The sequence below is a fragment of the Siphateles boraxobius genome, unplaced genomic scaffold, assembly GCF_051911475.1.
Source record: "Siphateles boraxobius isolate OS27281-9 unplaced genomic scaffold, OSU_SipBor_1 26, whole genome shotgun sequence".
NCBI classification, from domain to species: Eukaryota; Metazoa; Chordata; class Actinopteri; order Cypriniformes; family Leuciscidae; genus Siphateles; species Siphateles boraxobius.
Genome location: NW_027508876.1, coordinates 106167 through 178078, shown reverse-complemented (window position 1 = coordinate 178078; position 71912 = coordinate 106167). Strand labels below are relative to the sequence as shown.

At 39.5% G+C, this 71912-nt stretch overlaps 2 protein-coding genes across 5 annotated transcripts in view; one reads left to right on the top strand and one right to left on the bottom strand.

The window, feature by feature from the left end:
* The first annotated feature begins 11689 nt into the window (after nt 1-11689).
* rreb1a (ras responsive element binding protein 1a) lies at nt 11690-65502 on the top strand. 3 transcript variants are annotated; one of them, XM_077244090.1, is made up of 14 exons: nt 11690-11824; nt 11943-12015; nt 35298-35389; nt 43959-44075; nt 44283-44536; nt 48886-48975; nt 49200-49363; nt 55939-56089; nt 56189-56331; nt 58163-58352; nt 58465-61015; nt 61147-61311; nt 61439-62179; nt 62501-65502. In XM_077244090.1, the coding sequence occupies exons 4-14, from the start codon at nt 43961-43963 to the stop codon at nt 62992-62994; spliced, it is 5058 nt and encodes a 1685-aa protein (XP_077100205.1). In that variant the 5' UTR covers nt 11690-11824; nt 11943-12015; nt 35298-35389; nt 43959-43960; the 3' UTR covers nt 62995-65502. The 3 variants fall into 3 exon arrangements, with proteins under 3 accessions (XP_077100205.1, XP_077100204.1, XP_077100203.1); XM_077244089.1 differs by having other exon boundaries at nt 11711-12015; XM_077244088.1 differs by lacking the exon at nt 35298-35389 and having other exon boundaries at nt 11745-11824.
* Nucleotides 65503-67253: 1751 nt separating this feature from the next.
* The window catches only part of znf271 (zinc finger protein 271), a 15811-nt gene continuing 11152 nt past the window's right edge, over nt 67254-71912 (bottom strand). For both annotated transcript variants that reach the window (XM_077244091.1, XM_077244092.1), the window contains exons 11-13: nt 71181-71783; nt 70971-71081; nt 67254-69768 (exon numbers count right to left, since the gene is read on the bottom strand). In XM_077244091.1, coding sequence (XP_077100206.1) covers nt 69653-69768; nt 70971-71081; nt 71181-71783 — 830 coding nt within the window. In that variant the 3' untranslated portion in view covers nt 67254-69652. The remainder of the gene's footprint in view (nt 69769-70970; nt 71082-71180; nt 71784-71912) is intronic.

The following is a 71912-nucleotide window of genomic DNA, read 5'->3' as shown; positions in this document are numbered from 1 at the left end:
GGCAGGCTGACAGGACAAGGTGGTGGTGTGGACCTGGAGGCCCGAGGTGTAGCCGGGGACTCGGCCTCTAGTCGAGCTGGTGGCAGGGGAGCCCGAGGCGCGAAGAATGAGCGGCGGTGCCAGAGCCGAGGAGCTACACGACACCAGTGGTGCCGACGGATCCAGGGGGCTGGTCTTGACCAGCAATGGAGACGGGACAAGGACAAAAGGTAGGGATACGGGCAGAAGACTTCCGGACGGTACCAGTGAAGAAGATGATGATGTGAGAGTGGGGACTTGGGTGGACATAGGATCCACGTACTACAGGTCTATCAGCCATTCCAGATAATCCAGGCTAGGTAACCCAGATAGGGCATGCTCTCCGGGGCGGAGGAGAAGCTGCAGAGTGGGTGAGTCCATCAAGTTCATCTTTGTTTGGTTGGTTATTCTGTCACGCTTTGGCTGATGAAGCAGACAGACGAAGCTTGATTCCAAAAATATAACAAAAGCTTTAATGTACACAGGCAGGTAAACAGGCCACAACAGCGTGTAATACATAGACACAAACAATAACCGACAAGGGACTGAACTGAACGAGGGGGAATACATAGGCTAAATGAGGGAAATAACTAGACACAGGTGGATGAAGGTTAACTAATAAGGGACTAACAAGAACAGGCACAGACAAGACAAGACAGAACATAATTGTGACAGTATGGGTCAAAATTATCGATTTTTCTTTCATGCAAAAATCATTAGGATTTTAAGTATAGATCATGTTCAGTGAAGATATTTTATTTTTTATAACTTGAGATTTTTTTGCACCCTCAGATTCCAGATTTTCAAATAGTATCTCGGTCAAATATTGTCCTATCCTAACAAACCATACATCAATGAAAAGCTTGTGTATAAATCTTTATAATGTATAAATCTCAATTTAATAAAATTGACACTTGTGACTGGTTTTGTGGTCCAGGTTCACATATTTAAATGTCTTTACCTTGAAAAAAATCTTCATGCCTTAAAATAGCTTGAATGTGACTCTAAAACTCTTTCTTCATTTAGTATCTGCGGTTGTATGAATATGCAACGGAACCCCGCCTCCACTCACTCAAACAGCTCAGAGACCCACTCATTGACGATCACACGTTGATCTGATAGGTTACAAGGAAGTTTGGGACGTCAGAAACACCAGCGATTTCAAAATGCGTTTTTGAGACTGTCTTTGGTTCACTGCAGTTTAAGGAGAAAATACAGAAGAAGAAAAAACTCAGCAATCATGTTGACTTATGAATTTGCACATGGTTTGTTTTAAAGCATATTAAAAACACCACATAGACATATAAACCAAATTAAAGGCTTGATTTTCACCATAGGGGGACTTTAAAAAAGTGTTTTGGAACAACAACATGCATTGCTGGAATGTGTGTGACTTTACTTAATTGTGGATTTAATGGATGGATGGGCCTACAGTAATGGCCTAAAGTGATGTCCGGAGAGGATACTTGCACAATATTTACTTTTAATGGCACGTCAGGTTCTATTAAACAATAACAAAGTATGTTTTAGTGTGTTAAGGTATTAAAATGAAAAAATTATATGGTAAGAAGGGCAAAAAAGGGTTTTATTTTATTATGTAAAAAAAGGCATAGAAAACAAAAAGCTCAAGGGAAAAAAGTATACATTGACTACAATGTATATCAGTTATACATATTTTATTGGTTCTCCTGTGTTCTTGATTACAGCAGCCATTCTCCTGCTGGGCATTGTGCATGCTTTTCAACTTTGCAACTTCTTTCCAATCCTCCTTAAGTTCTTCCCAAAGTTGAGCTTCATTGGAAGACCTGCATGACTTGCAGACATATATCATCCCCAATACCATTACGTTTCCAATGCCATGCTTAATGGTGCCACGCATGCATTTAGAATTAAAACATACAATTAAAACATTTGTATAAAACATATACAAATAATTCCCCAAGAATTACAAATATATAAAAGTTATAATATATTCAGTTGGATTTCAGGAAGTGTCTATAAGGTCATGTAAATTAAACCTTGTTAGTGAATACGGGGAAATGAAACTTGTGACACGCTGACATTATCATTTGACACTAATGAGAAGTTGAGTTGCCTCTTTCTGCGTATTTCACCTAAAATTCATGAGAAGTTAGTCAGATTCTGGGTCTAAAGCGACTGAAAGGCTATGAAGTTACGTCTGTGTGATAATATGTTGTTGGTTCTGATTCTGAGTATTGTTCAGATGAATTGGGTTTAATCACAGGATCAGCAATGGTCTCTTCACACAGTGTGCAACTCAGACTGATTCACAGTGACCTAGAAGCTGCGATGAGATCAGTGTCTCACACACTACTGTCAATGAGATATTTATCAGAAATTGATACTTTTATGCAGCATGGATCCAATAAATTGATCGAAAGTTACACTAAAGTAATGTTACACATTATTTCTATTTCAAATAAATGGTGCTTTTGAACTATTTTGGTCAAAATAACCAAAAAGGTATCAGAGTTTTCACAAAAATATGAACTGTTTTTGACATTAATAATAATCATAAATGTTCTTGAGCAGCAAATCATCATATTAGAATGATTTCTGAAGGATCATGTGACGCTATCAGAATCAGAATCAGAATCAGAAAGAGCTTTATTGCCAAGTGTGCTTGCACACACAAGGAATTTGTTTTGGTACTGAGGCTTCCAGTGGACATATAGAAATACAACAAGAAACATGAAACATAATACTACAAATTATAAGAATAAAGAATAAAAATATAAATATATGAGAATAAAACTATCACAGTTGGGTTTAGTCAGAATAGACATTTCCAGGTTTACAGATTATGAACATATTTACAGTGTTTTGAATATTATAAATAAATAAATCTACATATAAGTATCACCTGAGTTGTAGGATATTGCACTAAACAGTGGGAGTATTGCACTTAAAGGCATATGCCTTAGGAGGAGTGTTAACTGTTCAGGAGGGAAATATCCTGTGGGAAGAAACTGTTCCTGTGCCGAGATGTTCTTGTGGCCAGTGATCTGAGTCGCCTTCTTGACGGTAACAGTTCAAACAGGAGGTGTCCAGGGTGAGTGGAGTCTGTGATGATTTTACCTGCTCTCTTCCTCACTCTGGAAGAGTACAGGTCCTGGAGGGATGGTAGGGGGGCACCAATGATCCTCTCCGAAGTCCGGACTGTCCGTTGTAGTCTCCTGATGTCTGATTTGGTAGCTGAACCAAACCAGACAGTGATGGATGTGCATAAGACAGACTCAATGACGGCTGAGTAGAACTGAATCAGCAGATCCTGTGGCAGGTTGAACTTCCTCAGCTGGCGAAGGAAGTACAGTCTCTGCTGGGCTTTTTTTACAATGGAGTCAATGTGATTGTCCCACTTCAGGTCCTGAGAGATGATAGTGCCCAGATACCTGAATGACTCCACTGCTTCCACAGTGCTGTTCATGATGGTGAGTGTGGGGAGTGCTGAGCTGTTCCTCCTGAAGTCCACGATCATCTCCACTGTTTTGAGCGTGTTCAGCTCAAGGTTGTTATAACTGCACTAGACAGCCAGCTGTTCAACCTCCAGTCTGTAAGCAGACTCGTCACCGTTCCGGATGAGACCGATGACAGTGGTGTCGTCTGCAAATTTCAGGAGCTTGACAGTGGGGTCTTTATAAGTGCAGTCATTAGTGTACAGGGAGAAGAGCAGTGGGGAGAGAACGCACCCTTGGGAAGCGCCAGTGCTGGTGGTGAGAGTCCTGGATGTGTGTTTCCCCAGTCTCACTCGCTGCTGCCGGTCCGTCAGGAAGCTGGTGATCCACTGACAGATCGAGGATGGTATGGAGAGCTGGGTCAGTTTGGCTGTGAGAAGATCAGGCATGATGGTATTGAAGGCCGAACTGAAGTCCACAAAGAGGATCCTTGCATAAGTCCCTGGTCTGTCGAGATGTTGCAGGATATAATGCAGTCCCATGTTGACTGCATCATCCACAGACCTGTTTGCTCTGTAAGCAAACTGAAAGGGATCCAGCAGGGGTCCAGTGATGTCCTTCAGGTGGGCCAGCACCAGTCTTTCAAACGATTTCATGACCACAGACGTGAGAGCGACAGGTCTGTAGTCATTAAGTCCAGTGATTTTGGGTTTTTTGGGGACAGGAATGATAGTGGAGCGTTTGAAGCAGCAGGGAACTTCACACTGCTCCAATGATCTATTGAAGATCTGTGTGAAGACCGGGGCCAGTTGGTCAGCGCAGGCTTTTAAACAACTACAGTATGTGAGTAATGATAATGAAAATTCAGCTTTGATCACAGGAATAAATCACAGTTTACTATATATTCACATAGAAAACAGCTATTTTAAATTGTAATAATATTTCAAATTTGTACTATATTTAATGTATTTTTGATCAATTAAATGCAGCCTTGGTGATAGTAAATCTCACCAACCCCAAACTTTTGAATTGGTGTTTACATGTATATGCACATTTCTGAATGTTTGATATTTTTGTGTTGTTTGATTGAGAGATGTCAATCATATACATCAACTAATTATGTATTATATTCAATTTAAACCCCTCAGTTTACCATAAAATGTATTTCAAAATTGCCTTTTTTCTGATTTCATTGTCTCAGACCCTTTAAGAGGATGTAGATTTCACTTTCCTGCCTTGCCTTAAAGATTGACCGATCATATAAACCGATCCTTATTCTGGGTAAGATTTTCATCTTGATTAATATTATCATTTCAGATGAATGAAATCAATCCTTGAAGCAGTAACTGTGTGTTCTCTCACAGGTCCATCGATGAGCTTTATTCATCAGTTGAGCTGCTGCTAAAAGACATCCATGTATTCAGTCGGGACGAACCCCTCTGTCTTCCTCATTTCCCACGATTCACTTTCTGTGGAAGCAGGAGAGGAGGAGCACAGGAAGCTTTTGGTTGTGTTTATCGATTTATGATATGTTGAATATGAAGTTATTGGGGAAAATATACTGTATTTAATTTTAATTTCTCCAAACTCATCACCATAGAATCATCATTTAACTCAAAAGTAGACCTTTCTCTAAAGGTTTGGCTTTTATGTTCCATTTAAACACCTATGCTTTTATTTACTGTGAGCATGGAATGAAATGTCTTTATTGCATTATGTTTCTTCCACAGGGTGATTTTCAACTTTACCTACGTGCAATAAACCAAGATGGCTGCGTTAATGCAACTATTTTCATCCAGCAGTGATCCTTCAAAACTAGAGGAGCTGTTCTTCAGTCTCTGTAGAGTGTATTCTCACATTATGTTGAGCTCAGATGTAATACTGCATTTCAGCAAAGGTGTTTGATCAAAGTTAGTTGTGTTGTTGCTCTTGGGACATTATTGCGGTTTCTTCAAATGGGAATTGAGTGAATGTCATGCATGCATTCAAGATTTTTGCTGCTTTTACGTGATTTCATAATTATGTTGTTTCACCCTTGTCCCGACCTTTAATCTTTAAAAAAACAAAACTATGAAAATCCATTAGTCACTATGGAATTAAAATCAACAATTCTTATTTTTTAGTAAATATTGCAGTATTAATTGTAAATGCTTTATCCATGCACATCATTATAATTCATGTTCCTCATAATCTTGAATCAGAATAACTTCCCCTCCCTCTTGCATCATCTCTTCTCTTCTCTGATGATGAGGGCGGGGCAACCTGTCACTCACATGAGATCAGCCAATAGCAAACCACAACCATTCAATCAAGTCTTGAACAAGTCATTGGTTCTTGTTACAGAAGTGTTTCACTCAGATGCTAGTCAGAGTAGGCAAGAAAAAATCGTATTTTATGTTTCATGCCAAAAAAAAAAAAAAGATTTAGCCTATGTTGAAACCTATCTGAACAGAGAGTGAAAAACCCAAAGTATTTGAATATTTATTTTTTGTAAATATTTGTCATTAATTGTGACTGTGCCAGTTTTATGGAAGTAAAATAATGACAAATGCTTTTAAAATAAAAAGAGCTTGTTGACTTGCACTATAGGCTACTTGAAAAAATATGCATTGCATTAACCCTGCTTGCATTTTAATGCATTGTATTTTTAGGGCTTGTGTTTTTATGGGCTGACATTTAACATGGTTGTATGCTTAAACTGTGAATATTTTAATTCATTTCAAACACATTTTCATTATTAAAAAATCAATAATCCATATTCACCTTTCGGATTTCCCTTCCAAAATATTCATTCATTTAAAAATACAACCTATAGGTAATATTCGACAGACAATTTTCTTTCATTTTATTTCGCTTTAAAAATACGCTTCCACAAATTCAGTGGTTTAAATTTGACATCCGGGAACGGCAGGAATATCAGTAGATTGCCGATCGATAATCTCCATACCTGTAAATCGGCCTCACCAGCAGGAGGTGCAACGGGTAAAAGAGTCATTCATTCACAAAAACGGATTAAAAACAAACGAAAACAAGCTTTTATCATTTTAAAAACATTTGTCATTATTTTACTTCCATATAGTTTTGCCCAGAATAAAGCTTATTACTAGCCTGTGTGAAGTGAATATAATTAGCCTATTATGTTTTATTTTCAATAGAGCTTTAATTTCTTCAAATTAAAGTCATTTTTAGAATTCTAACTTTTTAGGATTCTTAAAATGCTATAACTATATAGTTTTGTTCATTATTATTATTATTTTATTTTTTGCTATGAAGTTATCCATAGCTAGACAGAAAAAAATCTTCCATTTTATTGCAAGTATGAATTTCCATCATAGAATTTTTAAAAATGAAACTGCACAGTTTGAGATGGGGTGGAAATGACACTGCATTGGAAATATTACCTGACCTTCTCCTGCTATGCATGTATACGCCATATATCATCAAAATCTATACGTTTTGAATGCTTATATCTTCTAAATGGGAATTTTGTCATTGTGTTGGAGCACACTACCTTATTTATAACAGTAGGGCTGACATATATTAAAAATAACTAAAAACATATACAAAAAATTGGAATAGACCTACATGGGTGCTCTAAGGATTTTTTTGTGTTTTTTTGGCTTGTCAGTGAATCACACACTAAATATAATTCACAAAGGTTAAAATGCAATTCTGACTGTCGCCAAGAGATGGAGACATTAACTTTTCTGATCGCTCCGTTGAGCAACATCTCATTTCTGTTGCTTCAGTCACATCTTCTCACATCACTGATGAAAATTAAACTATTCATCTGGATTCCCCTTTAAAACCTAACAAACAAATGCACTGTTATGTGTTGTATTGTTTAGGCTATGTATTGTAACATTTTGTCCGTGAACGCATGGAAACAAAGTTGATGCAATCAACCAATGCAACGAACTAAAGTGAAAAGTGGAGCGCCATTTCAAAATATTAGAAACCAAATTTAAACAATACAAACCGCAAAATTTCTGCTTTTTCATAATGATAACACACAAATTCATCACATGCTGACCATTCTTGAGGAGTGATGTGACCTGATAATTTAAAGACATACAGACCTAATGTAGGCTATGCATGAAATATTAAACGGGCAGAGCTGGTTGTGAAGTGTCCCTATGTAGGTGTTTTCTCCTGTCCTCAGAGATTATATCGGCCTCCTTCCTCATTTCACACACATTTACTTGCTTATTTTCTCATCATACAGATCAGAACTTCCATCATGAAAGAAATACTGATCATTCTGAGAGACGCATCACATGCATTTAGAAAGTAAACTCTTCACTTTTTGAAATGAGGAAATGCAAGCCCAGCTTGGGAATTACATTTACTTAAGTTAGTGCTTGAAAACACAAGCTAATTTTCATCACATAGCTGTTTTGAGTCGTAAAACAGATGAGGCCATTATTGCATGTGGTCAAATAGCATTTAGCTGACAAACTTTAAAGTTTTGAGCCATTTAAAGAGACTAGGCCTGGAAACAAATTTATAAGAATAAACCCTTATGAAAAATAAGTTTAGTCGAGTGTGTTATTCTTTTAAACTAAAAATAAAAAAGTACAATCTCAGTCTACTTCTCAGAAATACATTTAAAATTGCACTTATACTCGACCTATACTGAGAAAAGTCTAAGTATATTTGGCCTATAATCTTTTGATTGAGATATACTTAATTAAGTATAGGCCTACATGGCTCATAGCATATTAAATACTTTTTCACAAGAAACAAGTGATACAACATTGCTAGCGCAAATGTAAAATAACGTGATCATCAAACATTAAACACCTGAATAGGAAAATAGTATACTTTAAGTGAAAAGATAATACATAAAGTATTATCAAAACTATAAGTGTGACGCTATGTTCACTTAAAGAAAACTTACAAGTATACTTGCAGTATAAAACTAATAAATTAGTACTGAGAGTATACTACAAAGTGCTACTTTCATAAACTAAAGTATTTGACTATAGTAAACTATCAGTATGCTTTACAAATGCTTTTTGTACTCAAGTTGTGTACTTAAAGTATATGTAAAAGTATACTTTATGCATTAAAAAGTGGGCCAATTCAGTCCCAAGTTGTATTGAAACAGTACATTTACACTTCTAGTACACTGATATTATACATAAAGTATACTTAAAAATGTTCTTTAACTTTATTTAAGGTATGTTGATTTCATTTTTTAGCAATGCATCACAATAGTTTCCTTGATTAACAGGTTGAAAAATCAACAAGTTTAACTTTGTAAAGCATTGAACAGTGGTTAGACATGGGCTTTACATGTTCATTTATCTACAGTTGTCAACATTTGAAGTGGATCAAAAAAAATAAACTCAACTCAACTTCAACGAAAAAAAGTTCATCAAAGTTCATCAAAGACAAGAACAGGTATTGTTCAAAATTCATGCATAACTTTGATGAAAGGTTTTGATCCACTTCAAATGTTGACGAGTCTACTGTATATTACAATGAGGACGAATCACAGATGTTTCGGTGGCTGATAAATACAGAAATGTCAATACATTTAGTCAGTACACTCAAATAAAGGTTACTGGCATTCGTGGTTCCTTGAAGAACATTTAACATCCATGAAACCTGAAAAAAGGTTAATTATTCACTGAAATATTACTTTGGGAATCCAAGACATTTTTGAATCAATAATGGTGTTTATTAATAAACAGATTACTGGTCTAATTGTTTGCGCCCACAGAAACCAAATCCAGCGACTGTTAGCCGACAATCATCCTTCACCAGGAAACCTGTTTTTTCACTTCTTCTCCAACCACCCGTGTCTTTGAAGACGCTGAAACTTGCCAATGCACTGGCATGTGCTTATTGAAGAACTGTCTTAAATTTGACATAAAAATTGCCTTTTTATAGATATGCTGATTTTGCCACGTTCAGTCAATTGTTGCTCCAAATCAGAGTGCAAAAGTGCAAAAAGCACGAGAGTTCAATGTTGTTTACGGCTGTTTTTCGTCCATAAAGAGTATCGTAAAGCATTCGCCGTCACTCGTCCAGCACTGGCCTTTCGTTATAACCTGATTATGAGGTTTTCATCTTTAAATCGCGCCCGTTATGTGCTGGGATGGCCTCAGACTGCACTGCTGAGGTATTCTTTCAGGCTCGTTCACTGAGGATAAAGGAAACCTTTTGTTGCTGTGAAAGGTTGTTCCCTAGCAACAGGGTTGCATTTGGAAGCCTAGGTAACGGTCAATAAATAACATCATTCTCAAGTTTCGGCTAGTTTGGAGATGGAGGTCTCGCTGCATCTTGTCTTACTTTGTGTGCTGTGTAGATTTGTAGGCCTTTCAGTGCAACCTGTCGTCCAGTGTAGGTGTAGTTTACATGATAATGAAAGAAATGGACCATAGCTTTAATCGCTTATTAACATATTTGACCAGTGAAACTGAAGTATTGTTCTTTTTGGAGGCGTTCCTCAAAGATGCATTGCTTGAACACTGAAACAACCAATGATAAACTTCTCAAACGAGTTATTCATTGACCCATGAACTGAGCACCAAAACTCTGGACACATTCAGAAAATGTTCTGCTGCAGGGCAAATGCAATACATATTTTTGTTTTGTCTTGTTTAATATGTGCAGTTAAACCACACAAAATGTCGTAGCGTCAATTATAATATCCAGTATCAGAGGGGAAAGAGATGCTTGGTTGTGGGTGTAATCGGGCAGGTTTGGCCAGTCGAATCAGTTTTAGAGGGGTTTTGGACACTTTTTTTAGCTGACCAGATGGGAGACAAGCTAAAAGACCAGTTAAAACCAGTTGAACACCATCTCGGCCAAGCTGGAAGACCATCTTAAACCAGCCTAGACTGGTTTTAGCTGAGAGGTTTTCATGATGGAGTTAATATATCCTTAATATCCTGATATCCGGGTCAGGAGGAATTTGCAGCTTTAACCACAAATCCTTATGATTGATAAAACCATCATGTAAGGGCATTTCTTGAGCCATTTTAAGTTTTATTTCTCATTACAGACGGTTACATGCTGACTAAATTATGGCTAACTTACTAACTTATTCTTTAAATTGATTCCTTCTTTGTCATTTAATCTGTCTATTTTTTGTTTACGTTGTTTTCCATTACCGGTATTTTATTTGTGGTGCCAATAAAACACTATAAAATATCAATATAGACTAGTGCATATATATATATATATATATATATATATATATATATATATTGATCTTTTTGTTTCATTCATATTTGTGTGAGTTCCTAGCCACATGGGATAATGTAAATACAGATAATTTGCAAAGATTTACCACTATACTACTTTATTTTTTAAATATTTGTTTGACATTTCTTTGGAAGTTAGTCTGTTATGACACCATATATCTCATCAACTCATCAAAATAACTGCCCATAAGCAATTAAAAAAAAAGTTTTATAAGTTATAGGCTACAAGATCCAACTCATATTTTAAGTCAGTTTAATGTATACGTTGAAATGACTTAAACACCCAAGTTGATTGTACTTTGAATCAACTTTAACTCAGAAACTGCTAAATTTAACAAATAATTACAAAGAAATTGCAAGTCACACAATTAATACAATTAGCAATTTTTTTATAGTGTTCTGACATAAATGTTGATACAGATACAATGCACTTATAATTTGTATTGTTTATATTTAATTTATTTGCAATCTTTTAATTTTTGATGGTTATTCAATGTATTATTTTTGTAACTACATGGGATCATGTTAATAGAGATAATTTGCAAAGATTTACAACTACTTTGCCTAAATATAGCCTATTAGAGACACTAATGTACAGGATTTTAAAGGACAACTCAAAACACATCTGTTTTCAATAGCTTTTTTAATCAGTGACAGCTTTATTATACGTGTTGCCTATGTGATGAGCTCTTTTCTCTTTTTGTGTTCTGTGTGACATTGTAAAGCACATTGATCAACTTGTGTTGTTTTAATTGTGCTATAAAAAGTTGCTATAGCTATTTTACTATTATTATAATTTAATGTAATATATATTATTTTATCTTTATATGTCTAACATAATGTTGCACCTTTCTATGTCAATTTAATTTTTTGGAAAGAAACTTTCATGTGTCTTCCAATACCCACATTCAGTTTAAGTGTGCTTTTATAATAGTTTTGAAAGTATGTGTGAAAAGAGCAGGGTGACTTTAGTTTAGTGTGTGTGTGTGTGTGTGTGTCGGCAGCTTCAGTAACGTGCGTCCCCTTGGAGACTAGTGCAGGAGCAACACGTGACACTCCGCCTTACTGATCAGCTTTAGAGGAGAGAGAGAGAGAGAGAGAGAGAGAGGCGCAGTAATAAGCGTTTTCCTCTCTCCTCCCTAAAGCATCTCGGCGTGGGGGGGATTTGGGAGAGTGAGTGGGGAACTCAAACGCAAAGTTGACGAACTTTGCACATCTTTTACGAACGCCATTTTGATTCCTCTCCGGAACAACTTTTGCAGCTTCTTTTTTTTCTTCTCTCTCTCCTCAGTTCATCACCACCACCATCATCATCATCATCATCATGTCTCGGCGAAAGCAACCCAACCCCAACAAAGTCAAACGTAAGTTACTCGACTCTCCTTAAAACTCTGCTGTATTGCTGTTGTGTGTTTATTTGATGTGTTTTAGCTTGGAGTCATAGACAGAGTTAAAGTTAATGTGGAGTTAGAGGACACTTTTTTCCCCCCAACTTCAGCTTCCTCGTTGCGCGAGACCTGATGCTCACGCGCACAGCCCAAACCTGCCCCAAACAACTCCGTTTCTCTAAGACATCGGCGTGTTTCGCTGCACACAACTTTATGTTGGTATTTAACAACTTTTTAATGATGTATGGAAGTTGTTGCATGCGGTGATGGGATTGAAAGCCTGTTGCTGTTAGCTAGCGTTAAGCTAACGCGCTGCTGTCGCGCGGAGCATCACATCTCGCGTGCACTTTGATCGCTTCGGCTCGAGCTGCTTCTGCCATGATAGTTGTCGACCAGCGAACATGTCTTTTTTTAATGCATATCACTTGTTTTTGTATGTTTGTTTGTTTGTTTATTCTACTTCGACAACAACCTGTTGCGTCACAAAGTTTGTTCATCTGTTCAAGGATGGCCTGCATTTGATCACGAAACCGTTCAGGTAGTTGCAGTTTGAGTCACGTAAAAAAAAAAAAAAGTCGGTTGGTTTTATCGTCGAAAGCGTGTCGTTTGACACATTATTAGGATTGGTTAAGATGTGCATAATCAAAGTAAGCACGTTAGGTGTTTAAATGTTGTTTTAAAGTGTTTCTGCAAGTTTAATTGAAAGTTTGTGGTGAACTGAAGGAATGGATGAGCCCGCTCGGTCTCTCGGGAGACGGGCAGCAGAGCTCGCGCTGGTTAGATAATGGTTGCTAGGCATTTGTGTTCCGTCTCTTTTCCGCCCCTCCTCGGTGAGGCAGGAACTTCAGGAGAGCCCGAGGTAAACGTGGCAAATTCACTCGCCACTTTTTGTGCATCCTTCTCCTAATCCTTTTTTTTGCATGCTTTTCTGCAGAGTTATGCATTAAAAAAGTAACCTAGTTATTAGTATTTAAAGGGGATAGTTCACCCAGAAATAAAAATTCTGTCATCATTTGCTCACCCTCACGTTGTTCCAGACCTGTATACATTTCATTGTTCTGCAAAATTTAAAGGGAGATATTTTGAAGAATGTTTGTGAATGGGCCACCATTGACTTCCATAGTATGGAAAATAAAGGATGACAGAATTTTCATTTTTGGGTGTACGGCCTCTGGTAACCATAGTTATGATAACATAGACTAAATCAGCAACATTTGTGAGTTATATTTTGCTCGATTAATATGAAGGGATGGGTAAAATTGGCTAGTTATTTGTTGTACATCAATGAACGTGGAGTTCTGTGCACATGAATGATCTAGCGAAGTCATTTACAAGTGGGAAACTCTTGTAATGCTGATTTGTGAGGTTGAAAGGGGCTGGTCTATTCAATACATTGCAGAAATTAAAATATAGATAATATTATTTGTAATTTATATATAGAGTATCAGTGAGCTGTTGCAAATAAAGTCTGTCACTCAACTTTCTTGGTTTGCTTCACATTTAGTTGCATTTAGATACCATAGATAAATAAGAAATATAAATTAATATTTTCCATTATTTTGAACTTAGATGTAGGCCTAATTAAATAATGAACAGCAAACCGTACACTGTAAAAAAAAAGTTGCTGCCTTCAACTTGGATGTTTAAGTCATTTCAACTTAAATTAAATTAAACTGACTTAAAAATATGTGAACTAAATTAAAATTAAAATTGCTTAACTTATTTTCATGAGTTAAAGCAATGTAAAAATATTTCATAACTTTGTAACAAACACACGACTTTTGAGTGTCACCAAGTAACACAAACACAGAAAAAACGATCTGGAACAAGCGTATACAAGTGACACGGAGCAACAGAGATTTCTATAATCGTATGGCTCCAGCTCCACTCCAGGTTTTCCATCCTGCACTCCCTGCAAACAAGAGAAGCTGCTCCGACTTTCAAAACACCCGATCCCTGCTCCGCTTCCACTTCACGCCACTTATTATCCCTGGTCTGGAGTGTATTGGTGCTACAAATAATCAAAAGTCCGATTACTGCTCAACCAATCACATTAGGCGACCAAAACTAGTTTTGTGGTCGTCAAATAAAGATGTTTCCCTTTGCCTCTTTGGCCTTCTTTTAAAGGAAGGGAGGAGAGGACAGATCCGGATGAGAGGTTCACATTCCATTACGAAATTCAACACTGTAGACGAGCAGAGTGTCGAGAGCTGAAGCAATGCACTATCACTACACACACATCATGCCTTCTCTCCATCTCTAAATATAAGATCTTATGCGAGCCTTCTCTCTATCTCTAAATATAAGATCTTATGCCACCCTTTAAAATAAAAGCCCCATCTGATGTATTTACCTGGACCAGAAAGCACATTTTCTGAGCTTTTTCCTCAAATTAAAGATGTCAAAGTTTGGCAGAGAACAGCCATGTTATGAGCAGGGCCATACGGAGGCCTTGCAGCCAGTATTAAAGGATCAGCTTGATGATGTTGTGGCTAAAGAAGGAGGATGTTTCCATGTAGTTTCCTCTTTGGCTAAGGCTTATAGGAAAGTTTGCACTCATATTTGTTCTTTTTTTATTTTGAGATGCATTCTAGAGTTTCTGAAGTATGCAGTTGCGAGTCTTTTTTTTGTTTTCTGGGCTATGCCAATGGAGTTTGTGAAGTGTTTTCTTACTGTTTTCACATGCAAGATCTAGTGAATGAGATCCCAGAGGAAACGGAGAACTATATGGGAAGTTTTCAGATTCCATTTTAGTTCCCAGTGAATAGAATCCCATGCATAACGTCCCAGTGTGAATTTCTTTTCATTCTTTACTTAATTGTTTCATTGTTAATGCGTTCTCAAACACCAATAAATCTGGTGTCCAGTCCCTCTTGGGATTTCTCTTTGGATAATTAAAAGTATATCACCCTCCCTCGGGTCTCAGTGAGTGTCCTGGGAATTGACATTATCTAAATTCATTATAGTAATTCTCAAGATTCCTACACAGCAGGCCTCAGTTGTGGCTGCCCAACGATAAACACTTTACAGCAATGCTTTGCATCAATGACCTCCTTAGATTTACATTTAATTGTATTTGATTGTCCATCTTATGTAGTCAGACCATTGTACCTGGAATGCTTTGTAAATAATTGATCTCAGATTCAATTAGCGTTTTAAACCACATCCCTTTTATAGCTAGTAATGTTAGGCAGCTGTACCTGGTTAATTCTTATACATCCATTCATTCAAGGTGTTTTGATGTGCATATTAGTGGTTTTATTGGTTACTAATACTATTGAAGTCTAAATGAGACCTTACACATGTGCATTAAGGGACCTGTGTAGTGGCGGTCCTGTTATCCTGATGGAGAGGGACCTGCTTTTGGCCTTAGGGCAGACTGGTTGCCCCTTTGGCTCCCAGGCTATATTTATCCTGCCTTTTTTAGATAAGATTATATTCCATCTCTCTGTGTGGCGTGTAGTGGAGGGACACAGCAGGAGAACCACTTGGGTGGAGTGAGAGATGGAGAAAACAAGCCCTAAGGTGTATTTGTAGTTTTCCCCCACCAAATTGTGTGTTTATCCATAAATATTAGGATGCTGTTGTATAAGTTTGCACACTTAACATCACACAAAAGAACTAGATATTCAATTAGAAAAACACAATCTAGAATGGCGGGAGTTGCAGAGTTGTGTATCTGATTGTTTCAAGGGTTTGTTGATGGTATTAGATTACAGATTAACTTGTGTTTTATTAAAACGAGTGGCTTATTTTAGAGCGACATGGGCATGCTTCTGTCTGGACGCCCCTAGAATAGTGTTGGGTGCTGACATTTTAGCCCCGGCTATATTTGTGGTTGTCCAGGACTGAATTTCCCAAAGCATCGTAAGCCTAAGTTGATCGTAGAACAATTGCCACCAATGGCCACCAACGATCAACTACAGTTCACAATGCTTTTGTGAAATGCAGCCCTGATTAAAGTCCCTGCCTATAGTTTAACGCAGTCATAAAAATGCATATATTTCATGAATGCTGCTCTGCCTCCTTCTCACCATGGCTCATTATCGTTAGATGTGTCAAATATGGGATTGAAAGCTTAACCTCAAAAATTCAACCAATCCTCTCTGTGATTGCAGGAGATTGCTGTCATGGCCCACACAGGCAGCACTTATCTTTGGCTGTGAAAACATGAAAAACATGTTTGGTTCAGTAACAGTGAAGCTGCTGAGAAACTAGCAGCTGCAATAAATATAGTTCAAAACAATTATTCAGATTGATTAAATTTGAGCAACAATTCCATTTAAATTGTAGAAAAAACAATTCAAAATGACTACTTTTGCTAAGACAAGCATGTCTATTATTCTTTTCTTCCTTATTGTGACGTGCAGGGAACCTGATTTTGTCCGTGGGGTATTGGTTGGATGGTTGTGGTTTGCTATTGGCTGATCTCACGTGAGTGACGGGTTGCCCCGCCCTCGTCATCAGAGAAGAGATGCTGCAAGATGGAGGGGAAATTATTTTGATGAAAGATTACGAGGCACAAGAATAAAAAAACAGATGTGCAAATACTGCAAAATTCCGTAAAACAACAAGAATTGCCAATTTTTATTCCATGATGACTTTAAAATCCTAACCATAAGTGTCGAATGTGGGTAGTTTTGTATGATACCTCAAAACATGTGGCTTGTAGAGGAGAGATGTTCCCTTACACCTTTTCAGACGATTGTTCTCTGACGGAAAAATCCCAGACTGGAATTGTCTAGAAACCTGTGCCAATCGAAAGAATCCAATCGAAACTCCAGCAACTGCATAACAGCGTAATAAAAAACACTTAGAACACTTTAGCAACCGCGTAGCAATGCCATAGCAACCACCCACAACATTCTACCATTGTGGGCCATATGCACCGCCAGAACACCATAGCAACTGCATAGCAACGATCTAAAATCCACTCACAACATCTTTAGCAACCACAAAGGAACATGTTGAAAAACACCACATAGTAATCAAAACCCATTAGGAAAAAAAAGACAACACCTGCATAACAATTTTTTTTTTAAACTAGAATTATTGTATTATTTGGCTGTTGGTTTTGCTAAAAAGTTTCATTCAAGTGACTGATTGCCATACTTTATAGTCTGTAGCTATAGGATTGTGGAGAATCTTTCATCTGAGCACTGACCCAATCATTTGCCGTGTTTAGCAGTCATCAGACTAATGGGCCATAAGGCTGAATGCATCTTTTTGGCTTTTGACGATGCATCACAAACACCCTGTTATTGCAGCCAGTCTTATCACCTTTCCCGGCTTCTCCCCCAAGCCGTTCCAACCAGCAAATAAAGTTAGTATTTGCTAAGAGTTCAAAGTCTAACCCAACGGCTATCACCGATGTGAAAGAATGCCACAATGGAGGACAGGAGGGAGAAAGGGAGGCAGGGAAAATGGAGGTCCAGCAAAGCTGAACGGAGGAGATGAGAGCAAAGACGGGAAGTGAAACTTGCCTCTTCTCTGAGGTGGAGGGGAAAGAGATGAAGGAAGTGTTCGAACAATAGCGAGTTCGGCAGCATGACTGTTTTCCCTCTCTGAGATTCAGACAGACCTAGTGATTTTAACACCACCGTCCCTGTGTTTTCTGGCATTTTATCCTCCACGTAACTTTTTTAGTCTTGTTTCCTATAATGTTTAAACTGAAGACATCAGGGACAATTCTTGTTTTTAATTAAACATTGAAGTATTTATTATAAATTATTTATACTTCTACAGAATTTATTAATCTTTAGGCTATTAAATTTATTTATTAATAATAGTTCATATTAATTTCAACATTTACTATCAAAATCAAAGGTTGTATTTGTTTGCATTAATGAATACACTGTGAACGAACATGAACAAACAATGAACAGCTGTATTTTTTATTAACAAAGATTAATAAATACTTTAACAAATGCATTGCTCATTGTTAGGTCATGTTAGTTGATACATTAATGTTAACTAATAAACCTTATTGTAAAGTTTTACCATTATTTTTTTATTCATAATTGAACTTCCCCTCCCTTTTGCAGCAACATCTCTACTAATCTCTGGTGATGGTTACTGGTGAGAGGGCGGGGGCAACCTGTCACTCACATTAGATCCACCAATTGCAAACCACAACCATCCAATCAATTCTCAATGGAAAAAATCAAGTCCCGCCCTACAATTTTTGGGTTTCACTGTTTTACTTGGTTATATGTCACAGTAGGGAAAGAAATAATTATCGCAACTTCTGTTTCATGCTGAATTTAACTGCTGTCGTAGAGTGGGCGACTGATGTACTGCCTCTTTTTCCTTCTCAGCTCTCGTTTGCTCTCTCAAGCCTGAAGCTCGCTCTCTCCCTCCCTCTTGCTGACTAAACAGTTTTGTCAGCTGGCAGTTGCTCGCAGGATTTGCGATAGCTTCTGGAGGCTGGGACGGGGGGGAGGGTGGTACTCACAGGCAGCACTTGTTGCTTAGTGGAGCTGGCCGAGAGAGAATGAAAAGAAGGGAGGGAAGAAAGGGTGGAACAGACAAGACAAGGGTGGTTGCAGAAAGGGAAAAAAAGAGGCTAGCAGCATCGCACAACCAGTTTCTGTCCCGACTACGTGTAGAACGCAAATTAGGGGTGTAACAATATATAGTGTCACAATATATCGCAATACAAAAATGCAACAATATGTATCGTTAATAGTTCACCCAAAAATAAAAATGACTGTGTGAGAACATTTTTTTAGTATTCAGAGTTTTAGTGTCAGTACTACATTAAACTAAAATGTTGAATATAATGCAATGGGGGAATATTTATGGGTCCTGATAATGCCAAATGTATTGTTACCAGTAAAAAGTGGCCTACATTATTTTAAATAAATCTAGTCAGTGACAGAGTGCAAGCATATTCGTCTAAAATAATTCAGTATTTTCAGCTTTAGAATCATGTATATTTTAATTCTGGTGTCACCATTGTCCTGTGTATTGGGTTACCAGCACCAGGTCCAAGCCTATTCATTTACACCCACAATTTAACACCAAATTTAGCATTTTAATCAACAGTACATCTTTTGTTAACATTTTATCATCACTCTTGGAGTATCGCAATAATATCGTATCGTGATACTATATGTATCGAATCTTGACATGAGGGTATCGTTACACCCCTAACGCAAATGATACACTGCATTAATGTCTCGTCTTGAGTTGGGACTCCTTGTGACCCAAAAAGGGTATTTTGTTGCAGCTTAACAATGAGTGGCACAACGCATATTCTGCATCTGACACGTTTGAGGACATGCAGACAGGCCTTTGTGTAAACAGCGCAAATCTGGTCTGGCGCTAATCGAAAGGCAAGAGGTAGCTGTTTGCTCCCGTCTGCCACCTTGCCACTCCACAGACAACAAATATAGCCTTCAAGGATGAGCTGCCCTAATGACATCTTACCTGGCAGCCACAGTGCATGCTGGGAAAAGATGTAATCCTGAGATGCAGCTCGGCAAACATGACGTTGACCACAGATCTGTTGGTGACGTTTATGGTCTTTGTTGTCATTTTTGTGTTGCTCATACTGTTCAAGATAAAACTATTGGGTGTGATTATCTTTAAGACATTTTGTTTACCAAATTAAACAATCCTGGCACCGTGACGGCGAGTTTTGTGTGTGCCCCACTTACATTTCCATGGCACTGCACTTTAGTAAATATGCTAAAAGAAACAAAAAGCAAATGCGTGTTGAAAGTTGTGCCTTGTTTTCAGTCCACCCCCTGGTTCTTATTTGAAGTCGTTCCACGTTGAATACAATAATCAACCGTTCCAGTAGCTCTTTATGCAGTGATGGATAAGAAACAGATAATTCAAGTGCATAACAACCTTCCCACTCACCCCCTTTTTCAAAACCGAACCATACACATCCACACCCACACGCACACACACACACACACGCACACACACACACACACACACACACACACACACACACACACACACACACACACACACACACACACACACACACACACACACACACAATGTCCTGCCATCTCCTCTCATGAGCTGAAAAGGTACTGTTGTTTGTTCTGCAAACACAGGACACACCTCGTATCCACAGAGACCGGAGCTCATGCCCCTAGTCCTACTGCACCTCAGGCTCGTAAAGAAGTCAACCACACACCTTCTTGCAACCTCTTGTGCAAACACACAGGCCTCCACCTGAGAGCATCCCTTTGCTCAGATGCTAATGTGTAGGGGGGAAGGGAGGACAAGATTACTGGACTGGCCTTGGGACGAAGGCGGAGACACTGGGAGTAAGTGAAGACTCGGAGGGGAGGAAGGAACTCAAGGCTTTAAAACTCCACCAGCATTCCTGTCTCCCTCTTTCTTTTGTAAAAATCATCTTCCAAGTTTAGACAAAACAATTGGTCAAGTTTGACTTTTTGTGTCTTTGAAACCTATTTTACGCACGTCCAGAATCAGCAGACTCTTCCGGTCAGGGCAGTGTTATTTAAGGCCAAGCTCACACTACAGGACTGTGGACTACCTTAAATGCTGTGGTGCTCACACTACACAACAAGGTTTCTTGTCATGTGTCATCAGTATGTCACAGTAGTGCACATATTACACAATACAATGCTGATGAGGTGCACAAAGTTCAAGACATTTGGTTGGGGCAGTTCCAACCAACAGCAGGAAAAAAAAGTTTTCGCTTAAATTTACGTGAGAAATTCACGCAAGTGATTATGAGATTTTTCAGTTTATACCATCTACACTTGATTGGCTGGATTATTTCAACCTTGTCATTGCATTGCATTGATTATGTGGCAATCATATCAAAAAGGTTTGAAAATATTGCAGCGTCTGTGATTGATCGAGACAGGCTTAGATCGTGTTGCTGATCTTCTCATACTTGACGAGCATCGGCGAGCACCACTTTAGGGGGTTTGTTACAGACTGTGGAAATCTGTGCGACGGCAAAATCCAACCAAAGGTCGTGTAGTATGAGCTTGGAGTTTTCTTTTTAAAGTTTCTCATCCAAACTGAAATGTTGGAAAATGCTTCAATTTATCTTACTTTGCATGTGTAAAACATAATAAAAGCTCACTGACATGATACAATAATTTTATTAGCAAAATATCCATCCAGGTCGCACTCAATCGCTATTCCATTTAGACTATGTTCTAAAAAGCAATTGTCCTCATGTTTTGTTGCTGGACATCAATTGCGAGTTACAGTTATCTTTGAAGTAATGTAATATGAAGATTGTACAAATTAACATTTATTTTAAATGTGTAACACTGTGAAAGTAGCACATAGTTGGCACATGCGTCAAATGTCTGGACATGATGTTATTACTGTGGACTAAAGAACCAAACGTACAGAAATCATGCATTTTCAAATATATCCGGATTAGTGTAGACGTAGCCTAAGATGCGTGACTGTTATACCATGCAAGCATCAATGCCGAAGAACTCTTCCTGAAAACCACTCCCGGTCCACTTACAAAAAATGCAACCTCTCAGAATCCACCTCAAAACCTTAACAGAGTCATCAGGAGAATAACACTCCTTGATGACAGGTCAGCCATTTCCAAATAACACCAGGCCACGCTGATTCTGTTTAGGGACATCAGCATTAGAAAAGATAGCAAATGCTGATATGCCGGCTACTGTTTCCAAAATAAATGCATCTTTGTGATGGAGCCGGCTGATGTGATGGGGGTTGGGTTAGAGAGGCTCTAAAGTGGGCGCTCAAGCCCAATTTTGAGCTGCAAATTCAAATGGCCTGGTGAAAAGGTAGAGGTGTGTCTGCCTCACTGGTCTGGGGTTAATGGTACACCGTCTGGCTCCCATGGGAAACAAGGAGTCAATGGGGCAGGCTCTGCTGACGTGCCCCTGAGGAGACGGCACAAAAGACAGCGAGCTGGGTTCTTTCTTCTCCTGAAACCTGGCCTTTCCCATCAGGGGCTTTATACACAATGCGCAGACAGAAACGCTGCCCTCCTTCAACACCTACTTCACAGCAAGCCAACACTCTCGGATATTTCTGAGGGACCCACCCAGATGACATGTGGAAAACCATGAAGTCAAATAAATAATGTAAAAGTTTGACTCTACTTGTAAAAGTCTACTTGGATGAATCTTGTTGCAATTATATACATTTTCACCCACTAAGTGAACAAACCTGACACTAAACCTGAATCAGACCTAGTCTTCCATGCCTCACTTTGTTTTAAACAAACACTACCTGTACAACAGCTGTGTGGTTCAAAACAACTGCTTGTTCAAATGCAGTATCATCCAGCCTGTCTGTGCCTGTCAATGAGTTTATAAGAGGGGATAAGCGGTAACATCTCCATCAGTAAATGCTTTGGATACCTCCACTTCCTTAATCTAGTTTCCTTCCATCCACAGCATCCCACAAAACATGTCTGTCCAAGGAGTGTTATCATTAACCAGGGAGTTAGAACTCCACTCATGAACTTTGTTACCAAGTGCTTGGGAAAAGTAGAGCAGAGGCAATAATAAACTTAATCAAAGAGCAGAGAAGATAACCAGGCTGTTGATTGCCTCATGAGAAGACCAGATCAAGGGTCTGTCTGAAAGTACAGCCTTTACAAAATGCATGTTGCATGTCAGAGATCCGAAAAAATGGCTGCTTAGCTCATCCTTGTGGGTTACTGTATTACTAACTTGAATTTTTTGGTCGTGCAGGTTGAAATTGATTAGTTTATGATTTTTATAAAACTTTTGATACTTGTGCAGACATTTACAGATGAAGGGTCATAATTGTCAGCACATAAAGTTAAAAAACTTATAACATCCTCATTTGGGTGAAGCACCCTTGCGTTTGATGTGCAAAGTGTCTGTTTTGTCTCCACCAACGTTGCATAACGTGTCATAAAGTGGATGGTGTCTCTGTAATGTCTTCTCTTAGATTGCAGTCATTTCATAATCTTTGAACCGGGTCAGTGGGCAGTTGATAAGTTATAAAGAAATTCAGCAAGAAATTCAGGGCCTGTAGGAAACTTAACTAATGGCAAAAGATTTGTTGCACTTCTGCATTGTTTTTCGGCTTTTAGACCACTATAGATTTGTTCCCAGATTTCAGGTGTTAATTCATTTAAATCCTTGCCTTATGATGTCAGGATTGGTCACTTTCGAACTGCATGTCTGTTTTTGTGATTCAGCTGCCTGTGTCATGGATTTCAAGGAAATGGCCTATCCCACAAGGCTGTGTGTGAGTCTGTTAAACCTCGGCTGAACAGGAAATGGTGGATACTGGATGTTACTTTTATGATAACTATTGTGCTACATTAAGGGAGTTGTTCATCAGAACTAGTAAAATAACTAGAATAAAATAACTAGTTTGACGTAAAGCCTTCATATTGCCAGGGAAAAGCAGAGCAGAACCAGGGAAAAGTTCTGCTCTGTTCTGCTAATCTGACTCTTTTTGTTAGATGGTAAACATAAAATGCTTAATCAGGCCGTGCTCTAAGAACCTCTCGCCAAGGGAAAAAATAAGTGTTTAAAGTTCTCCAAAATCAGGGGAGGAAACCAGAACTTTTTCCATTGTTGAACTATGTGACGGTTTCAGCTAAGCCTGCTTGCCTTTGTTTGAAACTTGTAATTGTTCCTTCCTGCGAGTTTTAACCCCTTTTATCCTTTCAGGACCTTACAATGTTATGGGCTGTCACCCACCCACCAATCTGTACCCACTCTGGTGCCGCCTTACATCTGATGGGACCCTCTTTATCAATGTGTGGGCAAACATTAAGGGCCCATAGAGATGGAAATGAGGCCTTTGCGGCCCTGCAGCGTAACGCTAGTGCCCTAACGCCTCTACAGACTGTAATGGAATAACAAAAGAGATTGGTCTGTAATGACCAGCCGTCCTTTGACTGCTACACTCAGGGCTTGTGTGCTTTCTTTCATTTCTGTACCGGGTGATGTCATTCAGATTCGTCACTTGAAGGTGGTTTCAAGCTAATTGACACTTAAAGAACAATACAAGCATGAATAACATGTTGTGATGTCCAGTGGATAACAATGTACATTTGTGCACCTTGCTCCCAATTTTAGTCTATTGTGTTTTAAATATAGACTTAACTCATTTGTATAGAAAGTGACACCTAGCATACTTTTTTTTTATGCGACACCATATGCGCAATTAATAAACATAATCGTTAGAAAGAAGGGTTGGAACTTTAAATAAGATATATTTAATATTTACTGTCAGCATTGTCCAATGAAATGAAATCTAAATTTGCTGCACAATGAAATAAAATCGTAAAATGAAATAAAAGTAAAAGCTTATTTGACAATTGGAAATTGCAACTAAATTCGTCAAATTTCAAAATTTCTCACTTTTGGCTCGTTCTTTGTTTGTAAACTGCCTCTACAGCCTTTTGTGGGATGGTCAGTCTGATGCTAACCACCAAGCTGCCACATTTACAAAAAAAAGAAATTAGGACTTTAACGCTCTCAGCCTGCAAATTCTCCTCTGAACTTCCAGTGCCTCCACCCCCCCTGTCTAGATGAATTGCTCCCTTGTAGGAGCGTGTCCTCAGGCAGACGCCTATGTAGGGGAGAGCCCTGCACAACAACTCTGGAGCGGTACGAAAGGGAAAAAAACAATGTGACTCTTATTACAGGCAGGGGGAGGGGGGGGGGGGGGGGTCTGTACGTGATGTGATGCTAGGCTAGGGAGTTGCTTCAGCACAGATGAGAAGCCCTGCGCGTCAGCACACACTGGAGTGTGATGGATGACCCCTTCTGCAACCGCCGGTCTGGTTGTCACTCAGGCGAATGGCAATAACAAACAGCTGGCAGCCTGAGGCGTGATTGGCCGAAGGGAGTCACATGGGTTGTCTTTTGGGGGCGTGGCTTTAAAAGTGGGTGGTGGATGGCCGTCACAGCACCAGTTGGCTGATGTTTTGGCCTTGTACTTTGGCCTGCATCCTTGCTTTTGGAGTTTAGGCCATGTAACATTGGAACAGAAGCCAAAACTGGGCCGGAGGGGAGGGGAGGTGCAGGAGTGATTGAGTGAAAGAAGAGGCAGTGAGGGAATGCAGACTGACTGACGATAACATCGCTGTCAGAACTGGGCCTTCGAGGTGTCCAATAAGTTCTTTCACAGATCTTTTCTTACACCAAACAAGCGTTCTTTTTCAGGAGAGTCTTGACAGCCACAAATCATGCGTGGTCACTGCATGTCTGTTTATGTGTGCGCATTTGAGTCGCAAAGAGATGTTCTCAGCATCAACTCGATGAAGGCCGTATTCTTCTTTGCTTTACAAAGAGCTCCATTATAAGTGCTGTAAGAGGCATATCTGCCTAGTTCTCTGTCAAACACCCCTCCAATGGTTTTCCTTTTCTTTAGTCTTTCAAATAAATGATTGAGAACCCACTGTGGTGGCTCTCCAGCCTCAAAACTTGACCAGCTAGACTTTCAGAAGTGTGTCAGTCGCATTTTAGCATATTATTCACAGTGAATCAAATTGTCTTGACTTTGGTTGAACTGACCAAAATTTTAGTGTGTTAGTGAGTTGATCTGGTTTGTTTGCACACTTTTTTTCATAATTAGCGTCTTTGTTTGTTCTTGATATTTTGTTCTCTTTTAACATTGATTTTTTTATGAGGGAATCCCTTTGCAATAATGGTACGTTCACACAATTTCTGGATGCGTGCACAGCATTGTGGGCCTCTTTTTCAGTAGGCCTATGGCTTGTAGGAGCTTGCCATTTTTACAGAACTGAAAAGGCCTGGAGGTACCCCCACCACACCTCCTCTTCTTTCTCCTCCTTGTCTCTTGTGTTCTCAGGTTTACAGTGAATTCAGAGTCTATTTCATGAAACCAGCAGCCACACCCATACCTCAACGGTGCATAAGAGAGAGATGGTTATCATAAGTGTCTCTATACTTTTATTGCGACGTTTGGCAAGCATAAGTCAGTCATTATGTGGCTTTTAAGATTAGTTTTTTTATTTTACTTGCATTCATGCTCACTGTTGTGCGTACAGTATGCTAAATAACATTTTTACTTTGGAAAAGATCACATGGAAAAAAAAATTCTTTCTCTTTTTTTGCAATGCTCTGATTTCATTGAACTAATTTAGCTTTGAGCATCCTCTGTATTCATTTTTGCCTTAACTTTTCATGCATCAGTTTCTCCATCCCTCATTATCACCAGTGATGTTCAAACAGAAGTTTTCAGATGGTAGATTTGAGTTGCACATTTACAGGACCCAAACATAATTCAGTTGTTCTAGTAGCTGATGTACACTAGGGATGCACCGCAATTTTGGCTGCCGATAATTATCGGCCGAAAATGGCATTGTCTATTTTTGGCCAAAAGAGAAAAAATGTCTGAAAAAGTGTGATGCTTCCTCAATATTTCGCTCCCTGCACGTGCACTCGTCTCAGTTGCTCACGGCCCATGCGAGCGCTCCACTCATGTACCGTTCATGCTCATCAGAAGAGCAAAGTCCGGTCAAATAACGCGCAGATGAAATTTCAGTGTAGTAGTATACTTGTTTCTGTTTGCAATTGCTGGTAAAATGACGCTACCCTCTCGTTCACAGATCTCGCTCTGCTCGCATGCTCTAATGATAATAGCTTTGTAGGACTATACATTATTTGGATAATTGTTAAAATGATTCTTCTGTTGCATAGAACTTATTAAAGAATAATATATTGATATTTAATATTAATACATTTTCTGTCCAATTTTAGTGTTACTTTCAATAAAATTGTGGTTATGTTATTGGCTTGTAGTTTTTAGATTCAGTAGGCATGCACGATATATCGACCACCATATTGGTATCTGCCGATGTTGATTTTTAATGTTATCGTTATCGGCCCGATAAGAACATTTGGCCGATATTAAAGCCGATAAATAATGGATTATTTCCTTCAACTGAGACACTTAAGATTTGCTCTGTTCGCCATGATGTTTTTGAATTGCTTGAAATATGAATCACTTAAAAAAGGAAAATAGAGTAAAGTGCAATATGTCTAGCACAAGTCTGTCATATTAGCTACATAACATTATAATGAGAACATCATTATAATTGTGTGCTTGAGACATGGCTTTTAATGCTGAGATTTTTTTTTTTTTTTAATCAGGCTCTCAAAAGTATACAAAAATTTAGATTTAGATGTATCAGTCAATAAATCGGTTATCGGCTTTAAAATATAAAGAATTATCGGTTATTGGTAATTTTCATATCAGTGCATCCATAAAATTCAGTATCATTAAAATTATTTAATTTAAATAAAAAGTCTAATGCTAATAAAAAAAATATTTAAAATGATTAATAAATAGTTATTAAAAACCGTCCAGAATTTTCAGTTTTGGCCCAGAATTTTCATTTCGGTGCATCCCTAATACACTGAGGTTTGGAGATCCCTCTGTGTGCCTCTGGATTTATGGAGCCGATCTATCACTGCTGACCCTCGATGAATGTCCCATTTGTTGCACAGATCGACAACTGTCAAAGGAGAACGGCATGGGCCCACTGCGTCCTTTCTGCCATAAAAGCTGCCACATCGGCCAGCTCTGCCGAGAGGGAGGGATTGGGGGAAAATGGGAGGAATTCCCTAGTGACTGCTTCCTAAGAGTATTTTATTTTTCCATGTATGAATCAAAAGTTCAATTTTTGCACATAAAACGCATTAAAAAAAAAAATAATAATAAAATGGTACCTTTTACAAGACCTAATTACTCAAAACAATGTCCGTGAACAGTGGCAGTTTCAATTGCACAAAGCAGAAAGTCTTCACATCTCTAAGTGTCTTCACATCTCTAAGTGTCTTCACGTGTCTTCACATCTTCACGTTCTCTAAGCAAGTCGAGAGAGAAAGGCACCTTAACAACGGCCCAGGGAAAGATCACTTGGTCTTCCTGCAGAAACATGTCTGTTAAATAAAGGAATGATCATAACAAGAAGAACAACAGGAGGGAAGGAGATTAGATGCCCAGATCCTCTTTTCACTCATTCCTATACACCTCACGCACTGTTTAAGCAAAGTGAGCCTGGCATGAACGTCCTCATATAGTCTCACATCATTGTGAATAATTTTTTTTTTTTTTTCATGGCTCTGGTTTCTCCCTCAAGGAAGAGTTTTAAAATGGCTGCCCTGTTTTGGATGGACTGGGGGGGGACAGCGATATTCTTTGAGAGAGCTTGTGCACACACACACACACACCATCTGTAATGAGGGGTGGACAGTGTATGCTTTTTCCAGGCAGCTGTCAATGGCACACTGATCTGTCAGCATGGACCCTGCATCTGCACTCCTCTGTAACTCACACCAAGACTCTCCACAGAAACCGGGCAAGAGCCAGCGTCTGTCTTCGCTTACAAGAACTCTATCATGGTAAATCCTGCCTCTTTTGTGCGAGAATGCAGTTCTTTCTCTTTCCGCCCATGCATATTTGCATGGATATGGAGATGAGTCTGTGCTGTCCTCAAACCTCACCCATGTGACCAGTCAACCACCCCACTGTGAAGTCTGGCAAATCCAATGCACCATATGTGTCTTTAGGCTCAAATAAAGACCCACCATCTGCAAAAAAGAAGGGTAAAAGACTTGTCCCTGTCTCAGGCACCTGTGAGGTTTGATAGCCGAGTCGTCTGTTGCCAAGGACCCCTCAATTTGCATGCTAGTTTACATTATCTCTTAACCTCTGAAAAGCCAGGAATGATTGAGCCTGTTCCACAGCTGAGTCCCCATCCCCCTTAAAACACCCAAAGAACATGTAAGAAGCAGATCTTCCTGTGCATCCGTGCATCTCTTCTGCACCCAGCGAGCAATTTTGCGTTTAAAAGACGTCTAATAGCCGTCCAAACACAGCCCGGACGTCAAAAACAAGGCAAAATTTGGGCTGTCAGTGAAAATGTAATAGACGTCTAAACCATATCCCAAGAATAGACTAGTTATCAAGTAGATAACAAAGAAATTAAATGAAACAAAAGCCAAATTTTGCCTTGTTTTAGACGTCTGTTTGAACGTCTATTAGACGTCTTATAAACGCAAAATTGCTTGCTGGAATGGATCTATCTGAAAGCCATTTAACAAGATGAGCACTGTTTTTTCAAAGAGACTTTTTTCTTTTACTGAATCTGAGATGCCCGCACAGATACAGAGCTGGTTTGCATAAAGCAAGCTCGCCTTAGGCAGCGCAGCCAGGGTTGATTTGGAAATGAAAGCCACTTCCTGCGCAGTTCAGCTCGTTGCCTGTTATGATGTATACTCGACTCAGGTGTTGAATGAGTAAAACAGTCGACCACACAGACAGTCATGGATTGATGCCACAACTTCATTTGCAGAACTCCTCGTTTTGTTCAAGTTAAAGCGAAAGTTACTAATATGATATATTCACATTTGACATTCATAGTTCCTTTCCTGTTGTTAGTCATGTTACCATAAAAAATCTGTCAGCTGACAAAACTGGATGTGCTGTATTTGGTGCCACTAGTTGAAGCCAGAATCTTTGCAAATTTGTCTGCAAAAAAAGGGCAGATAATCATGTAGGCTATAAGGAATTTTCTTGTTGAGAAAATAACCGGGTTTGGTGACGTGATTTTTGTTCTCTTTGGTTTGCCCTCTTCTCTGTTCTGCTCTAATATAAACCATCATCTGTTAAAGGAACTCAAACCTCACTGGAGTTTCCACATGTTGCCACACAATGGCTGGTCAGATGATTTCAATTCGCTACGTCTTTGCTTTTGATTGCATCGCTGTCACTTCTGCTGAGTAATTGAGAAACTTCCTGAGGGATGCTTTTTTCGACCATTCAATTACTAGCCTAATACCATATTTTTGGTATAGCCATTTTTATTTGGACATTAAAACATAACACCATTGTGAACTTTTATTATGATGGCAAAATCATGGCATTCTTTGAAGCAAATATAAGTTGTAAATGTCGTCTTCTATGGTCATTTTTAGTTTTCGAGTTATGCAATTATTCAAAGACAACTGTTTGAAGACAGTTAAACTGTTGACATTTATAGCTATCTTCCTGAATAATTACACAGTGTAATGGCACAGATCACAGATACTTCTGATGGGATTGTTTGGACACTACACTTTCTTCAAAAAGGACTTGGTAACAAGCTTTTAATACAGTGGGCAATTGTGTTTTTGAGCATAGTCTAACTGAAGTAATTAGTATCGGCCCTTCTGTAGGCTGTGTGCTTCTGTTTTGTAGGGTGTACGGTTTGCATTGATAAGGATATGAGACCTCAGGGTGGGTAACACCCCCCCCCCCCCCCCCCCCCCGCTCTCCCTGTCAATGCCTCTGGTGTTTAATAGAAACAAAGCAAACAAGCCAGGGAGTGAGCAGTTAACTTGGTGCTGTCTTTCAAGCTGCAAACTGGCCCGTCCTGATTATCCAGATTCTCACCTCGCTCTTTCTCTGCAGTTTTTTCTCCCTCTTTCAAACCTTTCTTTAAACTCTTTTGAACCTTCCTCTCTTTGCACAGGTCCAATCTCCTCTCTTTCTTTCACTGTGTTTTATCTTCCCCTCTCGCTATTGAAACTGATATTGAGGGGTGATGTGCTAGGCAGAAAGCAGCACTCTCTCAGCGCGCCAAATGCTCTCAAACACGTTGGTTCATGCACTTGTCCGTGCCTGTCATCCAGCCCTGAAACACAGCAGTAGCATTCTTTCTCTCTCTCTCACACTCGCACTCACACACACACACACACACACACACACTGAAGTACTCAAGCACATAGTGTGCATACACAAACAGGTTTAACCCAAGAATGGATGTAGGCTATACCTGCGCTCATTAAACATTAATGTAGCCTAAATTAAACAGCTTCCTGTCATGCAGAAATGACATGTGACCTGTAGCAGTTAATTGTGGCACCTTTCTTCGATTATTTTTTATTCAAGACTTCTCAACAGTCTAAATTCAAATATATTGACTTATCTAATTAGTTGTGTTTGCAAAGAAACCCTCACTATCACTGATGCTTATACGTTAGATTTGTGGAATAACCTCAGCACTGTCTGTGCTACTGTAATGAGTGGGGATGACAGCGATTTAAATCACATTACTTAAGGCAAAGTCATATGACTATTTTGATGCACATCTAGGAAATTACCCTACTGTTCAGAAATTTGGGGTTGGTCAAGGATTTTTTTTTAATGTCTTTGAAAAGTCTCATGCTGCATTCATTTGATAAAAAAAACAGTAATATTGTAAAATATTATTACAATTTAAATAACTTTTAAATTGTTTGTTAATAATTTTAAAATGTAATTTATTCCTGTGATCAAAGCTGAAATTTCAGCATCGTTACTCCAGTCTTCAGTGTCACATGATCCTTCAGAAATCACTATAATATTATCGATTTGATGCTCAAGAAACATTTCTGAATCAATAAATTAATTTCTCATTATTATTATTTATCAATGTTAAAAACAGTTGTGCTGCCATTTTTGGAAAGTTTTTGAATAGAAAGTTCAAAACGGTATTTATTTAAAACATAAATGTTTTTTATATATATAACTTATCATTATTTATTGTTATTGTCACTATTGATAAATGCAATGTTTTTTTTGTTTTTTTTTATCATACAGCCACCAAACTTTTGAACTAATGTGTTTGTTAAATGTGTATGCACGTTTATGCACATTTTCATTATTTTATTTATATTTTAGCGTTTCCATCCAAGATTTATTCTAAAAATCTCATTTTATAAACCGCAATGTGCAAGGACTACAAAGCTTATTGGTTTTGATCCGTATTAATGTTTTCATAGATAGTTTTTCATATTTTAAAAAAATTACAGTAAATCTGATCTGGCCTGCTCATTCCCTCTCCTTTTGTTTTCTCCTTTTCTTTGACCATTGTGTGATTCACACCAAAGCCAATAACAGTTACTGAATACAGTCAGTATCCTGTCATCATCATCATCATCATCATCATCATCAGAGCAATGTAACATGGGAGAAGACACAGAGGCTGGGTGTGTTTCACAGGGACAGAGCAAAAAAAAATCATCTACACACACACACACACACACACACACACACACACACACACACACACACACACACACACACACACACACTGGCGTGGCTAAAGACCACAGCAATCTAAAATGTCTCCTCCACCCAGGCCATTATACCTGCCTCTTTGCCTCTCAATTAGGCAGTCTTACCAACCACTAATCTGATAATCTCTGTCCTGTGTCTCTCATCTCATCCTCCATCTCTCTCTCTCTCATCCCTTCCTCCATCTCTCTCTCATCTGACGACGACTCCGCTTGTCTCTCCATCTTGTCTCCATCCCCCACAAACGCCAAAGTTTCCTGTGAACTTTTTATGGTCATCTGTCTTCAGTCTGTTAAGTCTCTCTCTCTCTCTCTCTCTCTGTCTCTCTCTCTCTCTGTCTCTCTCTCTCTCTGTCTCTCTCTCTCTCTCTCTCTCTCTCTCTCTCTGTCTCTCTCTCTCTGTCTCTCTCTCTCTCTCTCTCTGTCTCTCTCTCTGTCTCTCTCTCTCTCTGTCTCTCTCTGTCTCTCTCTGTCTCTCTCTCTCTCTCTCTCTCTCTCTGTCTCTCTCTCTCTGTCTCTCTCTCTCTCTGTCTCTCTCTCTCTCTCTGTCTCTCTCTCTCTCTCTCTCTGTCTCTGTCTCTCTCTGTCTCTCTCTCTCTCTGTCTCTCTCTCTCTCTCTGTCTCTCCCTCTCTCTCTGTCTCTCTCTCTCTCTGTCTCTCTCTCTCTGTCTCTCTCTCTCTCTGTCTCTCTCTCTCTCTCTGTCTCTTTCTCTCTCTCTCTCTGTCTCTGTCTCTCTCTGTCTCTCTCTCTCTGTCTCTCTCTCTCTCTCTCTCTCTCTGTCTCTGTCTCTCTCTGTCTCTCTCTCTCTCTGTCTCTCTCTCTCTGTCTCTCTCTCTCTCTGTCTCTCTCTCTCTCTCTGTCTCTTTCTCTCTCTCTCTCTGTCTCTGTCTCTCTCTGTCTCTCTCTCTCTGTCTCTCTCTCTCTCTCTGTCTCTGTCTCTGTCTCTCTCTGTCTCTCTCTCTCTGTCTCTCTCTCTGTCTCTGTCTCTCTCTCTCCCTGTCTCTCTGTCTCTGTTTCTCTCTCTGTCTCTCTCTCTCTCCCTCTCTCTCTCTCTCTCTCTCTCTGTCTCTCTCTCCCTCCTTCTGTCTCTCTCTCTGTCTCTCTCTCTCTGTCTCTCTCTCTCTGTCTCTCTCTCTGTCTCTGTCTCTCTCTCTCTGTCTCTCTCTCTCTGTCTCTCTCTCTGTCTCTGTCTCTCTCTCTCTCTCCTGTCTCTCTCTCTCTGTCTCTCTCTGTCTCTCTCTCTCTGTCTCTGTCTCTCTCTGTCTCTCTCTGTCTCTCTCTGTCTCTCTCTCTCTCTCTCTGTCTCTCTCTCTCTGTCTCTCTCTCTCTCTCTCTGTCTCTCTCTCTCTGTCTCTCTCTCTCTCTCTCTCTCTCTCTCTGTCTCTCTCTCTGTCTCTCTCTCTGTCTCTCTCTCTCTCTGTCTCTCTCTCTCTGTCTCTCTCTCTCTCTCTCTCTCTCTCTCTGTCTCTCTGTCTCTCTCTCTCTCTCTCTCTGTCTCTCTCTCTGTCTCTCTCTCTCCCTCCTTCTGTCTCTCTCTCCCTCCTTCTGTCTCTCTCTCTCTCTCCCTCTGTCTCTCTCTCTCTCTCTCTCTCTCTCTCTCTCTCTCTCTCTCTGTCTCTCTCTCCCTCTGTCTCTCTCTCTCCCTCTGTCTCTCTCTCCCTCTGTCTCTCTCTCCCTCTCTCTCTCTCTCTCTCTCTGTCTCTCCCTGTCTCCCCATCACCCCTTCGTCACGTCTCGTCTCTTTTCAAAAGCTCCTGCTCAAAGAGGATAAAGCTACGTAAGTCTCTCCTCCTCTTCATCTGTGCATCTCCGTATCCCTCCATCCTTCGGACAGCTAACGGACGTTAAACGGGCCAATCACTGATTAGTGATGCAACAAATGATGCTGAACAACTTCTTACTGTTTATTAGTAGCAGACCACATTTGTTTAAACATTGGGTGATATCAAAAACATTATAAAATACTTTTATAAAATACTAGTTCCAACAAATAAGTGATTTAGCAGGTCTGATTCTGAAATACTTTTTTTTTCTTTTTATATTGTAGCAGCTTAGTTAAACATAACAGCAAGTTAAACATTCTAGTGCACACTTTGATTATCTGCAATATTACAGTATACACTAGTGTTCAAATGTTAGGTAAGATTTTTTTTAATTGTTCTGAAAGTTGTTTCTTAATATATTGCAAATTATTACAATGTCAAAATAATAATTGTAAATGTTCAGTATATTTTAAGATGTAATTTATTCCTGTTATCAAAGATGAATTTTCAGCATCGTTACTCCAGACTTCAGTGTCACATGATCCTTCAGAAATCAGTATAATATGATGATTTGCTGCTCAAGAAACACTTCTGTATATTATCAGTGTCGAAAACAGTTGTGAATAGTTGAACGGCATTTATCTGAAATGGAAATCTTTTGTAACATTATAAATGTTTTACTGCCTTTTTGATAAAAATAATGAATCATTGCTATATAAAAGTACTGTTTTTTTTAATACTGACCCTCAAAACTTTTTCGCTATCGCTATATGAGTTTTTATGAAAAAGTGGCTTAAATGCTCCTTGTAAAAATTTCCAAAATAAACCCATCGCAAATTTGATTCTGATTTAAGTTTCACAAACCTTAAGTACACAAAACGTGTTTAATTATTACAATCACTGCAAGTAATAGTAATAGGTGAGTCAGATGTTGATTCAGTAACTGCTCTGAATGATTCAGTGAGTTCATTCAGTGAAGGATTAGTCAGAATGATTCAAACTGGTAGTTTCAGAGTTTGTGAGTCATTTGAACACATCATTAAAAGAATCCCTTCATAAGAGTCAATTGTTTGTGAAGTGAATAGAAATGTTACTGAAACATTTAAAGCGATTGACAAATTTCTGCTGTATTGTTTTAACTGGTGACCCCCGATGCCAAACATTCGAGTGAACTGCAGTTTCTTGATTCAAAGCAGCCTTTGGGGAGAGATTGAGTTAAACTGTACCATGACTGCGGGTCAAACTCCAGCCACTGAGATAGAGATTCTGTGTTTCATAGCGCTATGATTCAGCACAACAAGTTTTGCAATGATTTTATTACTTTATAACAGATTTCAAGGTCAAAAGTCTGTGGCTCATCCCGAAAGAAAGTGTGTGTTTGTGTGTGTGTGTTTATAGGCATGCATATTAAACTCCCTCTTTGTGGTCTCCCTGCAGTGTGAGCAGTGGTTGCTGACACACGAGGTGCACTGCGGTCCCTCTTCAACACCCGAACGCCTGCAGAATAATACAACCTCGTCTGAGGACGGGTAAATATACCTCACCGTCCGGTCCGGTCCGAGCCGAGCCGAGTGAGCATCCTCACTGTTTGCACATTCAGCATGGAAAACAAACTGGCCTGCTTATCAAGCCCTGCCCACAAGTTTCACCTTTTATTTCATCCTTTCATCCATTGTCTATTCATCTTCGCTGTTTTAAAGTCACAGCTACACATTTTGTCATCCTTGGCTCGCATACCTTTCGCTCTATCATTCATCAAAATCAGCTGTTCTGCTCTTTTGCAGTGTGCATGCGGTCCAAAAACAGTGAAGCTAGCCATGTATGCAGCTAAATGGGCTTTGGGTCCATTTAAAATTGCGTTAGGTAAACAAAACAGATCTGCGGATCTCCTGTTTGTCAAGTTACAGTTTATTATTTTGCTTCATAAAAGCACTGAAACCCTTAAGCTTGAACTTGTAATCTGCTTTCAGCTCATGAGACATCACATGCACTTCATATACACACTAACGTCCTCTGCATGAAGCTGGGATCTGTCAGTGCTGCGTTGTCTTGTTTTAAAACTCTTGTGCTGAATACATGAGATGGTTTTTGGTTCAGGTTGGGTGGTAAGTTACAGGCATGACTTTGCTTCAAGATGCAGGAAGGAATCTGAAATATGTACTTGTGCTTGTGGCTTTGAAGGAAAAAGTTTCGAAAAGATGTTAAAACAAAAATACCAGACAAAGGCCAATCTGCAAACTAAATGGAAGTTGACCTCAGTTGTCTTCAGTTCAGGCATTGATAAAGCCGTGCAACGCCAAAGATAAAGATAGAAACTACCAAATCAAATCAAATGAGAATTGCTAGCTGCATTTTCCTTTGCTCGTCCTTCAGTGTTCTCAGGTAGCAGGGTCAAAGGTCAACATTCTCTTCTGTAAAACAGCTGTGCTATCTAGGTGAAAGTATGATGCTCCCAAAGACACATTCTTTTACACAAAATGCCGCAAAAGTACTGAATTACACAAAATGCCGCAAAAGTACTGAATTATATACAATAAGCAGCCTTTGACTGTCGTTCATCTGCTCTCACAATTATTTCATTCTCTTTGTTTCACCAATGCGCAATCACATTCTTAGGGCTATTAGATTGTTGCTTATTATTATTATTATTATTATTATTATTAGTCTAAACCAAAGAGGTGATGTGCGCAAACTAACCTCCAGTCATTCTGAGTCATGGCCTATTGCTCAAGCCATGCTTTCGAGCGCCTGCAGTTCCCCAAGCTCAGACTTGTGGCGCATTTGTTAAAAGTCACTGAACAGGACCGAACCTCTCATCACATACCGACAGGGCATGTAACAATGATAACAAAATGCATTAGATGTCGCCAAGATAAAAGTGAATGCTCTCAAATTGACAAAAACACACCTTTTTCTACTCAACTAAACTTTTCTATTATGGTGTGTAATATGGTTGTTTCACTCTGTTTCATAGGTTTTTGGTGGGATATTGAGCTGGTGAAACGTGGTTGGGCCTGAGGCGTGTTTGATAGGTGAGGCAAACCTGTTTGAGTGTCTGCAGGTTCAGAGATAAAGGTGATACCGAGAACTCACCATAAACGGTCACAGTTTAGCTTGTGGTTAATTTCTTGAAAACAACTGAGATTTACAGTTATGGTGAATCATTTTGAATATTAAAAAAAAAGCCAGTAACCAGACCGGATAGATTTGAAAAAATGGCAGATGAGAGCATAAACTATTTTGATGCTGTTGTTTGTTGAAAGATCTTTACTGTGTGTTAGTGTGTGTTTGTGCTAGGCCACCCTTTTTTTTTCTTCTTTTTTTTTTTTGCTTAGCATATCTGTTTCTGTTCTGCTCTTGGGGCATTGAACTGATTTTATTGAGGAAGTATTTCATATAAGAGGTTTGTTTTTCTCACACTACTAGATTTAGACTGTTTTGGTCTCATGTGATTTATCGTGGAGTCATGGTAGTTTAAATATATTGTAGTTTTTTGGTTAGTCAAGTTCTGTTTACTCTCTGTAACACCCTGAATCCTTCTCTTACATATCTTCCAAAATGCTTACTTTCAAGATGGAGACTTATCACAACCTACTGGCATGGAGCACACAAGACTTGGTCGCATTAACCATACATTTTCTGTAGTTTACTGATTTTTAATCTTATTAATCTGAATTGGAAACCTGGTGACAATTGTGGATACTAAAACACAGGTATCTAGAGACCTCTACATTCTGCATTCATGTTGTGCTGTGTATGAATTGCCTTAAAAGTGCATCTTTTGTAAACATTGCTGTTTTATTGTATCTGACTTGCAATGTTGGATCTCAATATTTCAACCCCAACAAAAAGCTTAGTCACCATGAAACGATAACAGCACTTAGAAAATGACAAGACTTTCTACAATCCAATCAATTCCTGATGGACAACATTAGGTCCAGCTTTACATTTCTTTGCTTGTTTGTGAAGCTGTGTCACCCGGATATACATCACCATAGGGAAGAAAAGACGGTTGCGGTTTCCATGCCGCATTTCAAAGGACACATCTCAAATTTGTTGCTTAATTACAGCTTTTAATAGTCTTGGAAACTCACCATTCGTGTGGATCAGGTTACAGGATTTGCCTGATTGCTGTAATTTTCATAGTGGATGGCTAGACAATACACCCTGATAAGGAGAAATTTTTGCTTCAGGGCATTTCTTTTTTACTTTGGACAGGGTTTATAAAGTCCCATTGTGTTTTGCCACGAGCACAAAGCTAGTTCAGTAGGCCATTACGTCAAGATAAGAGGCTTATTCCCGTTTGTACCCTCTCGGAGAGGGAGGCTACCTTCAGACTGTCAGTTTTTGGGATTGACAATTGCTTTTACTTATCGGTGTGTTAGTCTCAATGTCCCGTTCAAACAGCATCTTACAGTAGCTTTTTGTATTCAGTCTGTATGAACGTTCAACGGGAGTCATGCCTGTATTCGCTTGCCAGTAACCACACTGACCAAAGTCATATCAAAGATGGTGGCGTCCATAAAACTAAAGTCTTATCTTTTTTGACACGAGAAGAGTCCAAAGCGTGCAAGTTCATCTGTCAAATCTTCATTAACTGACAGCAGCTTTTATATTAGTGTCATTAGAGCCAAGCATTTGAGTCGTGCGTACATCACAAAACTGACAGGAGTGGCTCCTGTGGAGAACAGTGACTGGATCTAAAACCTGAGATGACACACAGCTCATATCTCCATCGCTGTAAACCACACTAAAACCCCTAAAACAGATGGTAGACACACGTTTGTGCAGCATAGAGCAGCTCTCTCGCACTGTATGACGCATTACATAACAGACAACTACCGGTAGTTGTCCTTCGCACAGCTTTTCCGAGAATGAAGTTGTAATAATAATAATATGTTTATTTTATAAAGCGCCTATCTGCAAACGCAAGGTCGCTTTAAAATATAATACAAATGAACATGACAGTAGACAGAAACAATACGGATAAACTGAATAGGTAACATAACTAAACTTAAAAATAGATAAACATGACTAGAATCAGATCATAAAGTCAGGGATCAGAGAAACAAGAAGCAAAAATATATGTATTAAGGTGAGTTTTGAAATCATGTAATGATGGAAGGTCGCAAAGGTGTTTGGGAATATAATTTTCCAGAGAGTGGGGGCAGCGGCATGGGATGCCGGTGGGATGAACAACAGAAAAAAGTAGCGAGTCTTGAAAAGTTTGGTTATAGAATGTGGTTGTAAATAACTGAATTGTGTCTGAACGTAACCATATTAAAAACTCAAACTGTTGCTGTATGAATGTGGTTGGAAAAATCTTCTCAACTCTAGGGCGAATGACATTCGAATGACCGGACGAAAGAGTGTGATATATACGGGAATAAGAGAGGGAGTACTAGTAATATTCCTTCCACTCTGTCCTAGTTTGGCCCCAAACCAGCCCCCTTTCTCTTGCTCTCTGTAAACATAGTGCTCTACTGATACCCTGATCTTTGCCCTTAGAGAGTAAGAGAGACTGAACGTGAAAAGTTCAAGCCGGCAGGCTGCACACGACTCCACAAACTAAAACGAGAGGTGTGCTCAAAATATTGGTGACCGAATGCGCCGCCTTTGTCATCGGGAGTCAGTTTGTGTGAGAGGATTTGTGAAGCTCAGTCTGGCAAGTCAGGACAAGATTCTGCCTCAGTAGGCCCTAGTTTGAGTCACTCATGTAATCATGTGATAATGATTGGTAGGGAGGATAGATGCGAGGTGGGAGAGAACGGCTACTCTGAAACTTTTCTTTTACACCACGATCTTGGGATGTTTAGTTTCCTGGAGTGTAGCTTCCTTCCTCTACTGCCTCGTCTATCTGTGTTAGCTACTACTTATTTCACACAAGAGAGTCTGCATTTCTCCTGTCTCCTGTTTTTGAGCGCTGTGATGTTAAGGAAGACACTGAAAGCTATAATAAACAGCCAGCAAATGGTCACTTGATCTCAACCCCCTCGCCTCACTATTTCTCAATTTAACCACAAAGCGCTTTTTTTGTTGTTGAGCAAACAAACCCCATTTTTAGCCTTGTCCCGCTCAGGAAGAACTTTTAATATCTTCATCCTTTCCCTTTCTAAAAGCCATTCAAGACTAAGAACAGTGAACCGAACGGTCGTTTCATGCAATAACTGTTTTCTTTTGAAGTGCATGTGTCACTTTTGTCAGTTTGGCTTGGAGCTATTGTCTGACAGCCATCCTTGAAAAGCCCAACCCATCTTGGCTCGGTCATTTGCATCCCAGAAGCTAGGCCAATTACTTTAATTAGAGCTCCTACTGAATGTAGGCTGGAGGCATCATATAAGGAAAGCTCTTGTAATGCCATGGTTTTTGACTAAATCATGCATTGGTGACTTGAGTTTGTGTCTAGAGGGGGATGCTTTGGCTTCAGGCCCAAGTTTTAAGGTAAATTTAGATTAGGAATGCTTCTCCAATAAATAGTCAGGTGCTATTTGTACTATTTGGCAGTGTCATATGTATGTCCCATGGTAAAGTAGAGGGAAGGACAAGTTTCAATTGTCAAGCTGAAACCTACTTTTCGCCAGTTGTGTAGCATTGCAGTGAGAACAGCAGTTCTCAACCTTTTTGGTTCCAAGAAACAACCCACAACACTTTTTAAATAAATAATTAAAATTCGAAGAATCATTCGTAGAATAACAAATTTGGGGCTGAATTAAAATTTTGTTTGATTTAGCTTATTTTTAAGCTTTTGTGTAATTTTAAATCATGTTGAGGCCTCCTAGTTGGCGCTGACCCCCTGGTTTAGACTGATTTGAACTTTCTAGTGTCAAAATAAACAAAATGATGATACTTTTGCCAGCATTTATGTGATGTAAGCCCTGCACAAATGCGCAATTGCAGAATTACAAGATTTTGAATGCTTGGCATGTTAGTTTAGTAAATATTTCATCTACTTTTCCAATACCTCATTTAAGATTTTCTAGAAGAAAACTATGGTTATAGCTTGTGGATAATTCTAGCTCTCTGTTGTGAAAAAACAAATGGGTTGCAAAGAAATGCTGTCAATCTAGTCAACCAACACTTTTTAGAATAAATTGGAGGAAAAAAGTGTGTTTTTAACTAGGATGAAAGAGGAAAAGCAGTGAGGGACAGATGGAAGACGAAACAAGATGGAGAGAGACAGAGAGAGGGAACAGCAGAGGCATTCTTGCTTGCTCGGTTTGGCATCGTCTGAGAACTTTTCCACCCTTGTGTGCTTCTGACTAACACAAAAACACTCAAGAAGCTCACATAAACTCAAGCACTCGCAAACACATCCTCAACATATTCTCCGCTCATAGTCTCACTGAATCATCTCTGCTTTCCCAGAGTTTGACTTGTTTTAACAAGGATGTGAAAGAACTTCTTTCTGTCATATGTGTGTGTGTGTGTGTGTGTGTGCAGGATAGTGAGACTGATGGGTGGGAACAGATGTAGTAACAGCAGCCCCCCATCTCCCTCCACCCCCACTATCTCCCAGCAAAGGAGCGAGAATCTTATGACAAGTATAACTCTGTCTCACTCACTCTCGCCCCAAACCCCCACCTCAAATCCTTGCACAACTCGAAACCTGCCCTGCTGTTGCGTAATCTCCTGTCTTTCTACCTCTAATCATCAACAGAACCCAACAATATCTCGCTTGACTTTCCACACCCATCTCTACGAATACAGGTTTTCCCTCCTTTCCCTTTTCCCACTGTGATCTTCTTGTTTTCAGTGTCTTTCTGTTTTTCTCTTCAGTACATAGTACTAGTATGTCCCCCACCCCAAACATAAACAGCTTTTCCTTTTCCAGCAAAAACGTCCCACCCATCATGCAAACGTTCTATCAGAGCAGTGGCTCATCTTGTCTAATGAGTGAAAACAGACATACAGCCACGCTTTAGTGTGATTGGTGGCTTGTATACAACTTCCCTTCAATGCACTCCATGTTATCAGATGATGCTTTTTATTCTTGTGAAAGTTTTTTTCTGACCCTTTCTTTTTAATTTAACTAAAAGCATTGACAAAATGATGAAATTATAGTTTAAAAACTCTTGAGTAAAAAGTATTAACATTTTCCTTGCACATGGCAATCGATATTATCAAAAAGTTTTAAAAAGTATCTTTCAAGTTAAAAATATTTTTTATACAAATATCATGAATTTTCAATCCATAATTACCATTATATTTTTGGGGAGTCATGCCACATGCAATTTTACAATCTGAACTAACTTGCCTTACTTGCCTTGTCATAAAAAGGCCGATTTAGCCAATGTCTTAACTTTGACACACATGGTGCGTCCGAAATGGTTTGGTACTACTTTGGATGAGCAACAAACTTCATGACTTTAAAAAAAAAAAATACAAGGACATTCATGAGAGTCTTCTCTATGACATAATTTCCTATTTTGTTTTTTATTTGTTGTCACTACAGTGATGTTTGGTTGATGAACACACTTGTCAACCCCCACTTTGGTTATTTTGAGGAGTAAGGACTCAGAAGAGGAGCTCTGTCCACATTTAGCGCTAGACTAGCAGGCTGTTTTTGGAGGAATTTGGTTTACCTCCATTTGGCTACATGGCATATGTGAAGTTTCACTTATTGGTGTAGAGTTGGCCATCCCTGATCATATCTACCATGCTGTTCTGGTCCAGCCAACAGCAGATCCTGTTGTCCAACTGCCTCGTGTCTCACACACACACACACACTCGCATTCCCTTATCCTCTCTCCAAAAGAGGAAGTTGCCCAGACTGCAGAGGAGTTCCTGTGTGGTTGTGGATGGGGAAACGGCAATTAGCAAAGAAAGAGTCTTTCGCTTGCTTGTTCTTTCTCCATCTTTTTCCCCCTCCCAACTCTGTTTTTCCCATTCCAACTCTGTTTTTCCACAGCTCTCCCTCCTTAATTTTACCACTTTAGCAAACTCTTTAGTGATTAGCACACTTGTTGAATCAATATTAGCATGTTTTAGGGCAAATTACCTTTAGCATCTCTCATCATCCCCACAGGAATGAACCCCTCATGACCTCCCCATCTTAAAAGTACCACTTAGACCCCCCCCCCCATTGCTCATCCAGATTAACATCTACAGCCATCTGCCAGGCCAACACCCACCAAAGCAGAGATGTGCCTGTGTGGTTGTGTGTAGTTGTCCGAAAATTGGGTGAAGCCAGTCATAGTTTCATAGGCCACGCCCTATTCAGTTTGCCTATGATGTTGCAAGTTGCTTAACCCAATCAGATCTCTACTTTTTTCTTAAACTTGGCTAGGAAAGTAATAAGTTGTGCATATTTCACAAAGATTTTGGATGTCAAGGATGGGAAATTCAGTTTAAATAAGGGCCCATTCACAGAAATAACAAACAAAAAAACAAACATGAAGCGAGAGTCGTGGAATAGAAAAACTCAAGATCTTGGGATGCCCAAGTATCTCTTATTTCTTATTTTAACCTAGCCTATTAGGTTAAAATGTAACCTGTTTTTAGAACGCTGTCATGTGAGTCTCTGCCAAAGATGTGAAATGCAAGAGCAATGGTTGTTCAACTAGTGCATGTTCACATAGAAAAACAATGAAAAAGTACCGAAGTGCAATGCAAAAACGTGTTCCAAAATGCAAAAAATTTAAGTGTGGATGTAGAATACAGAATGAAACTTCAAACTTCAGTTTATGACATCAAACTTTGTGTTTGACGCTCTTGTGTTTGCCATGCTCGTGTGGTTATGAGCCGGGCAGACACACTACCTCTCACTTGTGCCCTCCAGACAGGTGCTGGAGCCATAAAGCACCAAGAGAATGTGTGTACTGTGCCTCATCTAGAGAACACACATCATGTTCTGCTGCCCTGTGTAGTGTACAGCTGAACAGTTTTCCATTCTCAAACCGTTTCTCTCTTGATTTAGATGCTTTAGACAAAGAAGCTGTTCTCTAACTAGCTATTTTCTGCTCTTAAAGTTAGAATATTTGTAACATTTATGATTTTATAAAAACTTATTGCAAGACTATTTGAATATAAGCGCGACTTCCAGTGCACTCAGAGCAGCTTGGCTTATCTGCATCTGTTTTTTCTTATTTTTCTCCATAGTTATGGAAAATTCAAAGGAGGAGATGAGAACAGAATCTGCTATTTGCACCCAAACTGCAGAAAAGGTGGAGCAAAGCGATGATGTCAAGAGCCCCGCCCCCACAGAAACACACACAGGTAGAAATCTATTTATCTATCGTTCGTTTTATCATTCTATCTATCATTCTATCTATCTATCCATCCATCTATCATCCTATCCATCTACCTACCCATCTATTGTTCTGTCTATTTACCTACCTATCTATCTACCTGTCTATCATGCTATCTATCGTTCTATCCGTCTGTCTGTCTGCCATTAATGCAAAGAAATTAAAACATCCACAGAGGGTTCTGCCAGTGTAGAGGAGGAAGGAAATGAATGGGAGAATGGACAGAATAGAGCAGATGGAGAGATGCATGTAGCCGATGGAGTGGACTTGTCTTCCATTAACTCCATGATGAGCACTGTGATGAAAGCAGCTCAACTTAACGACGTAGTAGACTCCGCCCACACCACGCCCAATAACTCCGCCCACACCACGCCCAATAAGGTGCCAGTCAAAAGCCCCAGCACCAACCGCAGTGGAAGAAAGATCCAGGTAAGAGGTTATGAAGAGTAAGGGCGAAGGTCGCATACATATGTGCTAAATCAAATAGAATCAGAAAATAGGAAGCGTTATGTATATATGGATTTACATGCAATTTTTATATATATATATACAGTAAAATAGAAGGAAGGTTTCTTAGTATTTTGTGCAACAGATGCAGTGTTGATGTCCTTTTATTGTCAGAAACAAGAACTGTTTGGGGATCTAAAATAAAATATATATTTATGATCCAAACTCAAGCCTGAATTTCTAACAGTGATTCATAATCTCTAAAAAACAAACTCATGCTGACAAAGTCCCCAAATGAACCAATCAGACGAGCCTTGGCTGCATTCCAATTAGCATACTTCTACTATACAAAAGTTTGTACTTTGCTGCTGATGAGAAAGTTGATAGTTTTGAGATTGTAATGAGACAGTATGCCATTGTGGCTTACTACCACATTATTGTTTGTGTTTGCATATAAGTTTTAAAGTCTAGCTATATTCATTACCTTAAAATTCATTGTTAATTTTAGGTTAATCATACATTCATACACTCCACTGTCATCCTTGCACATTTGACATACTATTTTTAACTTACTATAATGGATAATGGAGCACACTAATCCTAATAATATCAGCATGAAATAATGAATAGCTGGAGCATACACAGTCAAACCAAGATTTATTCAGACGCCTTCAACATTTCTCACATTATCACAGTTTATTCGCTATAGTTTAGAAAATGAGAATAAAATGGAGAATAAAATATTTCTCTGGTTTTGTCCATCCTTCTGTTAGACTGTCTCACAAATGAGGGAGCTGTTAAATTTAACTACACAATTAGATAATACCAATTTAGATCAACCAATTACAAAGCACTGCTTAATTTTGTTCAAGAAAAATTTTGTTCAATAAAAAAGGTTTTATTGGATTTTTTTACTGGTAGTCACTGTATGAATAACTTTTGGGTATAATAATTCACAGTTCACTTTATTTTGCTATGCTCACTTACATAAATTAACTATAGTGTCCTGCACCCACTAGTAAAATAAATCAATAAAAAATTATATCCGGTGTCTGAATAATTTTTGGTTTGACTTTTTTTTTTTATACATGTGTTTTTGTGGTTAGAAAGTGGTGCAGGTGGGAAGGACTTTATGGATCCAGCATCCTGTTTTTAAATGAAAAGTGACAAATGGTCTTCTGGCATCTCAATCCACCTTTTGTCCACACGGCAGCATCACATGTCTCCCATTACAGCATGCAATCCATCCCTTAACACTCCTGTGTGGTGCAACAGGTGTCACTTTTAACCCCTTAACACCCCTGTGGAAATCTGGGGGAAGTTTAGTCTCTGATGTTTTGGATCCAAACCCCCCCTCCCCCTTTAGAGAGTTCCTTCCCCCATTTAAAAAACTCACCAATCAGAGTGTGGTTCTTTTGGCATATTTACATAGTCTGCATTCGGCAAATTTTGTCTGGAGGGCAATAGCTATTAAATCTTGTAGATTTGCTATAAAGGCATATCTAGAGACCAGAATAGAAATTTGAGGGTGGGATCTTTAATCTGTTTCACCTGGAGAGGCTGTAGCCTAGTTCTCAGGCCTCTTTCACTTCTTTTGAGGAAAAGTAAAGAAGCTTACAGTGAGTTGTGTAATTTACTGGATTAACTGAACATGAAGAGACGCGCCAAAGTACAGCCCAAACAGGCTCAGACAAAAGCGGTAACAAAGTTGCTAACAGGTGTTAGCTCAGGTGCACCTTATGAATTGTAATCAAAGGAAATGAATTACATCCACTTTTTGAATCAAAATGATAATCTTTGGAAGTCTGTGTTTTGAAGAATTTTTTTTTAACTCTACCGTCTCTTCTGCTCACCAAGTCTGCGTTAATTTGATCAAAAACATAGTAAATATAGTAATATAACTGTAATATTGTGAAATACAATTGAATATATATATATATAGTAAAGTGTAATTTATTCCTGTGATCAAAGTTGAATTTTCAGCATCATTACTCCAGTCTTCAGTGTCACATGATCCTTCAGAAATCATTCTTGCTGATTTGATGCTCAAGAAACATGATTATCTGTGTTGTGCTGCTTCATATTTTTGTGGAAACGGAAATGCATGTTTTGAACAGAAAGTTCAAAAGAACAGTATTTATTTTAATAAGAAAAAATCTTATAATCTATGTCACTTGTGATCAATTTAATGTGTCCTTGCTGAATTTTTGTTGTCGGACTTGTTGTCGGCAGTGTAATAAGTGTAATAATAGTGCAATAACACATTTTATGACCTATGAACTTTAAGCAGACCAGTATGCATGAATTGTAGCGATTAAATGAATGAGACATCCTTGTATGACAAAACTATTACTCCGAGTTAAGGTCAAAAAAGCAAACGTAGTCTGTGTATGACACTTCCCCTCATAACATGCTGAATGGTAAACACGATCAGCTTTAGCAATTGTCTCTCGCTGGTCCTGAACTGAAGCCAAGACGGTCATGGAAGGAAAACAAGCTCTACGCCAACGTGCCATCAGAGGAAAAGGAAGTGCTCGTTTCTTCCTAGAGATGTTTTTGAAGATTCCTGTCTAGTTGAACCGCTTCGTGTGTTTGTAGATCATGTGGGCGTCTATTTAGAGCTGAATTAGTGACTCATGCACCTTCCCTGTTTTTATATATATTATGAGATATCTACGCACTTATTTTATGACATCATATCATAAGTATATAGGGCATCCTGTCATGTGACGGCATCAGCTCTGTTAGTACAGGAACTGGTCTCACTGAATGGGACAGTGCCGTTATGTTCAGTTAATGATCTGTCATACGGTCGACAACAGCTAAAGGAAGGGAGCATGTGTGGTGTCAGTTTACAGATTTCCACTCAAGGTGAAAGAAGAAGCAGTTCTCACTCCTTCAAGATGCTTTTCATGAAATACACAAACTCCCACATCAAAAATACAGATGATCTTCTGATTCACGATTGTGGTCCATGTTCAAAAGGCTTGAGCACTTAAAAGTGTAACTGTATTCTGCTGGTATATTTGTAATAGTGCAGTGTCTGTGCAGCAGTGACTGATGCAGCTTCCGGGGCTGAGCAAGTGTTTATTTAACAGAGTGAATTTAGCTCAGTATCTCACACATACAACATGTTCTGACAAGACTTTCAAGGTCAGAAGACAAGGCCTGCCTCCCTGTCTCCTGCATATGGGTTTTTACCCACGCTGTTTAACGATGGCATTTAGGGTTTATACAAAAAGACTGGCTTTTATTGTTTATCAGATTTTCTAATATATGTTTTGTGGCTTTTAGCTTTGAGGTTAATCTACTATACACTCTTAGAATATTTTATTTATTTATTAGAATTGATTGTTCAATGAAGACCCTTTAGCATCCATGGAACCTTTCCTTTGCACAAAAGTTTCTATAAAGTGAAAAAAGTTCTTCAATTAAAATAGTCTTCTCACTAAGAAAAAAAAAGGTTCTTTTACTGATCACTTAAAGAACTGATCACTCAAAGGTTCTTTGCAGAACCATAAATGGTTCTTAATGGCATCACTGCGAAAAACCCCTTTGGAACCTTTATTTTTAAGAGTGTACAGTTCAAAGTTTTTTTTATAAATAAATTAATATTTTTTTATTAAGCAAAGCCACATTTAAGTAATCAAAATGGACAGTAAATGCATAAAACGACTGTTCTTTTGAACAGAATACTGCAATATGTATCGGTTTCCACAAAAATATGAAGCAGCAATAATCAATAATTTTCAATATTGACAATAATCAGTAATATTTCTTGAGCATCAAATCAGGATATTAGAATGATTTCTGAAGGATTAAATGACACTGAAGACTGGAGTAATGATGCTGAAAATTGCGTCAAATTAAATTGAAAATTCAATTTTGCCATCACAGGAATATATTAAGTTTTAAAATATTGTATATTATTTAAATTATAATGTTTCACAATATTACTGTTTTTACTGTTTTTGATCAAATAAATGCAGCATTTGTGAGCATAAGTTATTTCAAAAACATCACAAAAAAAATGTACTATCCCCAAATTTGTCAGTGTTACTGTATGAAATCGTGTACTCAGAAAACGTTGACAAACCTTTAGCAGATATACTCTTGAAATATTAGTTTTTAAACAGACTCTGATGTGCATCCGAGTCCTGAAAACAGCTTTCGTGCCAACCAGACATCAGATTTGCGTCCGCACCAAATCTCTGCTGTGAAATTGCCTTAAAACACCGTTTGTCCGTTTGTCACATGATATAACACAATGCTGCATGTATACTATGGAGATCTATAACTCAGACATTTTGCCTTGTATATATTTGTTTCAGGAAGCCAAAGATGACAGTGGGTTACTTGTCTGTCCGCTGTGTGAAAAAGGCTTTCAGACCCAACACCAGCTCACCATGCACATCCGCCAGGTAACGTGCACAACTAATTAATTTGTTCAATATACTGTTGCATACCTGTTGATTTCTTAAAGTCTGTATGCAAGTCAGAAAAGATGGAATAAAGTCAAGTACTATTTGTCCCAAGTATCTTCAGAATATGCTTCGTCGGACAACCTGGGAGAGTTAGACAAGACAATATATTGAAGAACTTGGCCTTTGGGGTTAGCTAGCTGACCCAAATTTCCTTTTTCCAGCACAACACCGATAGTGGGAATGCGGACCACTCTTGCAGTATCTGCGGGAAGTCTCTGAGCTCGGCTAGCTCTCTGGATCGTCACATGCTAGTGCACAGTGGAGAGAGACCCTACAAATGTAGTGTGTGCCATCAGACTTTCACTACCAATGGCAACATGCACAGGTGAGTCTTGGTTTTCGAACAAAATTATTTGCATTGTGCTATCAGGAGCCAAGATGTGTCCCTAAGGTTGAAGATTTTGTATGGCACGCCAGAATTGATCTTGTTTTAACAGGAAATAGCATTGCTCAAAGATGACATGAAACTGCACACATTTAACCTCCATAATCTAATGAATTTCTGAGGAATATCGAAGATTCAGTGGGAATTAATGTAATACTACGACTTTACATTGGGAAGTAATTAGATTTCGATAGAGTGTGAAGATTTTTTGGCTGTAATACTATTAATTAAATTTTTATTTATGGTTATGGTTATGTCAGTAAATTCTTTTGAGAGTTGAGAGTATTTTTACTAAACTTTTTAAATGCTTTTTTAAAATTTAATTCATACTGATGAATTTTGCATTTATTTAGAAAGTTAATTTTGATTTAATGCTGACTTTCAGCTAATAGTGTAATTATCCATTTATTATTTTGACAGGTTTTTAGTTTATAATTTCATACACAGTCACACACCTTTGTGAACCTTCGGTTGATTATTCAAATTCAGTGCGTCTTAAATGCAGTTGTAGATAGCTATGAGTGAGATGTGTCACTGTATATATGTGTGATTTAAGAGAAGGGAGATATGCAGGAGTAGAACGGCCATCCGCCCTAATGTGTCGTCATACCTTCTGCCTAAATACTCAACAATGAGCTGTAATCCCAAGCTTAGCATTAACTTTGTGTCTTAGTGGATTTAATATGTTTGTGAGTAAGCAAAATAAGTCATATGCAGTTATTTTATTCCTTAATTGCTTTCATGCTGATCCAAATTTAAAACAAGGATACCCAAGTGCTAACTATATATTTACATGAAGAAATGTAAGTTGTGTAAAACACACCACCATGAGATGAGGTGTTCTGGGTGGTTACCAGGGTGTTGCTAGGGTGTTTCTAGGGTTGCTGATCTGTTCCAAATGATTGCTAGTGTATTGTTGTGCCACATCTAGTGTGTTCTAGGGTGTTTTAAGTGGTTGTAGTCATTGCTATGCGTCTGCAAGGGTGTTCTGAGTGTTTTGGCCTTTTCAAGCATGAAAAGATGAAAAAGAGAACTCAATGCAGTTCTGGCATGCTGTCTGTGAAGCTACTGTCTGTTTGCACATTTTGAGTGTGTGTGCACAGAGCCGATGTAAGTTCTCATCTTATTGCGCTTGAATGCAGAGCAGATGAGCGGAACCCAGATAACATGATCAAGAGCTGCACGATTAATCGTTAAAAGATCGCGATCTCGATTCAAACACCCACGCAATCTTATTCTTAAATGACAACGATCATACCGGAAAAAAAATCATACCGGAACATTCAGTTCTGTGTTGGCGATCAGGTTCGAAACAACTTCACAAAGTCTTTTCAACCACACAGTATCATCATTTCCATGTTACAAATATTCATGTTATAACAGAAGAACTTGGATAAAAGTTTATAGTTTGGATATAAACACTGATGTCTACGGAAGCGATCAAATTGGAGTAAATCACCTTTTGAAAGTAACATAGCGCTTCATATAACGATTGTATCGATTGCATCGTTACGCAACCAAAATGTATTTGTCAAAAAATGCTGCTTTATCCAGTAATGAAACAAGTGAAGTATTTATGAGCAAGTCATTGAATCATTAATTTAAATTAGGGATGCATTAATCAAAATGAAACGGCACTGGATTTGGCAAAGGCTGTTTTTTTTGTTTTTTGTTTTTTTAAAATAAATGCACACTTGTCAGTGAAGCACAGCTCTGTGATCAGAAGTAAATTCTGCTCAGTCTGAAAGCCAGAGGTGCACTTGAGCAGAAACCCTGCAGAAGTACGATAACACGCGTCAATCCAGGAAATCCCTTTGTGCATCATACTATCTCTATAGCTGAATAAACAGAAGTTTGAAACGCTTTTAATGATTAAACACTAATAAAAACACAACAATATATGGTTTATCTGAGTTATTTAAGCCGCCTTGGCTATTTTCATGATAATAAAGTATATTTACAGTCACCTAAAGGATTATTAGGAACACCTGTTCATTTTCTCATTAATGCAATTATCTAATCAACCAATCACATGGCAGTTGCTTCAGTGCATTTAGGGGTGTGGTCCTGGTCAAGACAATCTCCTGAACTCCAAACTGAATGTCAGAATGGGAAAGAAAGGTGATTTAAGCTATTTTGAGCGTGGCATGGTTGTTGGTGCCAGACGGGCCGGTCTGAGTATTTCACAATCTGCTCAGTTACTGGGATTTTCACGCACAACCATTTCTAGGGTTTACAAAGAATGGTGTGAGAAGGGAAAAACATCCAGTATGCGGCAGTCCTGTGGGCGAAAATGCCTTGTTGATGCTAGAGGTCAGAGGAGAATGGGCCGACTGATTCAAGCTGATAGAAGAGCAACTTTGACTGAAATAACCACTCATTACAACCGAGGTATCCAGCAAAGCATTTGTGAAGCCACAACACGCACAACCTTGACACGGATGGGCTACAACAGCAGAAGACCCCACCGGGTACCACTCATCTCCACTACAAATAGGAAAAAGACGCTACAATTTGCAGGAGCTCACCAAAATTGGACAGTTGAAGACTGGAAAAATGTTGCCTGGTCTGGTGAGTCTCGATTTCTGTTGAGACATTCAGATGGTAAACAGATGGTAAACAGAATGAGAACATGGATCCATCATGCCTTGTTACCACTGTGCAGGCTGGTGGTTGTGGTGTAATGGTGTGGGGGATGTTTTCTTGGCACACTTTAGGCCCCTTAGTGCCAATTGGGCATCGTTTAAATGCCACGGCCTACCTTAGCATTGTTTCTGAGCATGTCCATCCCTTTATGGCCACCATGTACCCATCCTCTGATGGCTACTTCCAGCAGGATAATGCACCATGTCACAAAGCTCGAATCATTTCAAATTGGTTTCTTGAACATGACAATGAGTTCACTGTACCCACATTCACCAGATATCAACCCAATAGAGCATCTTTGGGATGTGGTCGAACGGGAGCTTTGTGCCCTGGATCTGCATCCCACAAATCTCCATCAACTGCAAGATGCTATCCTATCAATATGGGCCAACATTTCTAAAGAATGCTTTCAGCACCTTGTTGAATCAATGCCACGTAGAATTAAGGCAGTTCTGAAGGCGAAAGGGGGTCAAACACAGTATTAGTATGGTGTTCCTACTAATCCTTTAGGTGAGTATATACTTCAATGCTAATCGACTTAGCCTTTATCACTGTATAGCAATATGAAATAATATGTTGTGTGCCAACTGATGCTCAACTGTCGTTATGAAGTGAGATTGAACAGTAAAAACACATTATTAAATGTTGTCTTTTGTTGGACAAAAGGTTCATAAATGCTTCTCATGTTTTGAAAGATATGTGAGCATGTTACTTTTTCAATTGCACGTTATAAGCGACTCAATTTCGCAGTGCTTTCAGATGGAGCAGCATTTGCTACTGATTACAGAGCCGTGCTTCACTAACAAGCTGCGCATAAAAAATAATCGCAACCTTTCCGATTTCATAATCGCAATAAGCCAAATCGGTTTAATCGCCATTTCATGTTAATTTGTTTAATCGTGCAGCTCTATTTCAAACCATTTTTTAAAAAACAATTAATTCAGATTCATTCAAATGTTTAAATAGACTGCAGCAATCAACATTAGTTTGAACTTCTAGTAAATTACTTTAAGTTGTTACCTGTTCAGAATGGTGGGAGGATCATATGTTTGAAACAAATAAATCTTGATTCTCAGTTTATCTAGAATCGTGCTGCTCTAATGTGATCGTATACTGTAACGCTATGCATGCGGTGTTAATAACATTAAATGTTTGTACACGTTAAATAGAAAATATTACACAGCGAAATTACCTAAATTATTTTTGACAGCCCTAATAATCTGAGAAGTTGAATTTCTCAAGTAGCCTATGCTGTTTTTTTTTTGCTTTTTTTTTTAGAGAAGTGAAAGCTTGTTGGTTGATTACATCCTTTAGGCTAGGCCTTACCCTGCCTTTGCCTGGCCCAGCGCTGAAGAGCTGCCCAGAGGATGAGTGTGCCACAAAGATAAATGAAAAGGCGTTGGTTTGTTTGTGTATGTTGGTGGTCATATACTTGTGCTACTGCTGGGGTTTGTCAGCTATGTAGCTCTTGTTTAAGGAGAGAGAGAGAGAGAGTTGCAGGAAGCGATGGGTGACTTTAAAACACCTCCCCCACCCGTCGCTTCCCCAGTTTTGGTCATGGTATCTTCTCCCAGCAGGCCTTGCTGATGGAGGAGGTAAACATGAACTTCCTCCCAAGGTTGTGGAGGTTGATGGTGAAGTGCATATGGGGAATATGTGTGTGTATTTGTGTGGACAGCTCTTAAGTTGTTAAAGGCCTGCAGGGTAGGATGGCTTGAAGAGACTCTGTAAATTGCAGTTATCTGGTAGTAAGCAGAAGTAAAATGAAATTGTAGGGTGAATTGGATGTACTACACCACCTTTGAAATGCATGGAATGTGCTGTGACGGATGTGAAGGGAATCTGGATTTACTACATCAGCTGTTAGTCCTAATAACATTTCCTCATCTTTCTCATCGTCTTCTGTTCTTTGTAATCTGTTTTAATTTTGAGGAGTATGAAGAAAATGTAAACATTGTTTGCCTATGCAAAATAAAATTGCGGCTATGCTGCTATTGTGTAGTTGGGTAGTTGCTTGGGTGTTCTGGGTGGTTACTTTCTAACTAAATTTTTTTTGCCCATTGTTGTAATCTTACAAGCAAAACTTACCATCACTTATATCTTTAGCACAAACAGTGCTGGACAAGTTACATGCCAAAGTTTAATTGTGATTTATGAATTACATAATGCATGTTAGAATATTTGGCTAAATTCACTTCTTTCATAGCCCCCCCCCCCCCCCCCCCCCGTTTTTTATGTTGTTGTTGCTCTTCTTGTAATCATAAACAACTGAAAAATATTTGAGCAGTGTGAGAAAGTGTTTTTTTCAATGCTGAAATAAGTTAACTGATAGTTATGAGGCCTCATGTATGACCGAGGAAGTTGTCCATGTAGTTGGCAAGGAATCAGCCATCTTGTGCCAAAGCATCACATGGTTGGTGTTGGGGGGGTCGAGGCTGGGAGGAGAAGGAGGGAGTCACTGTTGCCATGGAAAAAAGTCACAACTTCACAGAAGAGAGTCAAAGTGCGTTCTGATTGGCTGCTTTTATTTGCTTTAACTCCTTCAGTCTTAGCTACTCCACTGAACAGCCATCGGTTTAAAGGGGTGCCCTTGCTTTGACATTGCTTGGAAAAGAGGTAACTTTCTGACACCACAGTGCCCTCTGTCTGTGCTCTGCGGGAACACCATGGAATGATTGGATTGGATGGAATGAACCTGTTTATGCATCAACAAGTTTTATGATCCTTTACAGATTAGCCAGCCTGCACATGAAATGTCCATATTGACATCCTTCATTCAAGGACAGGAAACTTCAGTCTAGTGCAATTTGAAAAAAACGTTACCACCACATTACTCATTACAATTTAATTGAAACTGTTCTGCATGACTCAGATTCAGTCATGTTACTATAAACTAGCAATATTCAACTAATTAGTATTTTTCAGTGGATAAGTTGTCATCCTGTGTAGGTTACAGTGGTGGTGATTTCCATCCAATCATGGTTTGCTGACTTGGCAGTGTTGGTTTTCTGTGATTGGTCAAAGGCAAGGTCAGAGTCCAGAGCAGAGAGATATAACAGCCTGTCAGATCCTCACACGAGTGTCCAACATGCTGCTTGCTATTAATAAACCACTGACTGCAAAAACTGAGTGAAAACTGAGACCTGCAAGACCATGGGATGTCTGACCTTTTTTACCCTTGCATATGCATGTACACTTCCAAAGTACTTTCAATTGATAAACTTTTTTATGTACATATATAAACTTTTGATGGAGCAGACATGTTTCATTATAAATTGAACCTTTGATTGTACAATAAATCTTTTTGTCTCTGTGTGAGTTCAGTGAAAGACTAAATTAATAGTTTATGTGATATTTTAGCCAACAGTGGGCTTGAAGCTATTACTTAAGTCAGGCATCCTGATTTCTTTGGGCCTCCTATGTATCCTCACTGGTTTTCTCAGGATCTCTCTGAAAAATAGATGAACAACTCATGGCCTTCTCCATGCAACATTACCGCTCTCTTCCGCTGATCTCAACCCGTCATCTTGGACTCTATATATGCACATATAGAGTCTGCGGGATAATTGCAGGAGTTTCCAGCCCATTAGCATCCTCCCATTACAGTCATTTCTGTTGGCTCCCAATGGGATGAACAAGGGTTCCTCTACTCTAAATCTCTAGAATATTATTCATTAATTAGTCATCCATCAAACTAGTGGGAGGCAGCTGGAAATGTACTCAAGATGCAACTACTTCCGAAGCATTTGTTCCACAAATGCCCAAGCATTTTTCAGAGATCAGATTCATTTGTGATGACCGCTAAATCTGACAGCTGGTTTCTTAACACACAACATGCAGTTTTAAAGGACCCTTTTATCTGTTTTCAGACACATGAAGATCCACGAGAAGGACTCTGCCAGCTCCATCCCCAACAGTCCGACTCTGTCTCCACTGAAGCGACGACGTCCCTCTGCAGCCAAACGCAAACTAAACCCAGATGAAGACCCAGAGAAGACAGAGGAGCCATCCAGCAAAAAGGTAAGTGTGGATGTACCATCTTACCCAGTGCTACCTGCACCCCAGGACAGTGCTCCCAAAATAACCTACAAATAGCTGACAGTGACCTGTGTGCTGCAGGTCCTGGAGGATAGTGGGGCAGATGAGCAGAGTTTGAACAAAGCACAGGAGGAAGTCTTGGCCTGTCCTATCTGCTTCAAGAACCTCTCATGCAGAAATGACTTTGACACCCACATGGAGACCCATCCTGACACTACACTGAGGTACAAACACATGCATCAGTATAGTAAATGTATTGTTGTGAAGAGGCATGAATTTATTTCAGGCTTGATAACAAAGCAATGTTTAGAGTTTGACAATGGAGCTGTTCTGGGCCTTCCTACACTCGGTTCTTTCTGTTCAGTATATTATAGCTGTCCATTAAGCTCAGACAGGAATGTTGTCCCTTTTGTTCGAGGTGAGAGTTGTATTGCAGGGAGACGCCAGTAGCGGAGGCTGTAGGCTGGATCCCTGCAGTTGCTGGGAGATATGGTGGCATGCTTTGTGCTGGTACAGTCATAATTTAACACATCCGACTACAGAGGGAGGAGTAACTATATAAGCAAGGGATTTCTTTTTCAGTGGGATTTTCCTTTTATATTGAGCTACATGTTAAAAAAAAACATTTGTTTGGTTCAGATAGAAATCTTGTTTTACAGGTTTGGCCTTCTGAGTGTCAGAGTTTGGATAATAAGCTAAATTTGTTTTGCTTATTGAAATGTTATGCTGAAATGTAATTGGCGGAGAATGATCATACCTACATGAGTGTAATCCTGTCGACGTGTCCCCCTCCCACTCGTGAGAGGCCTAAGAGGGGGGTTTAATGAGACACAGGAGGAGACTTTAGCAAGATGCATTCTGCAGGACATCTCTGTAGTCTGTAGTGACGTGTGTGTGCATGCATGTGTGAGGTGGTATCTGTATCCTTGGAGACATCAGTCTGTAGACTATCCCTCTAAAATCACCCAACCGATGGCTAGCTCCTCTAGTTAATGGATAGCTGTATGGGATTGCTCTGGGTAAAGGAAGTTGGCAGGGCCTGTCTGAGTTTCAGAAAAGAGTTATTGTTGTATGGAAGTGCTGCAAATTTAGCACTAATCCTGTGTAATCACAAGAGCTAAGAGTGCTAGTTAAGAGGATCAAGACTGCTGTGAATTGGGTTCCACTCTGAAGAGTTCTAAAATCAGCTAAATAACCACACTTACACGTACAAACAGACACAAGGATGCTTTTAAAGATACAGACATGTTATCTGTCTCACCCAAACAGCCTTTCCAAGTAAGGCAGACACTCCCATACATGCATGCTATAATAAAATGAATAGAACCAACTCTGAAATCTGATTGGATGAGCCACGTTTGAAGCCATTGCAAAATAGCCAATAGAAACAACAGCATCCTGGACAGGAGATGGTTTAGTGTAATTATATGTAACAGTGCTTGAACTCTTTGTAAGAGGACAGCTAAATTTTGCTTCTCCATTTTGATTTACATGATTTTCTCATGCAACTCTGACCAAATATATTAAAGCATTCACAAGCAGTAATCTTTAACCTGTTAGCACTTTAGCTCATTATGCTTCTCAGGTGGATGTGCTGCTATGCTCTGCCTTGCATTGCATTGTGTATGTCTGCTAGGATAAAAGCTGCTTATAGTCCCTATGGACACGTCATCACCATGATCAGGGGTAGGACATGTGACAAGACCAGTGCACAGACATTAACCAGCTGTCTTTTGCAGCACCCAATAAACACTGAACTAGAGCCATTGTAGGCTAGGGTGTGATTACTATTGACTTGAAAAATTCACCAAGGAAATCCCAGATATATTTTGGATTATTCTAGGATGCATTTCCACAGCACACTGTAGATTGGGCACTGTATTTCTATAAGGATTTGGGCAATGATAAATAATAATAATATTAATAATAATGTCAGTGTGTCATTGAGTATGAATTTATGCATATACAACATGCAGATCAACTACAAATAGATACAAACAATGTGTGTGGTGTATCTTTGAAATCAACACCTTACATAAGCATTCTTATTCCTAGATGTGATTTATGCTGCATTTCATTCCGGACACACCGAAGTTTGCTCCGCCACAATGCAGCTACCCATAAGCAACTACCCAAAGACCCCAATGGACGACCCTTTATTCAGAATAACCCCTCCATCCCTCTTGGCTTTAATGATCTGGCTTTCATTGACTTTTCATGCCAGAAGTTCCCTCGTATTGCCCAGGTAAAAGCCATTGTCAACTTTTCCATGGTTAATCTGCACAGTTTGTAAAAGTTATTTGTCTTGGCTGTAATATGCAAGTTTTGTTAAGTTTCAGTTTTATTTTGACCCACAGATTTGGTGTGAAACAAACCTCCGCCGATGTACTGGCAAATTCCATCGTTTTGTATGCGACACATGTGATAAGGCATTCCCTCTTAGCTCAGCTCTGGACTTGCACAAAGACTCACATGAGACTTCAAGTGGCACCCAAGAGACCACTTCACCCTTAATTATGAAAGATGAGCTTCCCACTCCTGAGAAAAGTAGCTTCATGGACTCCCTGGGCATGCAGCACATCTCTCAGATCAAGCCTGCCCCCTCAGAAGAGGATATCCAGCAGGCCAAGCTAGATAGCATCCGGGTTATCCATGTAGATCCGAATCAGTCCACCATACCTCAAGAGGCTGGCCTTGTTGGTGGGGTTAACCTATCTCTTGTAGACCCAGCGACTCTTCATGGACTGTCCCATCAAGAAGCTCTCAAACTGCTGTCCCTTCAGCCTTTCCAGACAGGTTTTCTGGTGCAGCCAGATGGTGGTATGGTGGTGAAGCCTGTTTGTGGTGAATCCGGCATGGAACTTGCTGATATACAGCAAATACTCAAAATAGCTTCAGCGGCTCCTAACCAAATCTCTCTCCCACCCTTATCCAAGGCACCTTGTAGTGCTGTTCAGTCGGGCTACAAGCAGATGCCTCCTCTCAAGCCAAAGCCCTTGGTGGCTCCCAGAACCAGTATGGTAACTTCAACTCCACCACCCCTATTAAACACCCAGCAAGCTTCACTGGGCTGCATCAGCCCTAGCCTCCCACCCCCTGCCAGCCATCCTCTCAAGACAGCAAGGGATCTCTCCTCATCTTCCTCTCCCTCTTCTGCCAACAACCAGGCTTCTGCAGAGAGGATACAAATGGAGGCAGACTGCATGGGAGATGCCCATACCCCAATGGACATGGATGAAAGACATATCAAGCAGGAGAATGGCAAGTTAGATGAGACCACTGTAAAGAAGGGAGGAACTCAAAAAGGCACATACCCCTGTCGATTTTGTGACCAGGTCTTTGCGTTCTCTGGTGTGCTACAGGCACACATGCGATATCATTTGGGCATCCTACCCCACCAATGCAATATCTGCGACTATGTTGCTCCAGACAAGGCTACATTGATCCGACATTTGAGAACACACAGTGGTGAGCGGCCCTATGTCTGCCGGCTCTGTCATTACCCATTTACTGTCAAGGCTAACTGTGAGCGCCATCTTCGCAAAAAGCACATGAAAAACAATCGCAGGGAGATTGAGAAAAACATCAAGTATGTTACCTCGTCCACGTCCACAGCAGATGTACTGGAGCAGGCTGGGACTAGTGAAACTACATGCCGCTTCTGTGGTGAGGACCTAAAGACCTTCCGGGCCCTGCAGATTCACTTGCGAACACATAATGGCTGCCAGCGAAAGCCATTTGAGTGCAAGCGTTGTGGAGCAGCCTTCCTTGCCAAGCGTAACTGTATCCATCACCTTCTCAAACAACATCCAGAGGTCCAAGAGCATGATATTGAAGAGCACATAATCACTCTTCTAGCTGCCTCAACCCAAAATAGCCCAAACCCATCTCCTCTCAATGGGATTTCTCCTAGCACTGTGGTGCAGCCTATCAAGATTGAAGACCTCAACTTCTACGGCGTGGATATGGATCAACCTCTGGACTTCTCTAACAAAAGTCGTGGGGGCAGCAGTGTTGGAAGTGTGAGTGGATCACCTGGGATCAAAATTGAGCCTGTCTCCTATGACTCTACCATGGAACCAATGGACCTCTCTATTCCTAAGAATCCTCTGAAAAAGCTTAAACAAGACATCGAGGCTGTATTGCCAAGAGAGATTAAGAATGAATATTCAACCATTAGCATCCTTGCACAGGCTCTTCAGACTGATAAGTCCATTGATGAGAAGTCCCAACCGCTTGGATGCTACCAGGTCCCCGTAGCCTTGACCTCCCTTACTGGTAGCACTAATTCTGCAGGAAGACCTTTGCGTCTAAAGCCCCTGCTCCCTAAACCTTCCTCTGCTGGTGTGAAGGAGCTTCCACCACTTGCATCAATTGCTCAGATCATTTCCTCTGTTTCTGGTGCCCCTGACCTTCTAAAACGGGACAACACTAATAGCATTCAGGCTGATTCTGATACACAGGGCAAGCAGGAGTCAACAGATATCTTGATAGAGGAGCTCTCTGTAGAGAGCCCCAAGAAGAGATCCAGGAAAAGGGCTTCTAGAAGCATAGCGAAAGAGAAAACTGTGATAAATGCCACAGACCCGAGTATTGATTTGGAGTCTAGTGGGGAGTTTGCAAGTGTTGAGAGGATGTTGGCGAACACTGATGCCAACAAGTTCAGTGCCTATCTTCAGCCCAACACAATTGAGTTGGCAAGAAAAGACAGGCAGCAGCCAGGTGCTAGTGACGAGAAAGAGGTGAAAGATGAGAAACACTTACCAGCCCGGCAGACTATTCCACCCCATCAGTCAAAAGGGAAGAAGAATGCATACTCAAATTCTGTGCAAAAGATGACTTGCCCTTTTTGTCCCAGAGTTTTCCCTTGGGCTAGTTCGCTTCAGCGCCACATGTTAACACACACAGGTGACTCTTATGTACATTTTTTACAGACTACAGCACTACAAGGGTGTACAGAGTTAATGTACAACTTCTATGTTACCCCTCATAATACGTGTAATTTATTTTCTTGCTTTTATTTTGAATTTCTTATACAGGTCAGAAGCCATATCCTTGTCCCCAATGTGATGCCTTCTTCTCGACCAAGTCCAACTGTGAGCGACATCTTTTACGCAAGCATGGCGTTTCCAACCGAGTGCTCAGGCGCAATGGTGGAAGACCCAAGTCTAAAGATGCAGAGGAAGGCTCACAAGAGAGTGCAGGTATGAAAAATAATATACAAACTTTAAAAGGCTTATAGACAGTGGTATCTTTTTAACTGTTGATTAACCATTGAGGTTAAAACTGTACTTTATTACCTGATGTGTAATGTGTCCATTTATATTTTAGAGAGCACATCTGAGACGGAGCTTCCTGTGAGTGAGGCAATGGATCTCACAAGATCAGACCCTGAGAAGCCTGAAGCAATGGATGCTGAAAAACCCTCACCAGCTAAGCCGACAGAAGCGGCTGTGGTAGAGCCTATTCCTCACAAAGAGGAGGATGACCCAACAGCCCTCGAGTCATTGAAGAACAGTGACTCAGAAAAAGAGGATGGTGATTCCCATAGCAATAAGACCCTTGACTTGACGTTTGTCTCTAAAGACCTGCCACAGTCCTCCCCTGCAGCAGATGGTGACATGTCTGATAAAACACCTCAGGATGAGTCCAAATTCACCTGCAAAAGTTGCAAGAAGAGTTTCCGCTACGCTGCCACCCTGACCAGACATGAGAAAGTTCATCAGCAGGATGAAGCATTAGACTCATCTAACGGACCTGCACAAAGCCTTACAAAATCGGCTGATCCAATTGTGCCTTGTGAAAATAAGGAGGTTACAGATGAAGAGGTGGAGAGCTTAAAGAAGGGCACATCTGAGAATGAGGGAACGGGCAGTGTGGTAGAAAGTGGATCGGAAGAAGATAAGGAGGAGAGGAGTGATGAAGAGGGAGCTACAATTGAACCAAAGAGTGCCGAGGGAGAAAGTGAAGAACTTGGCAGCAAGCCAGACAAGAGGAAAAAGGTGTGCAATATATGTAACAAACGTTTCTGGAGCCTTCAGGATCTCACCAGGCACATGCGCTCTCACACAGGTAAAGACAAAACTGAAAACATACTTAGATTGGTAAATCATTCATAAGAACTGCCAGCTCTTGTTTGATAACTAAATGTTTCAGTTACACTTTATTTTAAGGTACTTTATTTAAGTACTGGGTATTTAATTACCTGTACTTACTATAGGGTTAGGGTAGGATTAGGATTTGATTGAGGGTTAGTTGCATGCAATTATGCATAATTTACTGTTATTACTATGGTAAGTACATGTAACATATGTAACAAAGACACTGTAAAATAAAGTGTTACCAATGTTTCTTATTAAAAGCTCAATGTTTTTAATGTCTTGTTTCTACTAGGCGAGAGGCCTTACAAGTGTCAGACATGTGAGCGCACCTTCACCCTCAAGCACAGTTTGGTCCGACATCAGCGTATCCACCAGAAACTACGTGGAGTGGATAGTGATGGTTCGACTTGTGGGGCCGCAGGTGGACCCGACGAGGAGGGCTTCAGTGGGCGTTCGGCTAGCGAAGGCGAGTGCACACCAACCAGCACCAATCCACCCTCTGAGAATGAAAGTGAAATAACAGACACTGTTAAGGGGGAACCAACCTCAATGGATAAAGAGGACTGTGTACCCGCTGTGGAAACGGAAGAGTTTAAACTAACTTCTGAGACTGGACCAGAAACACCCAAAGAACCTTCAGCAGAGGAACAAGCATCAGATTCATCGAACGCATCTGACGTAGAGCCGTCGGAGGGATTCATCCAAGGTTTACTGGAGATCCACACCAATCCCACTACTGAGCACATTTTGCCCACCTCCGAACCGCCACTGCTTGGGGTGAAGTGAAGAGCGACTCTTTCTTGGTTTATCTTTACGTTGTGAAACTGTGCTGCAACAAGAAGCAGTGCCATATAACAAAAGTACATTGCAGCGAAAAAAAGCGATGACTGTTTCAAAGTGCCTTTCTACTTTTTTTTGCTACATCTTTATCAGCATTTATCATGATCTAAAGTTGATTTTTATAGTATTTTACAATGATCGTTGTGATTTTTTTGTGTTTTTTTTGTTTTTGAATCCTGAGAGAACTACAATAAGCAATATATGAACAAACTTGCATATCGTTTTGTACAGTTCAGCGACAGTGAAAACTGTCTTATGAAAAGCAGGCTTATAGCCTATTCAGCGAAGGCTGAGACTAACAATGGAGATATTTCTACTGAGAGGCTCGCACCCAAGTGCATAACTGGAATACGCAAAGACGACTTGTTCACCACAGGGCTTCTTCGTGGCTGTTTGTCCTCCCTTTATTTGCCAGTAGTTTCCCATTTGGTGTAAATCCTTTAATGACAAAGGCTTCCAGAGTAATTGTTTTATCACAATAATGAGCTCTGTTGTTCTGGGAGCTGTATCACGTAGAGATTTTTTGGGGGGAAACAGCCCAGGAAAGATCTGAGGGTCATACTTGGAAAGGTGTTGAACAGCTATGACGTAAAGTATATGGGCAATGTTTGCCCAAAAATAGGTGATGAATGTCCAGCTGTGCTGATTGTGTCAGATGTCCTTAGCATTAGTGTTGTGTTTTTTGGCACAATGGGGTGGTTTTTAATGAGGGAAGGCATGTTTTTAACTTAAGGGCTCATGAATTACTGTCCCTCAAGCCCTATCTCAGCTACTTAAGAACACACACAAACAAAAACAACAAAAAACAATAAGGAATTACAGGAAGCCCATGAGTTATAAATCTGATGTACTTCACAAAAATTATGAAATGTGTTCCTGTTTCCAGGGTGACCCGTCTTCCAAAAACATCACTTAAAACAGCCTTACTCTTTCTTCTGAGCTTTAGGCAGGTGTCTCACTTTCTGCCGGGCTCATCAACTAAAATTCATGATGTACTTGAACCCTGTCGCCCTGCTGACTCCTGTCGGGATGTGCCTCAACTAGGAGGACCCCATGTCTATCACAGTTCTTTTGTAGTGTTGGATCTCTTTGACCTCTCAGTTTTATGAACTCATGTTGTAAAATAACCTCAGACACAAACAAAGCAAACCTCAAAGGGCATGAAGACTGTTTGAAATCGCATGGACTGGTAAGCATCTTCAAATATAGGTCTTCTGATTTCCTGGAGCAACCGTCTAACAAACGAATGACTGTTGACCTGCAGGATGATATAAGGAGGCAAATGAGTGAAAAGGAGTATTGAACCGATTGTGGCAATGGAGAGAGAATGTTGTGTGCGCCCCCTAGTGGTGAAGATCTCATCTCTGCTCAGGCAGGAGACTTGTAGTATTGGATGAACTTGAATGCAATTGCAATCGCTTTCTCAATCTGTGTATTCCGGGACGTCTGCTTCTCCCGATGCCTTTTCCTGGGTTTATGTGAGTGTGTTTAGTGTTGGTTGTGCGTGGAAGTGGTTGGTTTTCTGGTAAGAATGCTCACAGACTGTTTTTAATGTATTTATTATGACCCAGTGCAGGTGAAGAAGTAAATATGGAGAAGCCATGTATTAACACAATTATGCTGCATAAAAAAAATGATTCAAATTCAATACTTAGCATCCCAGCTTTGATCTGGGTTCTTGATGATAAAAATCACTTTTGATCTGAAAGCTTTATGTAGACCTTTGTATGCATTTTTATTTTTTAGAATGTGTGGTCTGTTTCTGTTATCTTTATTATATATTATTATGATGATGATTATTTCAGTTTGACAGAGAGATACAAGTTGTTTTCATTGATATATTCTTTTAAGTGTAAAACTGTGAAATTTACTGTTATTCTGCTATGGGTGAATCTGTAGGGTAGTTTTGCATGATAACCTTTTATGTTGTTGATTTATACAGTTTGGTTTTTTTCTCTCTTTTTGCCCCACCTGCCGCCTCGCTCTGTCTCACTCTCAGGGTTCGTACAAAAGGCTTTCTCAAATCGTCAATTTCCTTGCTAAATTTTGTTCTTCACCTATGATTTCTGAATATATTAAATCGTCAATCACTACTTTTTTAGCACTTGACTGTGAATTCAAATCAACAGGGTGGAGTTATCAAATCCACATTCCACTCTTAGGTTTTCTACAAGAAATGTTCACTTTTTCCCGTTTTTCTTTTCTTGTTTTAATCCTCCCTGTCTCTTTGGAAGAATGGAGACCTGTCACTGTTTGACGTGTTGACCGATGTAAAAGGGAGTTTCGTGTCGCTGCTACATCCCCAAAAATAATTCTACTGGACTTGAATGGAACCAGAATCACCAGAACATTTTTGGTACACTACTCTTGTTCTTTGAATGGGTGCTTCAGAATCAGAAATGTAAGCTGTTCTGTATCAAAACTATTCAAGCAATAAAGATATATTAATGAAAAGGTGTGGCAGGATTTTTTTTTTACCTTCCCAAAAACGACCAGGCAGTGTTGTTGCCCATTTAATGCATAATTTTGTGTTCTTCAGTTCAGAATTTTACTGGGCTTGTTAAGCTTATAAAGGCCTATGCATTTTTCTCAACCCATTTTTCCAGAAAGAAGTACATCCAAAATTCATTCACGACCTCACGGGATAGTGAAGTGTCCAATGGATGTGCACTTCAGAATCGCTGTGGAAGTAGTACCCAAATATTTTATAAATAGTAATACAGTTAATTAGATGCTTATGTAATGTTTACTGTAAAGTAGGAGATCAAGCATATTCAGACACAGGTACTGTTTCCAGGAATTTTGCATGTTGCATCCACACCAAGGTTTGGCTTCAGTAGTTAACCCCTTCTGGAAGATGCTATAACTACACCATGAAAATAGCCCATAAAGGGATAGTTCACCCAAAAATTAAAATTAGCCCATGATTTACTCACCCTGAAGCCATCCTAGGTGTATGACATTCTTCTTTCATACGAATACAATGGCTCTTCCAAGCTTTATAATGGGAGTGAATGGGTTTTTGTTTTTGGATGTCCATCAAAGCGCATCCATCCCTGATTAAAATGCTCGAAACTGCTCTGGGGGTTAATAAAGGCCTTCTGAATCGATGCATTCGTGTAAGAAAAATATTCATATTTAAAACTCTATCGACTAAAATTAACCTTCCAGCAGATGGCCATACTCAAGTCGACTCACGCCAAAAGAGTAACACTTGATGATGTAATGTATGATGTAGGTGACGCCTCTCGCGGTTCAAACACAGCGCTGGGCAACCGCGTCATGTCGTGCGTCAAGTTTTACTCTTTCGCCATAAATCGATGCATATGGCCGTCTGTCGGAAGCTAGTTATTTTAGTCGATAAAGTTTTAAATATGAATATTTTTCTTGCACGAACGCATCGCTTCAGAAGGCCTTTATTAACCCCTGGAGGACTTCAATCAGGGATAGATGTGCTTTGATGGACTTCCAAAATCAAAAACCCATTCACTCCCATTATAAAGCTTGGAAGAGCCAGGACATTTAATATAACTCCCATTGCATTCGTCTAAAAGAAGAATGTCATATACAGCTAGGATGACTTAGGGGTGAGTAAATCATGGACTAATTTTCATTTTTGGGTGAACTATCCCTTTAATTACAACACATGCCCTGTCCCAAATGGCACACTTCATATGCACTTAGCTATAACGGACCTATAACGGCCACAACATGCGCTTGATCGTGTGGTTCAGGAGATTGTAGAGTGTCCCATTTGTTATTGTAGGTTTCAGAACTGTGCCCCCTTAGCGGTCTTTACGCACCCTCGATACACACTTTTCCTGAGCCCGCACTGAAGCGAGATTTGCAGCAGACTCTAAAGTGACATTATGTCACATGAGTGTGGACTCATAGGAAAAGTTAATTTAGTGAGAGATTAGTGATGCTTCAGTGGTTTATTGAGCGATTTATAAGGTCTTTTATTCCTGCTTTAACGAAGCTGTGTAATTATTGTATGGATTGATTGTGCTGTAATGTTTAATTGTTTGTGAAGTGTAATGGAGGAAAATGAGTTTCCCTTCAAGGGGATTAATAAAGATGTCTAACCAAACCATAGGAAGACCGTGAGTGTTTAGGGTGCGATTTGGGACAGGGCCAGAGAAACAGGTAGACAATAAGGAAAATTGTTACCGTGACCACTAAAAAAAATTATATATACAAAAATATTTTCAAGATTAAACATTTTTACTCATTCATTTAATTGACATCTATTAGGAGATGTCAAATATAAAATAAACAAATTATTAAAAAACTTTGGTGGTCAAAGTAATACATTATAATATTAATGCAATGAGTTGGTGGTTGTATACTTGCATGGCATTCAAGCAGATCCTGAATCTGCAGACTTTACATTTTCTACACTGACTTTTGAGGGAAAATCTGTGGAATGGATTTAAAAACAGTAAAATGTATTAAATACAGCTTTGAGCTTAAAATATTTAACTGACGAATATGTAAAGGTCAGGAAATGTGTAGAATGACAAGCACAGATTCTGCAACAGGAACATGACATTAAAGTTTTTGTACTATATTAGGCTTGCTCAGGGTGGGAAATTAACTTTTTTGCTCACCAGCCACAGTGGCTGCTGGATGCCCAATTTTACCAGCCACTTGTATTATCTACCAGCCACTTTTTCTGGAATTCAAATTTATGAATGAGTACTGTGACTTTGATAACACTGACGTCCATTACAAATATGTAATTCGTTTTATCCATTTAACAATATGAGTTATGCTGCACTCAGGCGCCAATTTATGTTTTCCTCCGTGGATGCTCACGGGCGCACGCCCTTTAAAAAATAAATTTAAAAAAAGCACTATTTAGCACAAACAGGGCTACCATAATATGTGAGCTACATGTATGTACATGTTTGTATTTTTGAGAGAATTTTAAGCATGGTTATTTTACAGTTTAGTTTTTAATATGAGTTAAGTCTGTATGACCATAAATGATGGAGTATTTAAATGTATTTTGCTGCTATTTGAAAAAAAATTCAGCAAAACGCGCCAGCGCGTTTGTCGACCCCAGAAACTTAACTCGATAATAAAGCCGTAAAGTAGGCTATCTTTCAACTCAGGACAATACCACTTCTCACAAATACAGATAGGATTGGAGATGAAAAGTTTAACTGACACATAATCGAGCTCCAGAGCACCCACGGGATCGGCTCCTATCCTCGCGGCTGCTAAAACGATAGCTAAACTAAAAAAACGATAGCTATCTAGCCATCACAAAACACAACTTCAAGTTAGTAATTTACTTACTTGCACATCCAAACGTAGTCCCGAAAAGGTCTGCCCTTTTTGCCGATCGCATGGACGTTTCTGAATAGAATTGGTCATATTCATTATTGACTCTATTTTAAGGTTAGTTGTTCCTCTAATGAACAAATTGTTTGCATTTTCGGACGACGCATAGGTTCGACAGTAAGTACAGTGCATGGACTGTTCGACGGGAAGGTAGGCTAACCATTCCCTCGTTTTCCCTTCGTCATCAATGAGCCACTTGTTCGAAAAGTACCTTCACTTTTTATTTACTTCGCCCTCAATAGTTTGTACATTCATATACTGCTGACTCCGCGGCGGGCCTCTTAACACCGGGTATATGTCGCCACATTTTTTTAATTTTCCTTTCGTCTGTAGGCTACCTCAGCTCAGCTATGTGTCACGGTCCGTTCAGCGCCGTGTCCGTGCGCTGTGTCCGTGACGCACAGCGCTGAAAACCAATCAAATTAGTTACACGACAAAAGTGCATTATTTTTACTTAGCAACAGCATTCTTTGACAAAAGATGTCCAATCCGTTACAAGGACTGTTTTAAATAGTAACCAATAAAAATATGTTTTACAATCTCCCCGCCACTGTGGCTGGTAAACAAGGCAAAATCACCCACCACTTTGAAAAAGTACCAGCCATTGGCTGGTGGCGGGTGCTAATTTCCCACCCTGGGCTTGCTCAATTTCTCCTAGAGAGTTTATCTCAGATGCAAACACCCTTGAACAAGCTAATAACGGTCTAAAAATTACTTGAAAATTACAGGCAGGTGAGCTAAATGACAGTGGACCGTCAAGAGAAGAATCGAAGAACCCTCGACTATATCAACGTCCTTTTGCATGTTCATTCAACAAGATTTAGCCAGTCTGAGTGCTGGAAATTCCTCTCTTCTCTCCAGTATAAATTTGCCGAAGATCTCCCAATTGGCAAAAGTTTGTATACATCAACAGTTTAAAACAAATGTGTAGGTACACTGATCGGGATTGTTTTCCATGTGAATTGAATCATCTCCACAGGTGTTGTCTGGTTCCCTGCTCAACTATAACTGGGATTGAATGCCATGGTTGTGGATTCTTGATCAAAGTTTTTAGTCTAACTCAATACCACCTTTCTAATGAAGAGGATTCGAGTCTTCACGGATGGATATCGGCTTCTGGAATAAGTGTAGAATGCAATTATTTTTCTTAAAAACTGCATTTTTGGCATCAAGATACTAGCAGTCAATAAATGCTGCAGATTCTTCAATGTGCTCTGATGTTTGGCAAGGTGAGGAACCCTGGTTTCCTTCCACATCATTCATTTTTAAAAGGCTCAGATGATACTGGACTTGAAGGAGCTGAAGAGACCGTAATAGCCTTCACGTCATCCATTATGGCAAAGCAGTTTTCTTCAGATTTCACTTGACATTCTGCAAAAACATACCAGTGTAGTTACATTGCAGGAAGAAGTAATAATTTCAGTCATTTAATTTCCAGGGCTGCCCCCTTAAAAGTCGACTATAGACCTCAAATATGGCTTATCATTTGAAAAGTATGTTTACATGACCACTCGCTCTAACGTTAACCTAGATAAATGTGCGCTATTATAAGTCGCATATCTAAGTATTTGTGTGGAAGCTAAAGAATAGCGAGCTTTACTGCATGACATGAGGGCCTAATATCAGCAAAAACAACTTAAAATACGCAGTCGTTTTTGTTCATACAGAGAAGAATAATACATCATTCAAAACTATATCTTTAGAAAGCTTGAAATGTCTACTTTTAAACTAACCTATTCAATTTAAACAAAGGCTACTACCTGATTATGTAATCCGTATCAATGGTGCATTTCCTCAAAAGCGGAGATGGCGAGTCCGCATCGGCAAATTCATCTTTGCAGCCAACACAGACTCAGAAAACACTCGTTTATTAAAGTCTCTAAAGACTCTTTTTATAATATATATGTCTCCTTGCTATTTTTTCTGACACATTCATAATCAACTTGTACCATGCTTTGCTGCAAGCTAGGCTATATATTACGCCTATATAGCCTTTATTAAAGGCTCATATGTTTCAGTAATTAAATAAATATAAACGCACGATTAGTCGACTAATGGCTTTAATGAACGACTACTAGTCGACTAGAAAAATCTTTAGTCGCGGACAGCACTATTAATTTGACATGTTTATTGTCTGTGAAGTCAAATTTCAACAATGAATTTTTTCAAAATCTATATATATATATATATTTTTTTTTTACAAGTTTTCACTGGGAATGTGAGTGCAAATTTGACCATACAAGTTGTATACAAAAGCAGCTGTGCATGATGCAGCGTTTATTTCCAAAGTACAAAGAATAACTTTTTAAGTGTTTGGTGTCAGTCCTGTTTATGGATATGAAGCTTGTATTCTTGTAGCCAAAAAGTACAACATTAGTTAGATGAAAATGCTGAAAAGGGTGAAATGTTTCTTAGAATAACAGAAGTGTGCACCATCTTTATGACCACACATTTCATTGGTTTTGAAGGAGAGGCTACTGGCTACATTCTCCTTCATCTATCGAACCACGTAAGAGAAATACACATTATATATTTTTGAATTGGATGTTTGTCATACCTAAAGCCATACTTACCATATTCATCACCAGACTCTGATTCTTTCTTAACTTCTACAGGTGTGTTAGACGGGCCTACGCCAACGGTGACCTTCACTACCTCCTTTGTTGCAGGTAAATCTTTCCCCTCTGTAAAACAGTCATTTTAAATTTAGACCGAAAATAGAAAATCATGAAGGTGAGTAAATAAATGAGAGATTTTTCATTTCCGGATAAACTCTCCCATACCTGCATGCATTACACGCAGGTGTTTCTTCATGGATGAGGAATGAGCGAAGAATTTGAGGCATATGGGGCATTGGTAAGGCTTCTCCCCCGTGTGACTTCGCAGATGTACAGATAAATGCGCAAACTGTCGATAGCTCTTCTTGCACTGAGGACACTGGTACGGCTTCTCTCCGGTGTGAACCCTCTGATGAACCACCAAATCTTTAGCTTGGCCAAAAGTCTTCCCACATTCAGGGCACTCGAATTTCGGTTTATTCTCCTTGGAGTGAGTCCGTAGGTGGACCTTCAGGTGTCCCGCCTGACTGAAAACCTTATCGCACTGAGGGCACTCATGCTTTTCTTCGGTGTGTGTGCGTCGGTGCAAAACCAGACTGCTGGGATGACTGAAGCTGCGCTCACACTGCGAGCACTGGAAGAGTTCACCGCCCCGGTCGTAATGGTGCCGGCGCTGATGACGCGCGAGGTCTGAGAGTTTGACGAATCCTTTCCCGCACTCGGAGCATTTGTGAGGTCGTTCTCCTTCATGAACATAGCGCACGTGTTTCCTGAGGCCAGCCGCTTGAGTAAACGTCTTCAAACACAAACTGCATGTATGAGACAACCCTGGAATTATAATATACAATGTTGATAATAAAATATTTGTTTCCTGTTTACACTTCTTGTCTTTGGGGTCTATATGACCCAAACATGTGTAGAGCGATTGTACAAAAAATATAAAATTTTAATAATACA

Coding starts and splice junctions, on each gene's coding strand:
- rreb1a (XM_077244088.1), top strand. CDS start 11,976: ATGTCTCGGCGAAAGCAACCCAACCCCAACAAAGTCAAAC. Junction 48,976..49,199: donor TCACCATGCACATCCGCCAG/GTAACGTGCACA, acceptor TCCTTTTTCCAG/CACAACACCGATAGTGGGAA. Junction 61,016..61,146: donor CCACATGTTAACACACACAG/GTGACTCTTATG, acceptor TTTCTTATACAG/GTCAGAAGCCATATCCTTGT.